At 43.7% G+C, this 58,554-nt stretch overlaps 1 protein-coding gene across 1 annotated transcript; it reads left to right on the top strand.

Annotated features, from left to right (window-relative positions):
• Positions 1-1,801: 1,801 nt before the first annotated feature.
• ESRP1 (epithelial splicing regulatory protein 1) lies at positions 1,802-36,990 on the top strand. The gene is made up of 14 exons (XM_066624790.1): positions 1,802-1,933; positions 3,060-3,188; positions 5,231-5,344; positions 9,077-9,191; positions 15,236-15,331; positions 15,936-15,990; positions 17,914-18,024; positions 20,205-20,337; positions 20,429-20,471; positions 22,680-22,981; positions 30,081-30,299; positions 31,375-31,573; positions 34,840-35,008; positions 36,900-36,990. The coding sequence occupies exons 1-14, from the start codon at positions 1,802-1,804 to the stop codon at positions 36,988-36,990; spliced, it is 1,908 nt and encodes a 635-aa protein (XP_066480887.1).
• Positions 36,991-58,554: the final 21,564 nt, after the last annotated feature.

Genomic DNA, 58,554 nt, shown 5'->3' with positions numbered 1-58,554 from the left:
TTTTATATGCTAGATACTAGAAAGATTAAAATTCCAATGAAAGATGAATTAATAGAGAAAATAATGAATGTGGCGGAAATGGATAGACTTACAGAGATTTTGGATCAACAGCGCAAGCAGACACAGAGCAATGGAGACCATTCTATGCTTGCTTGAAAATGAAGTTGTAGATGTATAAAGATAGGGCATTTAGATGAATATATTGTATACATGATATATTATATAGGATATGATATGATAGATAAATGATATTAAGAGGCTAAGCTAGAAGAGGAACAAGATTAGAAGATATGGTGGGTACAACACAGGGGTACAGCATAGGGTTGTACCCACCCTAAGTTAAACCTATTTCCTTTCCTGTACCTGTAATAAATAAATAAATAAATAATAAAAAAAATTAGAAGATATGTATTGATTGATTAGATATATTGACATATGATTGCCTGCACCCTCCAACGGTGTGTTTTTGTGTTGTGTATTGAGTTTGTATTTGTTATGTGTTTGTTTATATTTGTTGTTTTTATTTTGGAAAATAATTTTTTTTTTGAAAAGGATAACTGAGCTGGTCACTGCCCTAAGCTTCTCGGAAGACAGGAGGGATAAAAATATAATGAATAATGCAATATACACATATATACAATGTGTATATATGAGGTCAGATTTCATCTCCTACAGTAAATTGCCCCTCCAGTTCAGGACTGCCTGCCTTTCCGTTGCCATCTTTTTGCCTGCCTTTTTTTTGCGGGGGGGCCGGGCGTTCCCAGTCTCCCTCAGTCTCCCATGATCGTTCTCACGCCAAGTAGTAGAAAATCCCACTCCGCTGCATATTGACTGAGAAAGAAGTCTCACTGTGTTCAATGGAACTTAATTCCCTAGAAGGCGCGCACAGAACTGCAGCGAAGAGACGAGAATGGGAGCCCAAGCCTATGCATGTCTATTCAGCAGTAAGTCCCATTACAGTCAAGTGGGGCTTACTCCCAGGAAAGTGTGAATAGTTGCATGTCTACTCAGAAGTCAGCCCCATTATCGTCAATTAACTTACTCCCAGTCTTACTCCCAGGAAAGTGTGAATAGCAGCCCCAGAGCCCAATCCTATGCATGCCTACTCAGAACTAAGTCCTATTACAGTCAATGGAGCTTACTCCCAGGCAAGTGTGGATAGGCGCGTAGCCTGGGTTAGTAGCCTAACTAGTGAGAAGGAAGAAATTTGCAGAACCTGAGCCAAGGATCAAGCCCTGAAAGTGGTTGCTCAGGCAGATGCGGACCACAAGCTCTCCAGGTGGTGGGGGGCTGTCCTGACAGCAGACCAGGCGTGCCCTCTGCTTGCTCTTCCTGCGATCTCCGGTTGCTCCAGCTTCTCACCGGCACTGTCCCCATCTCAAGACCCCTCTGCCCCCGCCCTGTCCTCCTGTTGCCACGCCCCGATTGGAAGAGGGAGCCAATGGGCGGGCTCCCTCAGGTGTCTCTTACCTGCACCACGTGGGAAGGCGGGGTGGGCAGGTAGAGCCACATCCCCAAACAGCCCAGCCTGCAGCCATTGCGTGCCTCCCAAGGGTGTAGCCCTCCCGTGTTCTGGAATTGGCTCTCATGCCATTAAAGCCACCAGGCCACACGGGGCATGCGCCTCTCTCCTGGGAGCAGGTCTAGGGCCAAGAGGGAGGACTGGGTGTAGGTTGGGGAGGGGGGTGTCCTGGGGGGGTCTCTTCTTCCCTGCACGGGAGAAGGCTTGGGGGCTGCTGGACGAAGTTCTGGGTGAAGTTCGTGTCTCTTTCCCTGTGTGGGACACCTTCTCCTCGGCATCATGACCACATCTCCAGACTACCTGGTCATCCTCTTTGGGACCACCGCGGGGGCCACTGGGGCTCGGCTGGGATCCGATGAGCGAGAGTTGATCCAGCTGCTGTGGAGAGTGGTTGATCTGGCCAATAAGAAGGTATTTCCTTGGGGCTGTTGGATTAGGAGCAAGAGGACTTACTGGGGCCCCCTCTCCTTCCTTTTCTCCCAACAAACTGGAGTTAAAGTATCTATTAAACTGAGGCTCCTCTACAAACTCTTCCTGGTGAGATCCGTGGGGTGCTGGAGTTGGGGGTGAGCTTGGGGTTAAAGCTCCCACTTTGGGTTCCCCCCTGGGCTGGAGAGCTGAGTGCATGAAAACTTTGATTTGTCTAAGGTGGCTTGAGCCCATAGGATGGGGTGGGTTTAGCCCAAACCCCCCTACCACTGAGTAATTCCTACTGAGCTTGAGGGGCCTTACTTCTGAGTAAATGTGCTTAGAGCTGCACTGTACTCTTTACTCAGCGTGTGGTCGGTCTGTGGAACTCCTTGCCACAGGATGTGGTGCTGGCGTCTAGCCTGGATGCCTTTAAAAGGGGATTGGACAAGTTTCTGGAGGAAAAATCCATTACGGGGTACAAGCCATGATGTGTATGCGCAACCTCCTGATTTTAGAAATGGGTTATGTCAGAATGCCAGATGCAAGGGAGGGCACCAGGATGAGGTCTCTTGTTATCTGGTGTGCTCCCTGGGGCATTTGGTGGGCCGCTGTGAGCTACAGGAAGCTGGACTAGATGGGCCTATGGCCTGATCCAGTGGGGCTGTTCTTATGTTCTTATGTAACAGCATAAGCACTATGCTGAGGCCAGAGACTTGCTGGTGGTTGGGAAGGCAAGTGAGGCAGAGGCTCCTCATTGGAGTCTTTCAAGCCATGTGAGGGGCCCAAGCACACAGCAGCCAGAGCTTTTTGAAGGACTCCAGTGGGGAGTCCTCACCTGCCTCCCTGCCCACCACTTGTCCCTGGCTGCGGGGTTATTTTAGTAAAAGGTAAACCCCAATGCGTTACATAGGGGTTTATAGTCAGGTCATATAGTAACATTGTAGCCTGAATAAACAGATTAAAAGTTCATTTGTTTCTTAGTGTGCAGGCTGGGCCTACATGAGTTCCACACCCTGCTGGCCTCAGATATAAGTCCCACTTGCTATCAGTCATTGTGATCTGTTTAATCAGAGAAAGCTTATAGGAACAACCGCAGCAAAAATCTTTTTCCTCTTTCTCCCTGAAGGTGGGAAATCTTCATGAGGTGTTGATTGGACCCGATCACTTGGAGATGACAGATGAGTGTAAAGAGGAAACCAAGATCTTGGAGGACAACTTGACGCTTGCCCCACAACTGGAGCAAGCTTTGAGACAGGTAAGGGTCCTGGTCCCTGCCTTACCAAGGACCAGCTCTTAAGAGCAGTGGCACTCCGTCTGGGATGGATGGAAACTGTTGTGGGAATTATTGTGTGTAAGGAACAAAATGTGAAAGACACTCCATTTCTCTCCAGGGGTGGGTTGGGTTTGATGTAGGAGGAGAGCTGAGTCACTCGGCCAGAGCAGGAGGGACTTCTACTTATTCCATGTGCTTAAGGAAGAGAAGGTGCTGTGCCTCCAGCACCTAGAAGGAAAAGGAAGGAAGGAAAATCTTACTGACCACTCATGTTCTCCAAGAAAAGCAAAAACAGTAACTATTGTGGATGCTAGAAACACAACCTGCCCCCAAAATAAACTCCTTACTCAGCAACAATGCCCACTGAGTAAAGTGAGATTGGGTTCCAGGTTGGTGTTCATAGAATGGTGGCCATAACAGAAGGGCACTTCCTGTGCATCACCTAGTAGTGCCCCAAAGAATCTAGACACTCTGAATGTGGAGAAATCAACCTGATTTTCCTTCTTCCTTATTTTTACTCTAGTCAGCTACTGTTCAATGTGTGGTGGGTTATTTTTTTAAGATTGGGCGTAGAAAATACTGTTGGAATTATTTGGATCCCTAAGCACCCAGGATTCTTTTAAAGCTGCTAATCAATTAAAAACTTGCACACAAAAGTCAGTGGAAACTACAACCAGCTAGCAAGCAATTGTACTAAGCATCACATGATGTTGATGCTTGAGCTGTTCGTAATTATTTGTGTAAGATACTAAAACTGGCAATCATATATTTCTCTGCAAGAGAGATATGTCAGTCATAGATCTCTCTATTTCTGTGTTTGTCTGAAATATATAAGTTAAATAGTAACTCAAAACACATTGATAAGCCATTGCAACTAACAATGGGTGCATTGTTCTAAATGGGATGCTTTTCAGTAGGTCCATTTTGCAGAGAATTATCACAAGAAGTGCAGACTAGGACAAATCTGTGTAGCATAAAGCAATATGTGGATTGAGAACCAAGCTCTTGGTCAGCTATGTTAGAGGAATAGTATGCTTAAGTTATGCACCTTTGTTAACAAGGTGCTGTAAGAAGATCAACTTTGAACACAATTTGGCTTGAGAGTTCTGAAATCAGTTGACTGCATAGAGCTCTGCAGACCAGATCCTATAAAGATTTCTGTCTCTGTCATAGAAATCAGTGGCATACCTGAAGGGGGAGCAAGGGGGACAAATGCCCTGGGTGCCAGGCTTGGCGGATGGCACTGCGCTGCCATCCACCCTTCTGCAGTGCCCTCTGTGCTGCCTATGGGCATTACTGTGAAGGCCTCAGAGGGCCGAAAAAACCACTTCCGGTTTCACAGAGGAAACTGGAAGTGACATTTCAAGGCTTCCCTGGCCCTTAAAAGGCCTTCTAAGGGCATTAAAGCATCGCTTCCGATTTCCTCTGTGAAACTGGAAGTGGTTTTTTTGACCCATTGAGTCCTTTACAAGGCCTTCAGAAGGTCGGGGAGGCGGGGGGGGGGCAGCTTGCAGGCTTGGCCCAAGGCACTACCAGGGTCAGGATCGCCATTGATAGAAATTGTATCTGATGTTAAAGTGATGCATTGCACAAGCTACTTCACACTAATCCTACAACAGACTTGTGTTGTACACTGTCTGTGTACAGCAGACAGGCCAGTGGTATTATCTCTGCATATATTCATCTTGCCAGGTATTGCTAGCTCAATGCAGTGACTATACATAGCAGGAAAACAAGGCTGCAATAGCTCACATAAGTCAGTATCTCTAGAAACTGTTATTTCATGGACCTGAGCTTGCCAAAGTGTGAACATTTGTATAGCATTTGCTATACTTGTGATATTTTAATGGATTTGTAAGGTCCCTTGGAGACTTTTATGCTTGGAAGGCAAGATCAAACTACCATAAATATTTCAATGTATTATACTGGAAGTGTAATGAAATAAGAGTGTTCTAGTACTGTTCTGCAAAATGCCCATTCATACTGTAAGTGAATTTCTCCTTTTTTCCTCTTGCAACTTTTAGTTTAACCAATCTGTGAGCAATGAACTAAATATTGGTGTAGGTACTTCATTCTGCCTCTGCACTGATGGGCAGCTTCATATCAGACAAGTTCTACATCCCGAAGCTTCCAAAAAGGTAAGTGGACCATTATTCCTTGAATTCTGCCTCCAGCCCTCAGTGATCATATTTTCTGACATGGTGTATCTTTTAAACACTCCTTGCTGCTTGTTCAGAAAGTTTGTGAGTTTGTTTTGTCCTTGAAATCACTGGCATTCGTGAAAATGTCCTATAATAAGCAGTACAATAGTTTATATGCTTAAAAGTTACAGAACTAAGGCTTCAATCCTATGCATGCTTTCCTGGGAATGAACTCCAACTGAACACATGAAGACCTTTTTCATTAACATGTCTAAAGTTTTGCTGCAAGGTTCAGTGTTTGTATAATGCAGATATGTTGCCCTTCTGGTAATTTTGAATTCAACAGAATAATAGCCCATCCTGAACTCTGAGGACTGAGCACAACTGCGCTCTAATTTTCTAATACACTCCCACTACTGTATATACTTATCATATTTTTACCCACCTCTCTCCCCCTAAGAGAGGGGGAGAGACATACACATACAAAAAATGAAAACACAATTTAAAAATTATAATATAATATTAATAAAACTTTAAAACTGTCTTTAAACAGATAACAAAAGCACAAATGCAATAGAAATGCAAGGGCAACAGTGAAACACCATATAAAACTTCCAACCTGTGGACATCTGAATAACTTTTCCATTTAAAAGGCCATGAATTCAGAAGGCTTGTCTAAAAAGAAAAGTCTTCAGGCACTACCGAAAGTCTCTTAGGAAGGAGCAGTTTGTAAATCAAGGAGGAGGGAGTTCCATAGGGTAGGTGCCACTACTGAGAAGGTCCTATTTCTTTCACCGCCTATCAAACCTCCCTAGGTAGCACTTGTAAGATGTCCTTCTCCAGCGACCTGAGGGGATGAGCCGGATTATATAGAAGTCTCTCAGATATCTTGGCCCCGAGCTATATAGAGCACCTTGAACTGGGCCTTGAAATAAATGGGCATCCAATACAGCAGCAACTGCCCAACAGAGTCGAACCACCTAACTCCAGTGATCACATGGACCACAGCATTCTGCACTAGCTGTGGTTTCTGAACCTTCTTCATGGGCAACCCCACTTCGAGCATGTTACAGTAGTCTAGCCTCAATGTCACAGTGGCATGGGTCACTGTGGCTAGTCTGCACGATCCAAGTATGGCTGTAGCTGGTGCACACCTGAAGCTGGATGAAGGCCCCCCCCCCGCCACAGCCGCCACCTGGGAATCCAGGCAAACCCCCAAGCTGTGGACCTGCTCCTTCAGGGACAGTGCAATCCCATTCTGCACAGGGTGATGCTCTATCAAAACATGACAGCCACATGGGAAGCAATTACTGACTGTGGCTGTTGACCAAATATTTGGTGTAGTTCGTTCATGGTTTCAAATGATTGCATGGTTTCAAGGAGATTAGGTTCTGCATCTTTCAATGTTGCTGTAGTTCTTGAAATTCTGGAAATGAACTGTGTGTGATTTCCGTAAGTGCAGCAGTTGTAGTTAAGCAAAAGTAGGTGTGCATTTTGTTGGTACTTGAGTATGTGTTTAGAAAAACAGTTGGAAGAAAAAAGGGGGGAAAGTCTGTATGTCCTCAATCGGATCATTCTTCACACAAAGAGAATATTCATTCTCAAGTGGCTGCATAGACCATTTCCTCACAAAGCAACGAAGTAGATAAAATGTGATCAAATAGTGATAATCCATTTTTTTAAAAGCTTGCTATTTCCATGTACGTGTACTTGAAGTATTGTATGTGTACCATGTAATATTTTCATGGTAATATGAACAGAATGAATGCACATTAAGATCTGGAACCAAAGCTTGGTTCACCAGTTCAGAACAAGACAGAGTTTTATGCAACACAGCATAAAGCTCCAAGAGGCAGCCTTTTAAATTTCTAAATGTTAGTTTCCACTACCCACATTCCCTTACCATTTCCCAGTGTTCCCTTGGTTTTTGTATATTTTCATGCACAGTAGCAAATGTCGTTATGTAGCAAATTCTAGTTTTGCTGCAGTTCAGTACTGGTGCATAAGCTGGTATGTTCTTTGTCTGCTGTAAGTTTATCTTCCTCCCAAAACTTCAAGACAGCACATTCATTTTCAACTATAGCCAGTATGAACCTGCTATCAGATACACAAAGTGATTTTAAGCACTGTGTGTCATCCTCTGAGCAAGATTAAATACATAACACATGGCTACCATCACAATATGACTCCATTTTTATATCAACTTTTGCTATGTTCTGCCCATGTCAAATCAATTTCTTCCAGAAAGGCATACATTCCAAACTTCTAAAACTGCTTGAAGTGGATGCCTGTCCGAGTACAGCAAAACAAAAATCAGTCTGCCACAAAAGAATATTGCTGCTTTTTAATTTCTTTTCCCTGCCCACAGGAATGCAAACAAATGGTACGCGTCAAGTGTTTAGAACAGGGGTGCCCAAACCCTGGCCCTGGGGCCACTTGCGGCCCTCAAGAACTCTCAATGTGGCCCACTGAGAGCCCTCAGTCTCCAATGAGCCTCTGGCCCACTGGAGACTAGCTGGAGGCCACGCTGGCCCAATGTAACTGCTCTCAGCATGAGGACAACTGTTCAACCTCTCACCTGAGCTGTGGGATGAGGGCTCCTTCCACTACTTGCTGTTTCACATCTGTGATGCAACATTGGCAGCGAAGGAAAGGCTGGCCTTGCTTTGTGCAAGGCCTTTTATAGGCCATGAGCTATTGCAAGACCATCATTCATTCATATAAGTGCCATCTCTAATATACTCATTTATGTAAATTTATTCAAGTTTGAAATGTAAATTAATTTTTCCCCCGCCCACCCGGTACAGTGTCAGAAACATGATGTGGCCCTCCTGCCAAAAAGTTTGGACACCCCTGGTTTTGAAGATCTAATGCGACCTATGAGGTGTCTAAAACTTCCAAAGCTAAATATTGCTAGTTAAACCTTGAGGCATTCAGTCTTAAAACAGGGCCCAAAAGATGAATGTGCGTGAGCAACAGTTGCCCACATGGTTGTTGATTCTCATGGATAATGTGGGCTGTTGCATCACCCCTTGCTTGGCATGTCTGCATCTCTGCTCAGTGCCTATTATGAAACATCTATTCTCATTTGGTCTAGATGACAATACAGTACTAAACTGAGTTTCAAGTCTAGCACTGCTGCCTCTGTGTATGAATTGCCAGGCTGAATCCTGTGTATAAACTCTGTGTTTAAATAACATACTGAATCCTGTGTTTCAATTAGAAAGAAAGTTTAAGATGAAGTTTGCTGCTTGGAAGTTAACTTAGAAATGCTGTTCCTAGTAAGAACATGTACCTGAAAGAGGTTGATAGGTCCACATCCAAGGAAATGTTGTGTTTTGCCCTCCACTTTGTGCTTTCTGTTAAAAATCACCCTTGTATTCTGGAAAGACAAGAGCGGCTATAAACTAGCACATCAGTGAAATTATCTTCTATAAAATCTACCTTGGTTCTGGATTTTCTTTCTTTTGTGGATAGAAGTGGGGTGGATGGTTGAAGGAGACCAAAACCAAGAAGTTGTGAGCATTCCTTTCACAGTGCAGTTCCTGACTGTGTGTTGACATTTTCGGCAGCATGCACTTTTAACCTTTGAGGATTCACATATCACTCCTGAAGTGGCTTGTGAAAAGGTTTGCTGCAGTGTGAACTGCACACGCTTTCCGTCTGAGTATTTGGGCTGCAAGTGTGATAACTGAACAAAATGCAAATGTCTCCTTTTCCCCCTTGCAGAATATTTTACTGCCTGAATGTTTCTACTCCTTTTTTGATTTGCGGAAAGAATTCAAGAAATGTTGCCCTGGTTCACCAGAAATTGACAAGTTGGATGCTGAAGCCATGGCAGAGCGTATCCTTTAAAAAAAAATTTTTTTTAATTCTGAAGGGCAATACAAGTTGAACCTTTTCAAAAATGAGATCTTTAGCTGCCCTGCTCCAGTGAACAAAAATGGTGTAATTAAGTTTCAAGTATCACATGTAGGTCTCCAGTCCAATGATTTTTATGGTAGTCATGCGGTACTAAATATGTATTTGTACTACCATGCAACAGATGGTTTAAAAACTGAATCTGTTTTTCCTTTGATGTCAGAGTATAAGGCAGGCCTGGGATGGAGGAAGGGATCTTGTGCCTTAGTGCTACTTGTGTGTGATTAAACTGTCTGAAAGTAAAGTATAATCTCATTACTCTCTTTGAGTAGTGCAATTTGGGCACCTTTTCTGCTCTGCCACACCATAACAGTACTGCAAGCCAGCGGGGAGCCCCTCAGTTTCCACAGATTAACATTGTTTCCTTGACATGCCTTTATGCCAGGACAAAGGGAATGCCAAAGAAATCCCTTATTCATATGGGATCTGCTGATCCCCAGAGCTGGGGATAGCAGGGACTGCATTGGGGTTGGGCACTGGGTGCAGAACCTTCAGATGTGCCCAGAGTACCATCAGGAGCAGGTGGGGGTGTTGGGGGAGAAGGACACTGCCCAACTTTTCCCCTGTAACTACATACCATACATTTTTTTGATCCATCCTTGTTTTCTGACTGCTGCTATGATGTCAATTTGGTGTCCTCCTTCTTAGGTATGAAGCATAAAAATCCTTGTTTTCACAGTTTAATAATTTCTGTGTTTTGTGCTTAATTTGTACCACATGTCAGCTTTCTGTTTTGAAGCTCTCTAGCCATAAGGCCTAATTATAAGGTACTGTGGGTGTCATTTACTGAAACATCTCAGCCACAGTCCTTTTGGGTGTGTTCTGTGAATCTTTTCATACCTCTTGTTCTGGTATGTGGAACTGAATAGAGAACTCCAGATGGGGTGTTGCTAATGCTTGAATAGTTTACTGCCAAGGGTTAGGAAGTAATGGCCCTGTTGCAGCATAAGATCACATTAGCAGGTTGAGCTGAAGCACAACATTGCTGGCTGCACTGTAACTCTGACATCATTCTTGCTTATCTGACTAAGGGTGCAATCCTAACCAACTTTCCAGCACTGGTATAGCTGTACCAGGGGGGCATGTGCTGCATCCTGCAGTTGGGGGGCAGTCACAGAGGCCTCCTCAAGGTAAGGCAATGTTTGTTCCCTTACCTTGGAGTTGCATTGCCCTTATGTCAGTGCTGGAAGGTTGGTTAGGACTGTGGCTTATGTGCCACGTATCTTTTGTAATAACGACATGTAACCCACATGGTTAAGTGGGGAAAATGCTGTAAAGTGGTATATGCATAATTTGCCTAGCTCTTCACTTTTGAGATGATTTTGGCTTGGAGTACCATGTCAAGGTAGCACGCTGTTTTGCAGTTTGCATATGAAGTGGGGATTTGGCAGTAGTGTGCTCCAGCTAATTTGTTAATACACTGTCTGCATCACCTCTAATTCACCATAGTTCTTGCTTGCAAAGCTTGCTCTGGCAGTTCACGGTAGCAAATGCCTGAAGGATGGAAGGACTTGAGCTTGCATGGCTATTCATAAATCATGTACCTTAAAAGGACACATTCTCCTCTTCTGTAGAGATCAGAGAAGTGGAATTTGTTACACAGCCAATAGTGAGCATTCTTGGAGTTGTTGTACCTGCATGATTTATTTGGGTTAATGTGGGAATCTCTGTTATGTAGCATACATCCAAAACCCCTTTCAGGTGTGAAGAAAAGACATGATTGAGTTCTGTGAGGATAAAGAACAACCCCACTGGATCAGGCCATAAGCCCATGTAGTCCAACTTCCTGTATCTCACAGCGGCCCACCAAATGCCCCAGGGAGCACACCAGATCTGCATCCTGGTGCCCTCCCTTGCATCTGACATAGCCCATTTCTACAATCAGGAGGTTGCACATACACATCATGGCTTGTACCCCATAATGGATTTTTCCTTCAGAAATTTGTCCAATCCCCTTTTAAAGTCGTCCAGGCCAGATGCCGTCACCACATCCTGCAGCAAGGAGTTCCACAGACCAACCACACACTGAGTAAAGAAATATTTTCTTTTGTCTGTCCTAACTCTCCCAACACTCAATTTTAGTGGATGTCCCCTGGTTCTGGTGTTATCTGAGAGTGTAAAGAGCATCTCTCTCTATTCGCTTTATCCTTCCCGTGCATAATTTTGTATGTCTCGTCCCCCCTCAGGTGTCTCTTTTCTAGGCTGAAGAGGCCCAAACGCCGTAGCCTTTCCTCATAAGGAAGGTGCCCCAGCCCAGTAATCATCTTAGTTGCTCTCTTTTGTACCTTTTCCATTTCCACTATATCCTTTTTGAGATGTGGCGACCAGAACTGGACGCAATACTCCAGGTGTGGCCTTGCCATCGATTTGTACAACGGCATTATAATATTAGCTGTTTTGTTCTCAATATCTTTTCTAATGATCCCAAGCATAGAATTGGCCTTCTTCACTGCCGCTGCACATTGGGTCGACACTTTCATCAACCTGTCCACCACCACCCCAAGATCCCTCTCCTGATCTGTCACGGACAGCTCAGAACCCAACAGCCTGTATGTAAAGTTTTGCCCCAATGTTCATGACTTTACACTTACTTACATTGAAACGCATCTGCCATTTTGCTGCCCATTCTGCCAGTTTGGAGAGATCCTTCTGGAGCTCCTCACAATCATGAACTGGACATGTTTTCCCTCCACCTACATTAACAGCTGGAGGGCTTTTCTGGTCTTCACCACTCGGAAAAGTTTGGTGTTGTCTGCAAACTTAGCCACCTCACTGCTCAACCCTGTCTCCAGGTCATTTGTGAAGAGGTTGAAAAGCACTGGTCCCAGGACAGATCCTTGAGGTGCACCACTTTTGTGCTACCTTGGGATGCAGGCTGAGGAAGCAGGCTTTTAAATATTTGGTGACCATGTAAAATTATACAAAGCTATTGGGAGGCTACTTTAAAAGACAGAAACGTACTGAGAGATGAACTAGCATGTATCTGTATGCTGCACTGTTACATTGTGCTCCTGCACAATACTCGGGGGTAGCTAGCATATCATGGGGTTCACTGGATAGAACATTCTTCTTGTAGTTCTAGTCTTCCACATGCACAGATTTTTCAGGGAAGATCTCAATCAGCATGTTAAAGTAGATCAGTCATCCCAGGTCTGCAGTCATATAAAATTTCTCACTATGGGAGCTGGTTCTAGTAACTTTTCTTGGCAATGGTTTGCAGAAAATAAAGTCATTCAGGCAACTAGGGAGCGCACAAGTTTGGGTCACATTCATAATCCTTCCTGTGGCTGGTTCGTTGTCTGAACTGGACCATACAGTGCACAATTCAGTGGGGCATGTGCTGCATCCTGCAGTTGGGGGCAGTCATGGGGGCCTCCTCAAGGTAAGGCAATGTTTGTTCTCTTACCTCAAAGTTGCATTACCCTTGTGTCAGTGCTGGAAAGTGAATTAGGATTGAGCCCTAGGTCTCTAACTTCATTAACAGGTTGGACTTTAATTTCAACAAATTATAGAAAACTCTCTTCTATTCTGCTAAAGTTGTACTAGATACTTGTAAGAAACTTACCCTGCATGTCTCTCTCCAGGAAGTGTTGCAAGTGCCAGGCTGAGGAAGCAGGCTTTTTATATAACAGGTGCAATTCTATGCCTGCCTGCTGAGTTTTACTCCCATGTAACTGTCTGTGATTGCACTGAAAATTACTGGCTGGCTGTTTTAAAGTGACTGAAGAAATTAAAGGTGACAGAAATTATAGGCAGTGGACTATACTGTACTATTAAACTATCTGAAGAATTATGTAAAAGGAAAAGCCAGATTATGGTTGCCAGTCTACAGGCAGGAGCAAAAATGATTATAGCAAAATTGGAGGGGGGCAGAGAATCTGGAAAATGGTGAAAACTGGGATGATGCACAACTTAACTGCTCTTACTAAAACATAGAGCAGGGGTGTCAAACTCATTTCAAACCAAGGGCCGAATAGCATTCATGGTGCCTGCTGAGGGCCGGGAGTGATGTCATTAGGCAGGAAGTGATGTCATTAAACAGGTCATAACCAAAAATAAGCACTTTTCACTTAGGAACTCATTAGCTGCAGAAGAGAAAATACACAGATCCTGATCAAATTTCAAGATATGGGGGAGTCCAATTTTCACATGGGCTGCCCTTTCAGCAGTAACACCTCAGCATTGCTCAGCAGCTGAGAGCCTGAGGGCCGGATAAAAAGCTTTCATGGGCTGCATCTGGCCCCCGGGCCTTATGTTTGACACCCCTGACATAGAGCAATGATTAACTTGATGAAGTAAAAAAAAAAGCTGTAATGTAACACATCCCAGTTGTGTCACTGGGGTTCACATCACCCCCCCATGCAGTGGGTGGGGCAACACCCCAGGTGGTGGGCATGGTGATCTACCATCGTCCCACCCCCCTGGTTTTTTGGCTGTACTTTTTGATAGAATAAAGATATTTCAACACAGTTTGTTTCATTGCATTCTGCATGAAAGTACACATTGATATATAACATGATGGTATTATTTTTACAAACTGTGATTTTAGTGATTTTGGTCGCTAGTGGTGTCACCTCCCCCCAGGGTGTCAACTTACTAACACCTTATTGGCGCAGTTCTCAAACTTTTATCACTGGGACCTACTTTTTAGAATTACAGTCTGTCCAGGACCAATCATAAAGCAAATTAAAATAAATAATTATAAATAATTAAAGTAAATCAAATAATTAGATAAGGGGAAGCCAGCCCTGTTCCACCAAGTGAATTTTCTCTGTAGCCTGCCTGCAATAGCACCCCCCCCCCCAAAAAAAAGAATTAGTATCATTTTCACTCCTACCCAGTTCAATTTCTTATATTTCATATCACTATCAGGACCCACCTGACTTTACAAGTCTGAGAGCCCAGTCCTATGCCTGTCTATTCAGAAGTAAGTTCCATTATAGTCAGTGGCAAGAAAGTGTGGATAGGATTGCAGCCTAAAACAGAAGAAAAATTCCCCTTACCCTGTTTCATTCTTTTTATGGGGGGAGGGCTGCCTTCTGGAGCATTTGTTGAGCTCCAGTTGCATCAAATCAGGACCATTTTGGTGGCCTCACATTTCCCCTTGCCTGACCGTCCCAGGAGCCAAGGAATGTTTGCTTATTTGTGAGTAAACACAACCATGTGGCTTAGTTTTGCTTTCCATAGGGCTGAATACATTCCTCCCACTTGGAGGGAGAGCCTCCTCAGGTGTTGGGGGGGGGCTACATTCATTGGATCAGGACCATTCTGGTGGTGTTGGATTCCTCTTAGCCTGCCCTTTCCAAAGGACTAAGGCAAGTTTGTCTATTCACAAGTAAATGCACAATACGGTTCAGTTTCACTTTCCATTGCGCTCCATGCATTCCAATAACTTTTGATAGAAAGGAGATTTCACTCTGGTTTTTTTCATTGCATTCTGCTGGAAATTCCACATCCAATGGAATTAGCATGGGGTTACTCCTAACCACCATGATTTTTGCACGTCACCCCCTCTTGTGCGTCACCCGGTGCAGCCCGCACCACCCACACCCCCCTAGTGATGCCACTGACACAGCCTTATGAAAATGTGTTTTTAGGTACACTCATTGCACTAAATAGAGACATTATAAATTGTCAGCATAATGTTGTGCTTTGGATTTATTTGTACAAGCATGAAATGGTATCCAGAATTTATTTCTAAAAAATGCTCATTTCATCAAGAATTTAGATATTCTCTGTTCCTGCTTTTCTAGTTCTTGATGCAATTTCTCTTTCTAGCAGGGTGCTTGGTGGTCTAGAGAGGTAGAGGTGGGTTGTTCAGATCCTTAAAAGTAGATTGTACAAAAGCGCAGCCCTAGGATCATTATTGTGTATCAAGCTCTTACTCTTCAGGACTGGAAAGAAGATCTTGTTTAAGCAAAGTTTAAACATTGCTTTAAAACTTTCTGACTTAACACCATTGCTCAGATTTGTGTCTTGAAAAGAACTCAACACAACGTTTTGGAGTCTCTCAAGTGGAAGATATGGGCAATGTCATTCTAACCCTGATTTCTGAACCATACAGTAAGTAAATGGGATACATCTGGGCAGGGATGACATCAGAGTTCAACCAAGTAGGACATTGACCAAGGACCCATCTGACTAGTCCAATTCTGAACCCAGTGCAGCATCAGGGCAAATGGCACACCATGTGGGGCTCATTTTAGGGCTTTGCCCCAGCAATCTGGCACAGCATTGGGAAATGAGTTAAACCTGTTTTCTGGTGCCTGTCTTTATTCAGTTTTGTCCCCATTCTTTTTTGCAAAAATTTGGGGGTAAAAAAAAGGTGTATATATAATGTATAGATGTGCCCCAACTTCTGTTCTGTCTCCACTGGCTTTCCAGATACTGGACAGTGCTGAACAAGTTCTGTTGTATGAAGTAAAATTAAATTTAGAAAACTGCTAATGGACCAAAAAAAAGTACATAAATTTTATGAGTGACTGGCAGAGAAGAGATTTTTGCAGCATGTAGTAGGGTGGGAAGGTGCCAAGGAAGCAATCCTTGGTATGAGAATGGGAGTATTTAAAAGTATACACATGCACCTATTTTCCTCTGTGAAATGGGTAGGTTACCTTATTTTCTAACCATATTAACATGGAAATAATTTTATGCTGTGTTCTTATAGGTCATAAGTTTTCAGATCCAGAAAGAGTAAACTACAAATTTGAAAGTGGTACCTGGTAAGTATTTGCTCCCTTTTTAAAGGGGTGTAGTTTTGGGGTTCACAGTCTGATCTGCTTTTAAATGCCGCAGCTGGTTGTATTTGCTAGGCTCTTGGTGAGGCTTGTCCAGATCTAGTCCTAGCTGCTATATTTTTGCAGGACACTGCCATGCATACCCAAGGAACATCGTGTTGGGGTCTGGGGAACCTGTATCCCGAATAGGTACATGGGACCATCAACAGCACCAGGGTTCCAGCTCAGACACTAAGGGTGCAATCCTAACCCCTTATGTCAGTGCTTTCCAGCACTGGCATAGCAGTGCCAATGGGACATGTGCTGCATCCTGCAATTGCGTGTCACTCACGGAGGCCTCCTCAAAGTAAGGGAATGTTTGTTCCCTTACCTCAGAGCTGCTTTGCCCTTATGTCAGTGCTGGAAAGCACTGACATAAGGGGTTAGGATTGCATCCTAAGGCTACTCAACTGTTCAAATAAGTAATATAAGGTTTAAGGGCTGTGCAGGTTGTTGTATCCACCTTAACTGGTGTGGTTGTGAATCAGAGACATTTGTAGTAATTAAGATTGAGGTGTGCTAGGTAAGAATACCTCTCACTGCTAGAATAACTACCAGATGCTGTGGTATCTGGGTGGTCATGGTCAAATGAAAAATTAAATTAGATTAGCCATTGGTCATGTGAGTATAAACATAGTTGCATTCATACAAATTATGAGAATTGCATATACAGTGCTATCTATGTTCATGGGACCAAGGCGCATCAAGAACTCCTTCCTCATATGAATATACTTATGATCTTTACTCCTTCACTAAGGCCTGCCTTCAATGTCTGAAGTGTGAGAGGTGTTCATAAGGGATAAGGCTTTCTCAGTTATAGTGTCCTAACTATAGGATAGTCTCTGCAGTGAGGTTTGCCTGGCCCCTCACTGCCCACTTCAGAATGCTTGTGAAGACTATTTTGTTTCTGTGAACTTTTTAGGTCTTTAAAGTGGCCTTGCTGACACAAGTGGTTCTCCATTTATTAATGTGTTGTCACTTTGATTTGAGTGCACTTCTGTTCAGAAATGCAACATATAAACTAAATTTACAGGTTTACATAGGCGAAAATACAGAGTCTGCTCCTCTCCAGATGCTGGCATAGGGGAACGCAGGCTAAGGAAAACAGAGCAGATTGATGTGGACAAACGCAAGAGCACATAGTTGTAGCTGGCAATAAGGCTTAAAGGGGGTTATCCAAAAGACATACACAACTAATTTTTGTGTACATCTTTTGGATTACTCCCTTTAATCCTAAACTAAAAAATATGAAGAGAGGAAAGATGTAGAAATATGAAGAAAGAGAGGAAGATGGCACTATTTACATATGTATTTGGAATGGGGTCCTATGCACAGAGGACAGCAAGGGAGAATAAGTGATGGCAGAAAAGGTGTCCTGCACAAAACATCCACAGTCTAGCAATATCTATACTTTCAGTTTCTAGCTGTGTAATTTAAAACAATATTGCTGCATCCTTCCTCTGCAGAAATTCATATTTGAAGATCAGCAAATAAATGATTGAAGAGGTAATGTGACTGTGGAAAATAATGGGATAGAAACTATTTGAACACCTGTTTAATTTGAAAGAAAAAAGATAAGGGTGTAGAGAAGGAGAACCCTTGAGGAGGACATGTAAGAAGCTGACGAGAAATGGCTAAAATATGCTGAGACAATGTAAGATTATGGATTCATCTTCCAGTGATCCTTCATTTAAAAACTGGTAGAGATTTTGCAGTCTTACTTACATTGTTTGAAGAAAAAACATTTATTGAAGGATATAAGTCTGTGTCTTGGAAAAATGGGTCTTGGAAAAATGGGCCATACTGGAGCAGGGTCGACTTGTTCAGAATGATGGGAAAGTTAAGTAGATCCTTATGCTTGACCTACAGCAGCAAGATGGAACTTGTTGATGATAACACCATAATCCGAGCAAGAGGTTTACCGTGGCAGTCATCGGACCAGGACATTGCTAGGTTCTTCAAAGGCTTAAACATTGCCAAGTTAGTAAACTCAAAATTGTGTGTGTGTGGTCCTTTTGGAAATGTCTATTTCCATTCACTGATGGCACCAGGAAAAATATTTAGTTGGGGCACAACATGGGCAGAGTGCATTTTGCAGAGAGAGCTTGGTTCCATAGATTTGAGTCCTGAAATAACTTTCCTACCAATACTTCTGTCTTAAACATTTTACTGGCAGTGGCTCTTACTGAGTTTGATGAAGTAAACTTTCAAGTCAGCATCCTTGGGGTTGCATACGTATTTTAATATTGTGATTCAGCAATGGGGGAAGAAGCTACATGCAGGGAGGAGAAGTTTGTCCTCTCAAGTGTTGTCTGTGTTTCCATGTAATGGATGCTGAATGGGCTTCAACTTGCTCTCACTGAAAGGGGAATTGCAAATACACAATATTGCAAAAAGAAGAGTACAGTTGCAGACCATGAGAAGAATATATTGGAATGACTGACATGTATCAGTACAACACAGGGCCAGCCCATCCATGAGGCTGACTGGTTGCAGATTAGTGGAGTGCTCCCACCTCTGTTCACCCACTGCTCTTCCTCCCACTCCTAGGACTGGAAAAGGAAGAGGGGGTAGAGCTTCAGAGGCACACTTGCCACTTCCCTCTTTCTGCACTTTCTCATATGCACTTCATCATCTGGTCTGTCCCTCTCCTCCTTGTTCAATCCAGGGAGTGGAGTGAACAGTGGTCAAATAATGGGAGGGAAGGATTGGACACACCATCTTAGACAACATGCAGATGACAAATTGTTGGAGGAGAGATCATACTTTTTTCGAAATCCATACTTGAGAGAAACTCTGTAGCAGTTGGTTCCAATATAGTGGAGGGAGAAACTACAAAGGGGAGAGAGAAGGCGCAATTCAATTGGTGATGTTTTTCCACAGGTGATGGGAGGGGGGAGAGAATACTGATCTAGGTGTATACATTTTTGTGCAGGAAAACTGGCATGTGGTCCTACTTGCAAAAAAATTCTTGTGAACAGTGCAGAAGTAGGGCATATATTCCTGAACAATTCCTACTGTGCCGGGGAGGGACATGTGCAGGCTGCAGAGTGTCTTGCCGACTTACCCACCTTTCTCTGTTAGAATTCTTGAAAGAGGCAGTGCAGATTTTAGAGTAGATAGCAGCTTCCATCCTTCAAGAACAATTTGAGTTGGGGGGGGGGGTCCTTCTTGGGCATGTTCCCATGTTCAATATGGGATAGTGGTGGTAAAAGTATAGTGAATGAATATACTGGTCTGTGTGAAATTTCCTTTTAAAAAGGAAAGCAACATTATCTGAACTCTGCATGTATATTATCTACAAAACTGAGGGTGAGATTATAAATATTTCATATGCAAATAAAAAGCACTTTGATTCCTGAAACTGGGAAGGGTTTGTTGTTTTCCCTCTATGATGCTTGCCATCTTGTTCCTTACTCCCAGAAACATATTTGGGGGTGGAGAGAGTGGGGGGGGGAGGGCTGCAGAAGGGGAGTGGTTAAAAACCTCCCAAACCTTCTTGGGCAAATGGAAGTACCAGTCGTACAGGAAATATGCAGCATTGGATCTTGGTTATACTTTTTCACTTCAGCTGTTGGTTTGACTTGGATACAAATGTATGGAAATACATTGATTGTCATGCAATTGATTACTAAGAGTTCCTTATCCAAAGATGTATCACTAGGGCTCAGCTGATCCTTTTCTCTCCCCAAGGCTGCAAACCACTAAAGTCCTGGATGCTGGAAATCCTGCTGTATCCTTCTGTGGCTCCAGAGCTTTTGCCAGGCATTGGCGTCATTCTTTCAAGCCTCCTTTGCTGCTGTAAAGATTTTGTGGCCTTGGAAAAAGAAATGCAGACAGAGGTTCTTGGGGTGCTGAATTCTGTGTTTGCATGGAGTGTTCAAATCCATGCACCACCCTGGGATATCTAATATCCCCTTTTTTCTCACTATGGGAGCAAAGAAAAAAGGAGCACTAACTTACTGAAGGGGCAGTGTGAACATGTTGAAAATCAAGTACTGTACTGTTGGATGTCTCCTGGGATTGTAAATTGCTCCTTGTCTTTTAGCAAGGTGGGTGTGAATGCCCAGAAGTGTCCAAGGGTGTTTGTGTGCAGGGGGGAGAGCATACTTTTATGGCTTATTGCGGCTTCAGTTTCCAAGCTCGTATTTTCTGTTTAGAGGAGGGGCTGCACTTTGTCTCAACGCCCAAGGCAGAAGGAACGGGGAAGCTCTTGTGAGGTTTGTAAGCGAAGAGCACCGTGATCTAGCACTGCAAAGGCACAAACATCACATGGGGAACAGGTACATTGAGGTATGTTGCTTCAAGTGCCACAATCTGTATTTAAGAGAAATGGTGGAAGATGTGTCCGACTGTACCAATCTTTGTTTCTTTTTCTTCCTAGGTATACAAAGCAACAGGTGAAGATTTCCTGAAAATTGCTGGAGGTGATCTTTCTCTTTAATTCAGGTTCACACAACAAGTAGCTTCTATCTAGTGGCAGAATCTTTATTGTTTAAAATTGATACTGGTGCTCAAATGAAACTGTCTTATTCAGAGTCAGCTCTTTGGGTTATCCAGACAGTTTGGGTTCAAATCTCTGCCCAGCCATTAAGTTCCTTGGGTGACCTTGGGCAAGTCTCAGTCAGTCTGTTTCTGCCTAACCGGCCTCACATGGTTATGAGGATAAAAGGAAGAGACCAATATACCACCTTGAGCTCCTTGGAGGAAGGGTGGGATAAAAATGCAGCTAATTAAATAGCCCTGTATTGTCTCTCTTATGGAAATGGGTCTCCAAGGCCCTAAGTAGGAATCTTCCCAGCTGTGCTGCATAGAAACCTTTAGTGACAAATGCCAGGGCTTGAGCATGAAACCTTCTACATAACAAAGCATGTGCTGAACCACTGAGACATTACCCTCTATCCCCTAGAGTAAGATCCTTGGATTATTAAGAGACAGTTGGTCAACTTGCACACCTTTACTCCATGTAGAGGCAGCACATGGAGAGATGGATAGTTAACAAGAGCATTTTCAGACTCAATGTAAAATGTGGCATGTGATTGGGTGCATGCACCCTACAGTGTTCATTCACCCCCTTTTTGTGGCTGACAAGACTGGGAGAGAGGCCTAAGTACACAAGCAAGTAATTGTACGCATCCCTAACTTACAGCATATTCTAGGAGATGTAATGGATATATAAAATTTTTTCTTCCTGCATTGTATATACATGCCAGTGTGATGCATGTGAAACTAGCCATGTATTTCAGAAGGTTCAAGGAGTGGGATTTTGTACAACTGGGCACTGGTCTTGGAGACACTAATGTTTTAAAAACATAGAGCCTACCTCTAGTAAAAATGCTAAAGGCAGCAGTGGCAGCAAAGCTATTATATGTTTTGAGAGAGAACTGACTTAGGGCGCAATCCTAACCCCTTATGTCAGTGCTTTCTGGCACTGACATAAGGGCAATGCAGCTCTCAAGTAAGGGAACAAACATTCCCTTACTTTGAGGAGGCCTCCGTGAGTGACACCCAATTGTAGGATGCAGCACATGTCCAATTGGCACCGCTATGCCAGTGTTGGAAAGCACTGACATAAGGGGTTAGGATTGCACCCTTAATGGACAATAACAAGCTTAAATGCAGGAGTGGGGAGCAACAGTTATGTTCACAATCACTGTACTAATAACAGTGTTGAACTGAACTTTGCCAAAGTGGTTGCCATGCTACAACATTAATGCATGCATGAGACCTTAAACATGTGGCAGCCATAACTGTATGGAGTGGTGGTCACATGGATACATCCAGAGTTGCTACCACTTCTAGTTGCTTGGAGAGGTGGGGAAGTTAAGGTGTATTGTGATAACAAAGGGCCAAATCCATGGTCAGAAGATTCAGAAGTTGAGTTTAAGCACTAATGCCTGGCTCCCTTTCTTTCTCCTTCCACGTGCTCCTGTAGAGTCATCTGGGCAGGGCTTTTGCAACAATCCAATTCAAGGGGGAAGTTCTAATCCATAAACAATGTTGCAATACCTCATCTATGAATTATTGTGACATTTATATATGAAGATCAAAAGTTGCCTTATACTTAATTGTAACTACAGATTGTGCTACGTATATGCTAGGGATTGACGTGAGGACCCTCATTGCGCTCTCACTGAGCTATTGCCCCCTTCTCAAAAACCCCTTGCCTTTTTAGAATAGGAAAAAAAATGTTAGCATTTTGTATACAAAATAGGGGGAATTTTTCCTGTGCTGGAGAACTGAATGGCTCTTTTGTGGATCAAATCAAAATATAGGCTAATTGCAGAAAGGTGTTTGGCTGGGATGATTCTTAAAGGTGACAGGAAAAATGAAGGATTTAGTGCAAGATGAGCTTTTGATTCAGGAGCCTAGTCCTAAAGCACTAGCTGAGTGTGTCTGTTCTCAACTTTAAATAAAGCCTACGCATTGCCTAAGGTAAGGGTGGACCTTTTAAACAAGTAAAAATATTGCACTGCTCAGCTTGTAAGGGTGTGTCCTCCATGGCTGTATAGTATTTCTGATTCTTGCACAGAAAAGTTCAAAAAATGAATAAATGCCACACAAGGAGAGGGTTAAGGTCTTGCTCAATAACTCTTAACTACCTCAACTTCTCTTGTTTTGGGTTTTCCTTTAAGGCACTTCCAATGAAGTAGCTCAGTTTCTGTCCAAAGAGAACCAAGTGATTGTCCGAATGCGGGGACTCCCGTTCAACGCAACAACAGAAGAAGTCTTAGCATTTTTCGGTCAGCACTGTCCTGTGACAGGTGGCAAAGAAGGAATCCTTTTTGTTACATATCCTGACAATAGGCCCACGGGGGATGCCTTCGTGTTGTTTGCCTGTGAGGAATATGCACAAAACGCATTGAAAAAACACAAGGACTTATTGGGTAAAAGGTACATAGAACTCTTCAGGAGCACAGCAGCTGAGGTCCAGCAGGTGAGTACCAGTGTTCACTAATGTCATGGCATGTTAAGGGGGGAAGGGATCAGTATGACAACACTGGATGGAAAGTCATTGCAGCTGTTCAGTCCTGGATTCACCATGCTCCTGGGTCATAATCATGAATGAAGTAATGGCTGAGCTCCTTCCCTCTACATTCTAGAATTTTATATCTGACGGAAGGGTGGCTGCGACTTGATGGCCTTGTGTGTGCACATATGAATTCCTGCACGCTTCATAATGTGTTGTGCCCTACTTTTAAATTTAAAAAAAATCAGAGCAACTTACAAGACACCTATAACTGTAATGGATAAAATACAGGTTGAGTACCCCTTATCTGGAGTTCAGAAATACGGAACTCTTTGAGTTCTAACATGACTTTTAAAACTTCTTTGCCTGAAGAAATCGGAAACTGTTTCATGCACAAAATCATTAAAATTACCTTCAGGCTGTGTATAAGGGTATATGAAAAATAAATGAATTTTGTGTTTAGACTTGGGCCCCATCCCCAAGATCACTCATTATGTATATGCATGCTTTCTAAAATATAGAAAAATCTAAAACACTTTCTGGTCCCAAGCACTTTGGATGAGGGATGCCTACCGTGTACATCAACAAATCAAAAGTGGATAGCAGTGCAAGAACACAATGCTGACCCTAGCAAGGCTTGTGTTTTGGTGCTAAGTATTGCAATACTGTCTCTTCTTTTTCTAGTACAGTATATTTTTTTCCAATACTCTTTGCTTTTAAATTGAGTTTGTGGCTGTTCATTCTTTCTTGGTTGCCTCAACACAAATTGGCAATCTGTGAAATATTTGAGGGTGTGCGAGATCATCTGTTTTGCAAACTGGGCACTCATTTGAACAGAGGGAGAATCCTGCTTTTCCTTGAAAACAAGTTTCTAGCCATGTGACTGGAAAGAGGTAGGCTTGCGAATGGGTGGGGCAGTATCTAGTGAAGTCTTATAAGGCACAGGTAAGGCTGAGGTGTTGTCTGCTGAATCTTGATTACTGATTTCAGGCTTGACAGAAGTGTTGGTAGCTTAACAGGTTTATTAAGCAGGATTTCATGCAGCTTGCTGGCATGACTCTAAAACAGCTTGGCTTTCTTCTGGGCTGGGCTAGTCTTGATGGGACAGTGGACATACTGCTTGTGATATACACTTGACTTGCCTTTATCAACAAGGTGGATACCAGTTTGAGGGCATCTTGGTAGGATACTCTCTCAAAGGCCCCTCCCATTGAAAAAGCATGTGTGACAGATGCAGATTTCTTCAGACTTGCAACAGCAGTGTGAGGTATCTTGGGGGCAGGGTGGATGGCTCAAAGAAACCAGTTTCTATCACAAACCTGTCAGTGAGATGAGAGGTCCAGCCAGCAGCCATTAAGCCCAGTCTTGACTAGGGAGTAATGTCTATTGGCTATGGGGACCTCAGCAGCTGCCTGAAACAGCTATTTGGTGGCACTTGCCCTGTCGATTACACTGGCCAACACACATTTTGCTTCCTTAAACATTACACCAATTCCTGGGTATATTTGGGGTGCCGATTCCAAAAATGGCATCCGTTTTGCCCTATCGCATCTAGTTTTGGAGATATAGTATAGCCTGTTTAGTGAATGGTTCAAGCAGCTTCCTCATGAGGAAGCCATGGTGTAGGCTGCTGACGCAAACTTAGCGGGGGTTTGGGGTGCTCAGGGTTCTCTAACCCTAAAGCCCTCAAGGCCCCCCCCCGCCCAGTAGTACTGCCACCACCCTGTATGTGCCAGTGCCTCAGTCCAGGGACACTGAGACCCTCTAGGCTTAACTCTATCCCTTGCAGGCACTGAGTGCTTTCTCCAATTAAAGCTTCAGTCCTCAAGTTACTAGACCTCAATGAGCACTTGGTAGCTTGCTGAACAGCTAGGCAGGATTCTGAACCTTTGTCCCCAACAGACAATGAAACAACTTAGTAAAAGAGATTTTAGTTTATTAAGTACATAAGGTTACATAAGGCAGCAAATGCTAGAGGCATAAACATCTAGGAAACATGCCAGCAATAAAATAATCAAGCTAGCTGGCTCTGTCTATTCATCCCTAACTCTCACCTGAGTTAGCTTCTCTTGTAGATCTTTTAGCTCCAGCCTACCTGTTAGGCCAGATGCCCATGTTGGACAATGGGGTTCCCTGCATGCAGGATGTGCACCCAAAACCTCTGTCCAAGAAGGACCGGACACACCCCTTGGGGCACTAATTATACTTTTTATGCTAATAGTACTGAGGTGACTGCATACTTATTTAGACGGTCTAATCAGAAACATTTGAGGACAGAACTTTCTCGGAGTGGGTGTGGTTGCTAGCCCTCCTAGTTCTTACCCCTCCCAACTGGAGATCCATAGCTGCATTCCGCTTGATCAGGCGCCCCTCAGTTTACTGAGGTGTTACCCATTCCAATGGGTTGTAATTCTTGTTGTTTACTCACATTCCTGCAGGTAGGAACTGCTAGCCACTTCTCCGTTACTGACTTAGTTTGGTTCAGGCTTCACATGCTAACCTAGGCCTAAACTGTACATATTCATGACGGCTGCTGAGTTTCAGAGCCTCAGTTTGCACCTATATAATGGGTACAATCCTTGCTTTCAATCAAGACATTCGGGCACAGAAGCAGTTGGTTGTGCGTGTTGCTGCATTCATCCATAAAGCTTCTGCACTTATGCACTATTCATCAGGTTAGCACCTGACATGTGTCTCCTCAATCCAGCAACAAATAATAAATGCACAGCTCTCAGTGCTGCAAGTGGCTGTCCAGGGGCAAGGGCTTGTACTGGTTACTGCCACTTGTGCCTAATATTGTAGGCTTTCCCAACAATGTTGCTTATTTGGCTTATTGTTCTGGTTGCCATTTAAAAACATTGCTGTACAATGGCTACAGCGTTTGGACCTCTTAGGCACCTGAGGGGGGACATGATTGAAACGTACAAAATCATGCAAGAGATGGATAGAGAGATGCTCTTTTCCCTCTTGCATAACACCAGAACCAGTGGACATCCACGAAAGTTGAGTGTTGAGAGAGGACAGAGAGAAGAAAATATTTCCTTACCCATCGTGTAATTAGTTTGTGGAACTCTTTGCCACGGGAAGTAATGACGGCATCTTGCCTGGATGCCTTTAAGAGGGGATTGGACAAATTTCTGGAGGAAAAGTTCATTATGGGTTACAAGTCATAATAGGTATGTGCAAATCTCTTGGTTTTAGAGGCAGGCTGCCTCTGATTGCCAGATACAGGGGAGGGCACCGGGATGCAAGTTGTGTCTGTCTTGTGTGCTCCCGGATGCATTTGGTGGGCCACTGTGAGATACAGGAAGCTGGACTAGATGGGCGTTTGGCCTGATCCGATGGGGCTCTTCTTAATTAAATGTTCCTCCCTGTGCAGTTTGCATCTGAAGCCATGCTCCAGATTCCCCTGCTAGCTGAGCTGCTGCTGGCATCCACAGCAAGAGGACAAGGGTTGCCTTGGTTGTGGCACCAGCTTTATGAAATGAACTCCCTACAGACCCCCATCTGGTCTCATACTGTGTTTTGTTATGTGAAAATGCATCTCTTCAGTTGACTGAGTGTGGAATTGGTTCGGTTTTTCATGGAATATGGTGCAATGTGCAATTTTTAAAAAATCATTTGAGGCTATTATGATTTAGTCTGCCTTCTGATACTGTGCTTATGATTGTGTTTTAGTGAACGGTATTTTAGTTGTCTTCAATCTGTGTTTAGAATTTTATCTGTAAGATTATTTGGCAGAAGATACCAAGGTACGCCAAGTCCTTTACATACACACAGCTTAGGTTCCCGGGAGCTATATGTGAGTTGAAACATCTATCACTTGCCATGCCAGCACTATCATACCTGCTAAGCTCTACCATAGGATATGCTGCACCTGTGGAAAAGAATGGACTCGCAGCCTAGCCTATCCACATTTTCCTTGGAGAAAGCCTCGTTGACTCTAATGGGACTTGCTTCTGAGTAGATATGCATAGGATTGGGTTCTCAGACATCCATGATGCAAAAAGCTAGTATATTCTTAAAAAAACAAACCTGTAACATCTTGTAAATCACTTGAAAGATATTTTTTAAAGCCTTCAAGCGTGCATGAAATTATATGGGACTGTTTCTAAGTCTTCTAAACTCCCTTGGAAAAATTATATGAAATTAAAACGCTGAATAGTAAACAAGACCACCAGTCTTATTGACTGTTGGTACTATGGAATTTGTAACTCTTGTTGCTTAAAAGTGACTTTTAACCTCTGCAACCAGTCCATGACATAGTTCCAGTGAACTGTACCACTAAGCAGGGGTTTGTTCTACCTATGTTGAAGTCCAGCTGGTGTATAGTGAATTGGGATTCATTTACATGTTCCAGTAAAAAATGAGAGAATTGCTTTCCAGATTTTTATATCAAACTTGCATATTTAACTCTGTCCAGCTTTAGTGACAAATTAAATTCTATTTAGTGTAGCTTGATTGGAATGAAGAATTATATCGATTTCTTCATTGTAATTCAGTTGAATGAACTTGCAAGGGCAGTTACGGCACTTTCTGAATTTAAGCCAAAGGCATCTTTGATAAAAGCAATCACGTGTTAAATCTCCTGCTTAAAATGAGCATCCTGAATCCGCTTTATTTAAGTCTTGCTTGAAATAGTGCATTTCTATTCAACCACAGTGACTTGATGCAATGTGCAATTCTTATGCAGTATGGAATTACAAATCAGTGAATACCAAGTGTACGTGTAGTACATATGTACTGTAATTTCATTGTTCTGTACCCCTTCCTTTGCTATTTCAGCTTCAGTTCTAATGGACATTGGTGAGGACATTGCATTGTTAGAAGGGGGTGAAGGGCGTGTTTGAGGAGAGTTTCTCGGAGACCAAATTCCCTGGCTCTTTAAACTTTGAGGGCAGGGCTGGCCCAAAACTGCCAAGTGCTGCCTCCCTTGCCTAGAGATATGCTAGCCCCTGATCTTCCAACACTAACCCATTGCTCTTCTTTCCGCCACGCTTCTCTTTTGTCCTCCGCTTTCTGTTCCAGTCCAGGAGGGAAGAGGATCAGTGGACAGAAGTGGGCATCTCCTGCCAGTCTGTTGCCTGTTCCAGTTAGCTGTATGGATAGCCATATGGCTGGAAACTGGAGTTAAACTACTCCAGTTTAAAAGATTGTGTAGGGGGAAGAGGGATTTGGGCATCTTCAAAGCTCAGTTCCTCTCCCTTTTTAACACCCTTTGCTGAAAAGAAGCAGGAGATGGGCCTAACTCTCTGCCCTGAATAGTCAAGAGCATAAGAACCCTGTCAGATCAGGGCAAGGGCCCATCTAGTCCAGCTTCCTGTATCTCACAGTGGCCCACCAGATGCCTTGGGGAGCTCACAAGACACCCATGTCCTATTGCCTATTGTCCTATTGTGTTGCATCTCAAATTCAGAGAGAGGCAGCATCTAAAACCCAGAGGTTTCGTATAGTCCATCACAGTATACAAGCCATGATGATATTTCCTTCCTAAATCTGTCCAACTCACTTTTAAAGGCATCTAAACCAGGTGCCATTATAACATCCTGTAGTAAAGAGTATCATGTATTAATTACTTGCTGAGTAAAAAATATTTTCTTTTGTCCCAACGGTCCTGCCACTCAATTTTAGTGGATGCCCCCTGGTACTGATCTTACATGAGTGGGAAAAGAACTTCCCTATATCCAATGCATGTATAATTTTATATGTCTCAATCATATTCCCCCTCAGATACCTTCTATCTAGACTGAAATTATTCTTGTTGTAAGGACCCACTCCTGCCTTTAGCCCACAGTTGTTCTTGTTGCATCAGCACATTAGCTGCCCAAGAGTCTGGTCCAACAAGAAGCTGACGGAACATACCAAGATCCAGGTCTACAGAGCTTGCGTCCTGAGTACACTTCTGTACTGCAGCGAGTCATGGACTCTTCACTCACAACAGGAGAGGAAACTGAATGCTTTCCACATGCGCTGCCTCCGACGCATTCTCTGCATCACCTGGCAGGACAAAGTTCTTAACAACACAGTCCTGGAACGTGCTGGAATCCCTAGCATGTATGCACTACTGAAACAGAGACGCCTGCGTTGGCTCGGTCATGTCGTGAGAATGGATGATGGCCGGATCCCAAAGGATCTCCTCTATGGTGAACTTGTGCAAGGAAAGCGCCCTACAGGTAGACCACAGCTGCGATACAAGGACATCTGCAAGAGGGATCTGAAGGCCTTAGGAATGGACCTCAACAAGTGGGAAATCCTGGCCTCTGAGCGACCTGCTTGGAGGCAAGCTGTGCAGCATGGCCTTTCCCAGTTTGAAGAGACACTTTGCCAACATTCTGAGGCTAAGAGGCAAAGAAGGAAGGCCCATAGCCAGGGAGACAGACCAGGGACATACTGCACTTGCTCCCAGTGTGGAAGGGATTGTCACTCCCGGATTGGCCTTTTCAGCCACACTAGACGCTGTGCCAGAACCACCTTTCAGAGCGCGATACCATAGTCTTTCGAGACTGAAGGTTGCCAATAATACTGGCTAATATAGGGAGTGTTTGGACACCAGCAACTCCATCTGGTTTAGATATAGGAAGTTCTTGCCACCAAAAAGGATTGGATCAGACAGCACCTTCTGTCTTAAAAACCTGTTCGGGAAAGCTTTACATTGTTATGGAGCACCCTTCTTTGAAAGATCCAGGATGTTTGCTATGTTTGAAAAAGAAACAGAAGACTTCTGTGCCTTAAAGTTTACTTTCTTTAAATCATGTCTCTTAGGTATCTATGCTTGAGCTACTGAATTGTAATTTTATTGCTTGTTTTTTGTCTATTGTACTGAAATCTTTGTCCTTGGATTTTATTTGTAAGTGGCTTTGAGTTTTTTGAAAAGCAGGAAGAAAATTTATTAAAGAAAATGCAAGTCCTATCCAGAGAAGGGAATAGTGTTAAAAGGAGATACTAGAAGAACTTACCAGTTTGATCATTTAGTTAAATAAGAATTGTAATGTGTTAATGAAATGATGGAGCAGCTTGCATTTTTTTTAATGTATAAAATCACAAGGCTGTCATTGTTTGTTTGCAGGTGCTAAACAGGTACTCCTCTGCTCCTCTCATTCCTCTTCCGGCACCATCTATTCTTCCAGTACTACCTCAGCAATTTGTGGCTCCTACCAATGTCAGGGACTGCATAAGATTACGTGGTCTTCCCTATGCTGCCACTATAGAGGACATATTGGGGTTTCTGGGGGAGTTTTCAGTGGATATCCGAACTCATGGTGTTCATATGGTATTGAATCACCAGGTAAGTGAAGAAGAATCAGCCTTGCTTGTCAGTGTTCAATTGTCTAGTAGCAATTAATGCATAGCTCTTCTGTAGGGCATAAGTGTTTTGAGTATTTCACATGTAGGAATTGGTAATCCTTCACAAACCCTGGTAGATCAACTTTTATTCCCATATTGCAGATGGGAAGTCTAAGGGTGTGGCTTGCTGAAGGCCACCTAAATGAGTTAATACAGTGGTTCCAAAACTTTTAGAGGCCCTAGAGCAGGGGTGTCCAAACATTTTGGCAGGAGAGCTACATCTCTGACACTGTTGAGGGCCAGGGAAAAAAAATTAATTTACATTTAAAATTTGAATAAATTTGCATAAATGAATATATTAGAGATGGAACTTGCATGAATGAAGGTCTTGCAATAGCTCAAGGCCTATAAAAGGCCTTGCATAAAGCAAGGCTAGCCTTTCCTTCACTGCCACTGCTGCATCACAGACATGAAACAACAAGTAGTGAAGAGGGAGTGCTTGTCCCACAGCTCAGGTGCAAAGTCAAACAGTCGTCCTCAGGCTGAGAGCAGTTGCACTGGGCCAGCACGGGCTCCAGCAAGTCTCCAGAGGGCCAGAGGTGCACTGGAGACTGGGGGCTCTCCGAGGGCCTGATTGGGAGTCCCCAAGGGCCACAAGTGGCCCCCTGGGAAGGGTTTGGGCACCCTTGCCCTAGAGGCTGCTGTCTGATTTATAAATGTGAGGGGGTGTAGCTATAATGGTGATGAGGCAGCACTACCCCTCTTGATGCACATAGCCTAGTCTGCCCTGTCAGTTTCACAACCCAACAAAAATTGGATCACAACTCACTGGTGGTTCCCAGTGGGGAACAGCTGAGTTAATGGCAGAGCTGAGATTTGAAGCAGCTCATACCCTTTGTTTTACACCAGTTTTGCATCCACTTTCCCCCAACCTTAGAAGACTCTCTCCATGCTTACTAAAACCAGGGGTGGTTCTAATGAAACTGCTGTTTCTGTAACTCATTGATTTTAATTGAGTCAATGGTTATGTAGTGATGTTGCACCTCATCTTCCCACCCCGCTCCTTTTCTCCTCAGGGACGTCCTTCTGGAGATGCTTTTATCCAAATGAAATCTTCAGACCGAGCATTTATGGCTGCTCAGAAGTGCCATAAGAAAACCATGAAGGACAGATACGTTGAAGTCTTTCAGTGTTCTGCTGAGGAGATGAACTTTGTATTAATGGGGGGCACTTTAAATCGAAATGGCTTATCCCCACCACCATGTAAGTTACCATGTAAGTTTTGCTTGGGTCTTGGCGCTATTCTACGCTGTATGCTGGTAGGTGTTGGAGCTTCTTTTCTCAACTCTTGTATCTCTCTTTTGGAAAAGTTCAGTGTGTGGGGTCTGGGACACAAAACTTTCCTACCTGGAATCGGTACAGCCTATTTTTGATTTTTGTTTTCTTCTTTTGGTTGTGGACTACTGTGATCTGAAGAGGAGTTGGCTTCCTTACTTCCTGCTTCTCTGCTGACACACATTTTCTGGGGTTTTTTTCTAAGCTTAACTTTGCAGTGGGGATGTGTCTAATTTAAATATATATACACACACAGCATATAGGTGTCCTAGTCCTTAATGTTGCAATTGTCCAGATCAGTGGTTCCTAAGTGGGTTTTCACTTGCATGCTCCTTGGCAGCCTATTTCCATAAATTGTAACTGTCATATTAGCAAAGTGTTTGTAATTAATAGTTGCTGTTATTTCAAATTTGTTTTCAGCTATTGGTCCATAACTGATTACACAATTTGATGACCAAAAACTAGCAGTTGGTGGGCTTTCACAGCCAGCTAGCTGCCTTCCTTCTTGACTTGCCAAGCCCCACAAGCCATTCTGATACAGACCAGCCTTTTTCTGCCATTATCTAATTCTTTTTTGAGTTACCACTAAAGGTCCTGGCAAGTACCCCTGGGGGTACATGCACCCCAGGTTGGGAACCATTGTCTAGATCAGGGGTCTCCAAACTTTTTGGCCAGAGGGCTGCATCAAATATCTGGCATGGTATGGAGGGCCAGAAAACAAATTTAAATATAAAATTTAAATAAATTAGAGATGGAACTTAGATGAGTGAATAAACGAATGAATGGGCTCATTTATTCAACCTCTCTGGCCCTCATAACGCCCTCCAGACACAATCGGAGCATAGTTCTGTTCATGTTCAGTTGAGTGGGCCAGAGGCTTTCAGGGGACAAGAGGTTGGCCGCGGAACAGAAAGAGGCTTGCTGCGGGCTGCTTCTGGCCCCGGGCTGGGGTTTGGAGACTCCTCATCTAGATCAACGATTTTCAACCAATGTGCCATGGCACATTGGTGTGCTGCTGCAGATGGACTGCAGGTTTGCGCAGGAGTCTGAGGATTACTTAGTAGTAGGGCCATAGGGGGATGTGAGCGCCCCACTAGCAGCACAGTGTGCCTTGTCAGTTGTCAAGAAACCGATGGTGTTCCTTAACAATTTTAGCACCTTGTTAGTGTGCCATGAATGAAAAAGGTTGAAAATTGCCTGTCTAGATGTATCGGATTTCCAAAATCTGTCTGAATAGATATACTAAAAGTTTGGGATGGTGGTATTGAAAACTTAGCATCAGGGTTTGGAATAGGTGTACTAGAGGTCAGAGTATTAACCATGGTGGACGGCTAAGGCGTTTTATGCTTGTGGCTATAGGATATCCTGTTTGTCCTTCCACTAGTTTCTGAGATGCTACCAGACACTATGCACAGACTTTTCAGTACCTTCTTTGCAGATATGCAGAGCAGGAAGCTTGCTTTTTAATTTTGATTTTTCAAGAGGCCAGATTCTGTCAGATTTCTAAGCAAACCTTAGAAGGCTGGAATTGGTTTTGGGAAGTTGGTTGTGCATCCAGGGTTTCATCTGAGTCAGAGCATAGATAAATCTTGAGAGTCTTTCAGTGGTTCAGTCTTGGAATATGTGAAATGGCATCAAATGAAAATGCCTTTTAATACATGATGCAGCTTTCTGATGTGAGCCTTGGGTAAGGCCATTTTGGTGGTGGCACTCTCTCTGCGGAATTCTTGCTTTAGGGAAGCTGATCAGGCTAGCACACCTGGCTTGCAGGAGACCAGTTAATAGTCAGACCTGGCTGTTTGAATGTATTTAGAGTTGAAATGATTGCTCTGTGTGGCTGTGTGTTGTTTTTTTTAAGGCACCGCAGGAAGAGATTCAGCCCTGCTATATTAGAATCATACGTTTTACGTGAGGAAATAGAATTTTTTTAAATTGCCATCTTCCACTTATGGTCAGGACAATAGTCAAGGGTGGGGAATAGAACACCAATACTTCACTGCTCCTGCTGTAGAAGATATTGTCAGCAGGAGAGCTCAGGTTCTGCCTTTGAAACTTTTCCAAAGGACATTATCTGAGAATAAGTGACAGGCTCAGCAGGAGGCAAACTGAGAAATCTGCCTTGGACCAAAAGTCTAGATCATTGTTGTCTGAAGGGCTAGATAGTGCATAGCTCACATTATGTTAAGATTATGATCCTATGCAAACTTGCCTGGGAGTACATCCTCCTAAACACAATGGAATTTACTGCCAAGTAAACATGCCTAGGCTAGCCTGCTAATATACCTTTTTATATTTGGAATATTTTTATTCCCACTCTTCCAATTTGTGTATACATTTATGTTAAAAGCTATTGCAACGCACTTTGAGTTTTGCTTGGAAAATGCTGTATCACCCCTGGGTATACTGCATAACACAATTGCTGTATATGACAAATGGGGATGGATGCTCATTTTGTGGTTCTGTAAACTTTAGAAGGATGTTCAATTTCAAGTGAACGTGCACAGTGGGGGGCTCAAGTGACTATAGGAGACCTCCGGTGTCTGGGAGCAGGACAGTTTCATTGCCAATGTCTGAAGGCTGTAAAAGGCTGAGAGTCTTAAAAGCCATCAGATGAGCTGAAGGATGGAGACTATAACTCAGTGATAATGCTTTGCATGCAGAAGGGGACTGGGGTTCAATTTCTAGCATCTCCAGGCAGGACAGGGAAAGAAGCTGGAGAGCAGCCAACCAGCAGTCACTGTAGACAATACCATCTTAGTCTGGTTTAGTATAAAGTAGCTTTAAGTTTTCAAGAGGGGTTTTGTTGGAAGAGGAAACCCTTATTGAGGGTGTCCAAAGTGCAAAACAAAGGTTTGTCCATGTAAATGTTTCTTAGAATAGATATGTCTTAATGTGTTAGTGTACTGTCTAAAAACAGTTCTTTCCAGCCATATGCTGTTTCAACAATATGCTGGAAGTAGCCCCAGAGTGACTTCCTCTGTATGGATGTCAACTGAAGCAGCTTTTGTTTGAAATGATGGGCCAGAAGTGACTGCTGCATGATCTTGTCATGATCATGAATGGGATGGGATGAAATAATAGGGTCTTTAACAAGCTATGACTTTCAGACAAAGCATAATCATATCGTATCTCTGCGTTTAGAACAAGCATTGCATGGGAATGTTATGATGCTTCATCTGTGTTGCCTCATTCTTTTTTCTTATTAGGCATGTCTCCACCTTCATACACATTTCCAGCTCCTACAGCAGTCATACCAACGGAAGCAGCCCTTTACCAGCCCTCTGTGCTTCTCAATCCACGGACACTGCAACCTTCCACAGCATATTATCCAGCTGGCCCTCAGCTCTTTATGAACTACGCAGCGTACTACCCCAGGTATTAAAAAGTGAGGAAGAACTCCTTGCAGGAAATGCATGTTAATGGTTATAATACAGCAAGCAATGTAGGGTGATTGCCTCTGGTCAGGATCCATTTATATGAATTTACTCTACGTCTTGTCTCGATGACTTGCGTGGAAAATCAACACACTGTAAGTTACCAGTTGGAGAAGTTGTCATTAAAAACATTGGGTTGTAGCCAAAGGTTTTCTTTTCTGGAGGAAAGGGACCTTGGATACAACCTGTTCTCTGTCAGTGGCCCTATGCTGTGCTGAAGCAAGTCTCCCAAACCTTCTCTCAGTAGGACAAAATTGACCAACTAGTATTATTGTGCTAGAAATGTGGTGAAATGGAGCAACACTAATTCTTGTTTCTCAGACATGTTATGCTATGATAAGCCCTTATATTAAATGAGTGGGTCATAACAGCAGTTCAGTACAGATTGAACCTACTTAGCTGCAGACTTGGCTCAGTGCGGGCCCTCTGGACCCACACTGAGCCACCTTTGGCCTAACCTGAAGCCTTGGAGAAGACTGCAGCTGTGCTCAGGTCACCTCTGCAGGCTCTTCTGAGTCCCATAGAGGCTGCACATGGCCTTTTCGGGCCTCAGAATGGCCTCCAGAGGTCCTAGAAGCAAACTTCTAGTTTACAGCAAAAACTGAAAGTGCCCTTCTAGGACCTCTGAAGGCCTTTCTGAGGTCCATAAAGGCCATATGCAGCCTCTGTTGGACTCGGAAGACCCTGCAGAGGCTTCATGTGGGCTCCAAAAACCACAGATTTTGTTATCCAGTTTTCTGTATCCATAGTGTGTCTGGGAACAGAGCCCATGTGGATAAAGAGGCTCTACCTGTACAAGCTAGCAACTTTATTGAAGTACACTAGTTGGTGTTTCCTCTGAATTTGGGTTGTTGACCAGTTTAGAATTGGCTGACAATTATTTTGCAGCCTGTGTGATGCATGGTGTTGCATTCCCATTTCCCCCCAGTGCTAGTCCCACTGGCTTCGCTGTGGCTGAAGATGACTCCACTCTTGGTGGATCCAGATAGGGATGGGGTGAAGTGGGGGGAGAACCCCAGAGAACAAAGAGCAGGATGTGAGAAGAGGACATTCAAACTTGCTAGGCTTGTGAGGAATGTTAGGGTTTCTTGGTAGCAGAACATTCGGGTGAATTAATAATAGATGCTGAGCTTGTCCAGGAGCTGAAGCCCATGGACACAGAGAAGCTCTGCAGCAGTCCATAAATATATACCTGATCTGAAAAACAATCTGAAAAGAATGTATTAGATGAGGGTGGTAGGAAGAAGGAATTATCATCCTGAAGACAGAATTGCAGGCCAACCCAAGACTCCTGGGAAAAGATGCCTATTCCTAGTTATGATGCGAGATTGAAATCCATGACAAAAGTCATGGTTGGCTGCAGTCTCCATGTTGTGAAAAGCGTATCATAGCTGCAAGCTCAATAAATGCTATCCACCAAACTGTCTTGTCTTTTGTCAACTCAAAACCTGATGTATACTTGGGGATATTTATCCAGGCCCACAAGATGCAAAATTGACCACTGCAGAGTAATTTGGCATTTTGTAATTGACAGAAGGCTTCTCTTTGGTTACAGCTAGTACAAGTGAAATTAATCTACAGAAACTTATTTAGAAATACTAGTTTTTCTTGGTAATTCTTATTTTCTTAGTATGAGGGGGAAAAGTGGGGTATCAATATTTTAAATACAGCAGAGAGTGCAAAATAGATGGTTCACTGGCACCATTCCATACAAGTCGTACTTTAAAAGTACTACTTCATGTTTGTGAAATAGGCTAGGAATGATGTAACAGGTTATGCTTTGGGTCAACAGCTGTTCCCTTTGTGACCTTACATTCATTGTTGTGTTACAGCATGCAACAGAGAATGGATCTATACGCACAGATGAGTCGGCCAGGTCAGTGTCCGAAGAATGGGTTTGTCTTTAAAGGTCCAAGCAGCTAGATTGAACAAAGGTAAATAACAATGTCTTCTTTCAGATGTGTGAGGTGTGCATTTGGCCTAACAAACTTACATTCTGGGAGTAGATGGCTTATCCCCATGCTCCTAGACATCCAAAGTGTTCCTCCAAGGTCTTCTGTTTGTGTTCTTCCACCCTCTTAGAATGCCCCTAGGTTCCCGATCAAACTTTTTAAAGCCACTTTTGGAGCTAAAAGTGCTCTGTGCTGCCTTTTCTAAATGAGAGCATCTGCACACAGCCTCTAAACTCCACGTAATGTGTCCTCTTCCTGGCTTAGCTAACTGTGTATGGGGTATCTGTTTGTGTCTGAGTCTTCCCTTGGGCATGACTGTTTTCATGCTGCTATGTTAAAATAGGTTAGGTTTGACACACTATACCTGTGGTATACTACAGGTATACCTGTGGGAAGCTCCCAAGTCAGGCTACAGCCCTACCCAGCTTCTTCAGCTTCTCATCAGAGGCATTCCACTTCCAAACTTGAAGGTTCGGTTCAGTCTTCATGACAGACTTCTCTTCCCCACTTTCAAATAAATGGGCTTAGAATTGTAGTGTTGGCTTAGTTAGCTTGAATTGTATGATGATGCTTTCTTAGGTTGACTATGGTTCAGCCCTCCCATGTACTGTGGACACAGGCAAGGTGAAGTGGAAGGAAAACCCAGATTAGTCCCCCTCCTTCCTTGCTGCTCTGTGATGGCTTCCACTACTGAGCTCCTTTGCTGAATACAACTGGAAACAAGAGCCATACCAGGAATGACTTGAAAAGGAGTCATAATGGGGGCACTTTCTGAGTTGCTGAGTCACTCTTTCCCAATTCAATGGGAGTTGGCCCCTTTTGAAAAGCCCACTGCTAGCAAAGGGAAATGGGGCTGCTGCTGGGGAGTGTGTGTATGTTCACTTTAAACACTCCCCTGGTGTCCTTGCCCATCTGTAAACAGGGTGAGGTGGATGGAAGGGACTGTGAGAGAGCAGGGAAAGAAGCAGCAAGAGGGAGGAGGATAACAAGCAGCAGCAGCAAGGTTTACCAGGATGACCTGATCCTTTGCAGCTCTACTCAGAAGTAGTCCCACTACAGCCAGTCATTCAGTGAGGCTTCCTCCTCCCAAATAACAGATGCAGTGAAAAGCATGATTGCTATGAACTGCCTCCCTCTCCCACTTCCATGCCTCCTCTCCCTCCTTGGGCTTCTGCAGCCAATTGTAAGGCAAGCACCCCCATGGCTCCTCTTTTTGCCCTACCTCAACTAGAGAAAATACCAGACTGCCCATCCTTCATCCAATGATCATCGAAAGAAAAGAGAACCCAGTCCCGCCTACCCCCCATGCAAAAGCAAACATTAACCCTTCCCTGCCTCCTGGCTGGAACCTCTCGCCTGTTCTGAATGATGGCCTCACAGGGCTTTTCATGCTGCAAAAATAGTAAGCAAGCACACCCAGACACAGGCAGACTCAAGTCTACATGTGTGGGGATAAGTGCTGAGTCAGGGGCCCCTGACTCGAGTGTTTTCTGAGTCTTTCACATGTGTGACTCATGAGTCAGCAAAAATCCTGATTTTTTTGTGACTTGAGTCTGAGTCAAGCTCCCAATCCTGGCCCATACACAAGCAGCCTGTGCCAGGGACATTGGCTTGCTAGTTACATTGAAGGAAGGGGCAATAGCAACAAGCAGCAAAAGAGGAGAGAACTAAGCTGCTAAGCCTATCCTTTTCCTACCCTCTTCTCCTTTCACATTAGCTGCCCTTTGCTTACCAGCTATTTATTCTCTGCATCTTTCCTCTCTATATACGGAAGGGCTGGTTCATGATCACTTTCCACTACCCATTGCCACATTGAATTCATTTTGATCTATGACTACTTCAGAGAGACTGCAAATGAGTCACGACATTCAACAAAGTAAAGTGAATCTTAATTCCAATCTATAGAATGCTTAGATTCTGTCTCTGTATTTCTTGTAGGTTCAACCTGACTTCTTGCACAACTTCAGTCAGCCAAATGGAGATTTCCAGCTACACTTCTAAGCCTATGGTGGCTGAAACTGTCTAGCACAAAAGTTACCATTGTCTTGAATACCTGCCTGTGTTTAATTGTTTTAAAGAATAACACACATGCACACTTAGCCAAGGGGTGAACCTCCCATGCAAACTTGCCATTAAAGGTGTTAAGACACTCACTACTTGAGAGCACAGTTGCCAAATTCACAAGGAAGGATCTTTTCCTGATTTCAAAACGGTAAATTATCCTCCCATCACAAAAAGAATCAACTCGAGATTTACACTGCTAAGGTCTTGTTGAAACATGCCAAGACAAACCAATGTTTTATTTTTATTTGCGCACACAAATTTTGATTTTTTTAAATAAAATATTCCAAAAGGAGTCCTAAGACCTTGAATTGTGCCTTTTTGGCTTTTTATTAAAAAAAGTTTGCGTTTGTGTTTAGAGTGTGTGTGTGTATATATATGTATGTGTGTGTGTTTAAAAATGTCCTCAGATTATAGCCAGGCTTACTTGACACCGTAGAAGTGGTTAAGAATGCAAAATGAAATACTTAAAGAGAAAAATATTGTAATGTTTTGTAAAATATATTATCTATAAATATATATATATAAAAGTGATGCTCTAAATCTGTATATTGCATGTATGAACCTACTGAATATTTAAGTTACTGTCTTATGAAAATCTAAATGTTATGGTGCACAAATCCTTCAATTCTTCCACAATGTTTATAACACAGAGCTTCTTACAGACACCATATTAAACTCTAAAAGTGGGAAGTTCTGGGGATACAATACTTGCTCACAGTCTTGTCTATGGAGGAAGAAATTATGATGAATGGTCTTCGGGGTCCCTTTTGAGATGTGTAGGGTACTGTACTCCAGGAATCCTCATTTTTAAGTTTTAGTGCCTGGCCCCACTGCTCAGATCAATACTGAATAGCTACCAAACCATGACATCGAAATAAACATGGGGCTGTATCACTGTTGTGGAATTGTTCTGAGCTGTTCTACACGGATTCTGTACCAATCCACTATGTGGATGCTGTGCTCCTTGACTTGTGTTGCATTCGCATCCTTCACAAGTATTAAACTGTTTTAAATCCATTTATTGGTCTCTGTATTTTGGATTCTCTCTTGCAGCTATGAGAAGGGAAATAGAAGGCTGGGTGTTGTGGAGGGCACTGCCTGACCAATACTATCACGCACCTGCTCTGAACAATACTGAATTATTCTTCAGGAGGACTGGTTCTTTGAACTATATTGCTGTTTCAACTGTGTAGTAGTTTTTCAGATGATACAGCAGAATCTTCAGCTTTCTTCTGAGAGTTTTTGGCTGATAGCTGATAGATCAACTTTATAGCTGATGTCTGGAGCTTTTGGTTACTTGGCATTAAGCTAAAATCTTGTTGGAAACTGAATGGTTCTAAAAGTTATTGTTACATAAAGACTATCCTTTAGAACCATCTTCTTGTCTCCAGAAGACTATAAATGCAGATATTCTTTTTCTTTAAAAATGGAGTTGGGGCAAGTTCTTAGTTTTGCAAACCTAAAAGTGGTAGAGATTCAGAGCCCAGTTCTGAGCTGCCCAGGGCGCACAGCTGCAGTGGCAAAAGTGCTGCATCCTGTGCACCCAAGGCAGCTGTGGGCAAAACCTCAGGAGGAGGGGACTTTTATCCCCTTTCCCTGGGTAAAGGGAGTAGCCCTGCAATGGGGCTACTTGATTTACTGTCGACCAAAAAGTTGGTGGTGAGGTAAAAGCCTTTGTGTTGGGCAGTGAGCCCAACATAGAGGCTCAGGATCTGCTGGAAAGTCCTTCCCTCCCTGCTCCCACCCCCTGGCATGCCTCCCCCCACCCTCTCCCTGCCTTCCCCATGCCCACTTTCCTCTCCGTTGCTTGGCGGTCCTTGTGACTGCCGAGCAGTGGAGACCCGGCGCCCACCTGGGGCTAGCCCAGTGCCGGCTAGCATGGGCACTCACCCGGTGTGCCTCACTGTACATTTGCAACAGTGTATGTCGGCAGTACGCTGGTGCATGGAGCTCAGGGTTGGGCTCTTAGTTCTCTCTACACTGCTAAACTTGTGATTTTAAAAAACTATGCTGGGTCAGACTTGATACTGCATCTAAATATGTCTTTGCACCCTGTGCTTAGGATTTCTCACATTTTGTATTCCACTGAATACAGCCCTAGGGGCCCTCATCTAGATCAGAGCTGACACACGGGGGGGGGGGGGAGGGAGAGATGAATATCTTCCCACACTCCCTTAGTAAAAATCATCCCTATGGAAGCTGCTAGTTAAACAATTAGAAGTTTGAAGATAGTTCATAAGGAAAACTATACAAGGAGAAGAATGAATACTGCTTCTATAGCCACAATCCAGCACAAGGCCCCCATGGATGTACTTCATTGATAGCACAGCTTGGGAAGCTCATGCTTGCAGAATAGCCTATCTAGTTTGACCCTGTCCTGTTGGTTGACTGTCAGTGTGCCAAGGCCAGGTTGGTGGGGGTCCTGGGCCAAAACCCTGCACTGAGCCCTTTGTGCTATACTCCACTTGAAAGATCAGGGAGTTTACCTGGGCAGGTGTGGAGCATGTGGAGCAAAGGCTACTGAAAAAACTCCACAGTCAGGGAATTAGAGGACAGGTCCTCTCATGGATTGAGAACTGGTTGGAGGCCAGGAAGCAGAGAGTGGGTGTCAATGGGCAATTTTCACAATGGAGAGAGGTGAAAAGCGGTGTGCCCCAAGGATCTGTCCTGGGACCGGTGCTTTTCAACCTCTTCATAAATGACCTGGAGACAGGGTTGAGCAGTGAAGTGGCTAAGTTTGCAGACGACACCAAACTTTTCCGAGTGGTAAAGACCAGAAGTGATTGTGAGGAGCTCCAGAAGGATCCCTCCAGACTGGCAGAATGGGCAGCAAAATGGCAGATGCGCTTCAATGTCAGTAAGTGTAAAGTCATGCACATTGGGGCAAAAAATCAAAACTTTAGATATAGGCTGATGGGTTCTGAGCTGTCTGTGACAGATCAGGAGAGAGATCTTGGGGTGGTGGTGGACAGGTCGATGAAAGTGTCGACCCAATGTGCGGCGGCAGTGAAGAAGGCCAATTCTATGCTTGGGATCATTAGGAAGGGTATTGAGAACAAAACGACTAGTATTATAATGCCGTTGTACAAATCGATGGTAAGGCCACACCTGGAATATTGTGTCCAGTTCTGGTCGCCGCATCTCAAAAAAGACATAGTGGAAATGGAAAAGGTGCAAAAGAGAGCGACTAAGATGATTACGGGGCTGGGGCACCTTCCTTATGAGGAAAGGCTACGGCGTTTGGGCCTCTTCAGCCTAGAAAAGAGACGCTTGAGGGGGGACATGATTGAGACATACAAAATTATGCAGGGGATGGACAGAGTGGATAGGGAGATGCTCTTTACACTCTCACATAATACCAGAACCAGGGGACATCCACTAAAATTGAGTGTTGGGCGGGTTAGGACAGACAAAAGAAAATATTTCTTTACTCAGCATGTGGTCGGTCTGTGGAACTCCTTGCCACAGGATGTGGTGCTGGCGTCTAGCCTAGACGCCTTTAAAAGGGGATTGGACGAGTTTCTGGAGGAAAAATCCATTATGGGGTACAAGCCATGATGTGTATGCGCAACCTCCTGATTTTAGGAATGGGTTAAGTCAGAATGCCAGATGTAGGGGAGGGCACCAGGATGAGGTCTCTTGTTATCTGGTGTGCTCCCTGGGGCATTTGGTGGGCCGCTGTGAGATACAGGAAGCTGGACTAGATGGGCCTATGGCCTGATCCAGTGGGGCTGTTCTTATGTTCTTATGTTCTTATGTTCATGTATCAACCCATGACAGCACCCTGACCACTATTATGTAGCTTTATTCGCTAGACTTGTTATGACCTAAAAGCCCTATTTCTTCCTCCGACTGCTCAACAATACAGTAGATCAGTGTTTCTCAAACTGTGGATTGGGAACCACTAGGTGGGTCCCCATTCATTTCAATATTTTATTTTTAATAGACTTGATGCTACCTTGGTATGTGTCAGCATCTGGGGAAATGTTACAGAGCTATAAACAGGTTACTATGTATATTCTTTGAACATAGCTCCTCAGCATCATCAGGTCTTTCTATGAGGACATGAAGGGCTCTGTAGTCTGATGGCTCAACATCAGACCCCTTTGACATCCGAAGCGGCGTAAAGCAGGGCTGTGTTCTCACGCCGACCTTGTTTGGGATTTTCTTCGCTGTTCTGCTGAAGCAGGCCTTTGGAACTACAACAGAAGGCATTATCTCTGCACCAGATCAGACGGAAAGCTCTTCAACCTCTCCAGGCTGAGAGCAGAGTCCAAATTCCAGCTGAAATGTCTGCGGGACTTCCTCTTTGCCTAAGATGCAGCTGTCACCACCCACTCTGCCAAAGATCTCCAGCAGCTCATGAACTGTTTTAGCAAGGCCTGCCAAGACTTTGGACTGACAATCAGCCTTAAGAAAACACAGGTCATGGTTCAGGATGTGGACTCACCTCCCTGCATTACAATCTCTGTGCATGAACTGGAGGTTGTCCATGACTTTGTGTACCTTGGCTTAATGATCTCCACACTCTTTCTCTCGATACCAAGCTAAATAGACGCATTGGCAAAGTAGCTACCACATTTTCCAGACTCGCAAAGAGAGTCTGGTCCAACAAGAATCTGACGGAACATACCAAGATCCACGTCTACAGAGCTTGCATCCTGAGTACACTTCTGTACTGCAGTGAGTCATGGACTCTTCGCTCACAACAGGAGAGGAAACTGAATGCTTTCCACATGCGCTGCCTCCGACGCATCCTCAGTATCACCTGGCAGGACAAAGTTCCAAACAACACAGTCCTGGAACAAGCTGGAATCCCCAGCGTGTATACACTGCTGAAACAGACGCCTGTGTTGGCTTGGTCATGTCGTGAGAATGGGCAATGGTCGGATCTCAAAGGATCTCCTCTATGGAGAACTTGTGCAGGGAAATCGCCGTATGGGTAGACCACAGCTGCACTACAAGGATATCTGCAAGAGGGATCTGAAAGCCTTAGGAATGAACCTCAACAGATGGGAAACCTTGGCCTCTGAGCAGCCCGTTTGGAGGTAGGCTGTGCAGCATGGCCTTTCCCAGTTTGAAGAGACACTTTGCCAACAGACTGAGGCAAAGAGGCAAAGAAGGAAGGCCCATAGCCAGGGAGACAGACCAGGGACATACTATACTTGCTCCCAGTATGGAAGGGATTGTCACTCCCGAATCAGCCTTTTTAGCCACTCTAGACGCTATGCCAGAACCACCATTCAGAGCACGATACCATAGTCTTTCGAGACTGAAGGTTCCCAACAACTCTTTGAACAATGACAGTCAATGGGACTTACTTGTGGGTAGGATTGCAGTCTTGGATTATTAAAACGGTTCTGCTTGATGATGTCACTTCTGGTCATGACATCACCTCTGGTGGGTCCTGACAGATTCTCATTCTAAAAAGTGGGTCCTGGTGCTTAATGTATGAGAACCACTGCAGTAGATGCAAATTATTAATCAACAAAAACAACAGATTACTGTTTGGGTTGCTGCCTCAGGTTGTGAGGATGGGGTGGGATATATGCCTCAAAGTAAGATTTTTTTTCCTTCTGCCCTTAGTTAATGCAGTTAGAGTACCTTTAAGTTGCTGCTAGGGCTGGGCCTCATGTCCTGTTGCCACCAATAATTATGATTCCCTAATGTGAGTAAGGTGTAGTATTATGGTATTGCACAGTACCTATACAAAGTTAATTGCACTTATTTTCCTCCTCCCCTTCCCGTATCTTTTGGAGCTGCATCAACACTTCTGCCAATATTGCTGGTGTGAAGAGGTGTGACACACACCCCATATGCCAATAGCTTCTAAATGGAGGGTTATAACTATTTCCATATGCTTATTGACCAACAACAACCCTCTGTTCCCAAAGTGATTCACTAAGTTGCTTCACTTTTTTAATTGAATTGCTTGCGTTTCAGTTGGAATCAACTTTGACCTTTCTCACAATTTCTGCGAGAATGATGGTATTTTTGCTCTAGATACTCTGCAACCTTGTCCTTCTGCAGGTCTAGGCTTGTATCCATTAGAAAGAGCCATTAAACAGGATATACTGTGAGCTATGAACCGAGTTGCTATAAATTGCACTACGTAGCATGTCCTAATAAAAGCTTTGTGGTTATCTCCAAATTTAATATTTCAGTCATTTTTTTGCACATATCATGTGCACTCTGTTTTGAGACTGAAACAAAGATGGCTGCCAGTAGTAACTGCTAACGGGCAGTATATCCACTCTGATGTTTTATAGTGCTGGTTTGTGATGGGGAGAAAGATGCTTGTTTGCAGGACAGAAAGATACTCTATGTTGTGTACACAGAATTGGTGGGTTACAGAGATCCAATATGGTACTGAATAGAATGGTACAAATGTTCCTCTCCAGCTAAATGGTAGGCACATCCCAATCTCAATAAGAGACTTGGCTACTCCACCTATGAACAAAACCACACCTAGCACATGGCTGTCTGGGAATGGCATTTTTCAGACAAATGCTAGTTCAGGAGGCTATCCCAGCAGCTTTTAGGTTGCTGAACCAATGCAGAAGCTTCTGGCTGATTAGAAGCATCCAAAATTAAGGTAAATGCACAAAAAAACAGAGGGGGGGGGCATGGTTGATCTAAGCTACCATCCTGACCAAACTATCTGCAATGCTCAGCAAAAAGCATAGTGCTGTCCACTTTGGAAAACTTTGATCCACCCTGTTCTCTGTTCACCTGAGCCATCAGGAACTGAAGGTTGTTGGACTGTGATGGGCTGCTAGAAATGACAAGAGCAGCATCCATTTGCAGAGGGAGAAATTGGATCTGGATGTGATAGAATGGCACATACATGGAACATTCCCTTTTCCAAGCAAGAGTGAATACTTCAAGTGTTTCTACAATCCATCCTGTCTTCTCCAACTTAGTCTCCAAAACTCCAGACAAGCAGGGTGAAGGATGGATTCAGAGCTGTGGTTGACTTGGTCATATGTAATAGGCCCCTTCCCATCAAACATCTATGGGTCCTGAACAGCTGTTCAACTTTAGCAGGTCCCTGTGATATTAATTGCTAGGCCACGACCACTGTGCTATCAGATTCCCCTCCCCCATTCAGCTGCCTACCCAGTAAAAAAGGAAAGTGGGAGCTGAGAGGAATGCAGGTGCACTAAACACTAGGCACTACTTCCTTCTCTCAGCCTGCCTTCTCCCAGTGCTTTCCCTAACAATCCCAACTGAGATTTTAGGAATTGTCTTTTCCATTGCAGTGGCAGTGCCAGCTTCCTTTCTCTCAGTCCAACCTATTGCCCTAGTAGTCTATTTTCTTTGATGTTTTGGAACCCATAACTTTCAGGGAGATTCAAAGTTCAAATGGAGGACTGTAAGATAAACAATGCAAAGATAAACAATGGTAAGATAGTTTCTTGCCAGATACAGGACGTCATCTTATGTAAGGGTGGATGATGTTCCTATGGAATACATGAGCACTCATTCTTCCCTTCTACCATTTCCCCTGTTATCTACATTAGATAGTGTGACCAGAGTTTATAGGAAGCTGCCTTATACTAAGTTGGTATACTTAGTATACTGCCTTATACTAAGTTGGCCATTGGTCCATCCAGTTCTGTATTGTCAACATGAAGTAATAGATCCAGAAGTTTCAGAGTTTTTCTAACCCTTTCTGGAGATATGGGGTGGGGGGTTTGAACCTGAGACCTTCTGTATGTAGAGTAGGTGCTCTACCACTATAGTGGTAAATACAAGTTCCCTTATATCCTCACTTGCCCCACTGCCCCAGACCTTTGGGATGGTTATGGGACAATTGCCCTGCATCTCACACTTCAGAAGGAACAGCAAAACAGTGAAACATAGTACTATTTTGTCACTATATAACATGATCTGACCCTTTTCCTTCAAGGTATTAACATTGAACAGTGAAAAGTGGAGTAATTTTAGGACGTTAGGTTTGATGTTTGACACCGCTCCCCCACTTACTGGCACACTGATTTCATTAGAAATCTAAATTAGAGGAATATGCTGCCATTACTCTGTTTTTGGACTGCAAACATAATCCGCTTATAACCATGTAATTCCTTTTTTCTTCTTCTCCCACAATGCCCTAGGCTGATCTATAGTCTGGTTCATAAACTGCCTGGAGGGTGGGACAATGGAGCCATTACCCATGCAATTAGGAACAATGAATTCTTGGTGGCTCCTCCACAATCTTTAACTTTGTATCTGATGTGTATGTTAGGTCAATTTTGTGTTAAGAACACCACTGTGCAAAACTTCTGTTTTGTTTTTGATTCCTTTTGTTTTTCAGGGGGTCCTATCTGGCATCAGGGCTACTTTATTTGGGAAAGTCTGTTGTAACCCTTTCCATTCATGATCTGACTCAGATACACCCCACACACACACACACAAGAATGGGGCACTCACTCCTTAAAAATAACCTATGATAAACCCAGCAAGGATCCAAGGCAATGCCTAACTATTTCATGAAATTGTTACTACTTTCTTTATAAAAACAACTCCTTGAAGGCTGCCTGTCTGGTGTTGGATAGCTCATCCATCATTTAAGGGGAAAAATGAAAAATGAAGGTACAGCTCTTTCCCCTGCAATAAGGCTGGGAAACCTACTATCACTGTTTGATGCAAGCTAGCATAAACATAGTGCTGAGACAAAGGGAGAAAACTGGTCCTTTTTAAACATCTGGAGAAAAACACTTGCACAAAAGTGTTGAGACAGAAAACAGCTGCACTCAAACCATGAAGGTCTCACATATTTGCACCTTGCTTTGTTCAGCCCAGCAAGCTCATAATACAAAAAAGCCACTTCAAAAGCTCCAGCTGCATTAGATCCTTTTCCACTTTCTTCGAAGCTCGTGCAGCAAGAAGGTGTTTACAAGTTGCATTCGCCTTTCAACAGCCAGGCGGTTTCATGGTGCCATTTCATCTCATTAGCAAATAGCGTTGGGACTAGGAGTTTAAAATACGCTGTGAGTGGCTACACAACAGAGAGGCTTTTCATCTAGGAAAAGGTGTCTTGAGCAAAACAGATGGAAATGGATTCTGCACAGTAACCTGCAAATCCAGCTCAAGTCACCTGGCTAGTCTGATGATAAAAAAAAGTAAGTGCAGCTAGGCAGGCTTGAAGCTGATTTAGGTTTCAAGATTATATATCTACATGTGTATTTATCTGGACATCTGAGCTCTTCAGAACTGCCAAGCAGACATACCCTTGTTTCTAAACAAGCAGACTTACATCAGAGAGCGCAAGACTTCAAGAAACAGTCACCAGGTTATAAAAAGTACTAATTTTCTCCAAGTAGGACAGCAAACTGCTATGCTCAGCTAGTCCAGGAGAGGGAGCAGGAAATCAAGAAGCTAACCTGCCATTCCTTTGCTTCTTATGTACATCATGGACCAGATTTTGAACAACTGTGTCAACTATTTTACTCCCTATCTAGCAAGCACAAGTGGTTTAGCCATACACCATAGCAATCAATCATAGGAGTAGATATTAACAATATTTCAATATAATGAAATACAGGGCCAGTTTGTCCAATTGCATAAGGTGGCAGATTGGCAGGGAGGCCACCTCCATCCTTCCCACTCCTTTCCACTGTTCATCCTCTTCCTGGTCCCACAGCCCTGGGACATCTTGGGTCACTGCTGATGAATCAGTGCTTTTTCAATGTAAATGAAAACTGGTGTAGTGTACTAGTGACTAAGAGACTAAGCTGCAATTTAGAAATTTCTTGGTGTGAATCTCATAATGAAAGCATAAAGTGGCCTTAGGCCACAGCCTCATCTGCAATATGGGAATAATAGTACTTAGGTGATTGTAAGGACAGCATCCAGGTAATATTTGTTTAAAATATTTATATCTCACCTTTCCCTTTATAATAAAAGGCCCAAAGTGGCTAACAACTGCATAAAAAATACAATAGATTCTTGTATTGGCAACCTTCAGTCTCGAAAGACTATGGTATCGCGCTCTGAAAGGTGGCTCTGGCACAGCATCTAGTGTGGCTGAAAAGGCCAATCCGGGAGTGACAATCCCTTCCACACCGGGAGCAAGTGCAGTCTGTCCCTGGTCTGTCTCCCTGGCTATGGGCCTTCCTTCTTTGCCTCTTAGCCTCAGACTGTTGGCAAAGTGTCTCTTCAAACTGGGAAAGGCCATGCTGCACAGCCTGCCTCCAAGCGGGCCGCTCAGAGGCCAGGGTTTCCCACTTGTTGAGGTCCATCCCTAAGGCCTTCAGATCCCTCTTGCAGATGTCCTTGTATCGCAGCTGTGGTCTACCTGTAGGGCGCTTTCCTTGCACGAGTTCTCCATAGAGGAGATCCTTTGGGATCCGGCCATCATCCATTCTCACGACATGACCAAGCCAACGCAGGCGTCTCTGTTTCAGCAGTGAATACATGCTAGGGATTCCAGCACGTTCCAGGACTGTGTTGTTTGGAACTTTGTCCTGCCAGGTGATGCCGAGGATGCGTCGGAGGCAGCGCATGTGGAAAGCGCTCAGGAGGCAGCGCATGTGGAAAGCGCTCAGTTTCCTCTCCTGTTGTGGGCGAAGAGTCCATGACTCGCTGCAGTACAGAAGTGTACTCAGGACGCAAGCTCTGTAGACCTGGATCTTGGTATGTTCCGTCAGCTTCTTGTTGGACCAGACTCTCTTTGTGAGTCTGGAAAACGTGGTAGCTGCTTTACCGATGCGCCTGTTTAGCTCGGCATCGAGAGAATGAGTGTCGGAGATCGTTGAGCCAAGGTACACAAAGTCATGGACAACCTCCAGTTCATGCTCAGAGATTGTAATGCAGGGAGGTGAGTCCACATCCTGAACCATGACCTGTGTTTTCTTCAGGCTGATTGTCAGTCCAAAATCTTGGCAGGCCTTGCTAAAACGATCCATGAGCTGCTGGAGATCTTTGGCAGAGTGGGTAGTGACAGCTGCATCGTCGGCAAAGAGGAAGTCACGCAGACATTTCAGCTGGACTTTGGATTTTGCTCTCAGTCTGGAGAGGTTGAAGAGCTTTCCGTCTGATCTGGTCCGGAGATAGATGCCTTCTGTTGCAGTTCCAAAGGCCTGCTTCAGCAGGACAGCGAAGAAAATCCCAAACAAGGTTGGTGCAAGAACACAGCCCTGCTTCACTCCGCTTCGGATGTCAAAAGGGTCTGATGTGGAGCCATCGAAGACAACAGTGCCCTTCATGTCCTTGTGGAAGGATCTGATGATGCTGAGGAGCCTGGGTGGACATCCAATCTTATTCTATAGAATACATAAATAGATTCTATAAACAATAGATTCTATAAAATACAAAAACAATAGATTCTATAAAATACAAAAATGAACAAACTGCAAAGAATAACAAAAACAGCAAACAGGGAGGCTGCAGATTTTTTTTAAAAGGGGGGAAGAAAGCAGTACAAAATATGAAGTTCTTGTTATCTGGCGTGCTCCCTGGGGCATTTGGTGGACCGCTGTGAGATACAGGAAGCTGGGCTAGATGGGCCTATGGCCTGATCCAGTGGGGCTGTTCTTATGTTCTTAAAATAAGCCATTGTCAACAGGCCAAAAGGGAGTTCAGGTCTTCATTCAACAGGTCTTGATGACCTCAGAAGACAGGCTGTGTCTTATGGAGGAGACAGGAGGAGGTCTTTAAGATACCCTAGCCACAAGCCAGTAAAAGGTAAAATGAGGAATCACATCTGGAAACAAATCAGCAGCCAGTGCAATCAAAGAAGAATCAAACTAACCAGACTCCATGACCACACGGATCACCACATTTTATACTGCTATTTCTGAATGGTCTTCAATGGCAGCTCCATGCAGAGTAGGTTACAGCAGTCAAGTCTTGATGTCTCCAGTGTGGGGAACACTGTGGTTAGCTCTGATCAATTCAGGTATGGTCACAGCTTGGGCCTCCATCTGGCCATCCAGGAGCAGAGAGGAATCCAGGAAGAACCCCAAACTGGAAACCTGTTCTTGCACAGGGAGTGCAACTTAATTCAGAACAGGTTGCTGGTCCAACTGCATTATATGTCTCCAGACCAAGAGGACTTCTGTTTTGCCAGGATTTAATTTCAACTTGTTTGCTGTCGTCCGGTCCCCTATTAACCTCAGGCAATGATCTAGGACTTCTGCAGCTTCCCCAGCATTTGGTGGAACTGATTGATAACTCTGGATATTATCTGCATATTTTTCCCATTCAGCAAAGGTTATTGATTTTTTAAAGAATGGAATTCTGAGTAAGATAGAAGAAAGAATATCTTCTGTCAAATGTTGAGAGCACTAAAGGAGTTAAGGGTAGTAGACATGCAGTGCAATCATATGCATGTTTATTCAGAAGTAAGTCCCACTGGGTTCAATGGTGTTTACTCCCAAGTGAATGTGCACAGGACTGGGAGCCAGGGCTGGCCCACCCATGATGCTGACTGCTTGTTGGAAGATACCCACTGCTCACTTGCCTCTACTGCTGCTACTGCTGTTGCTCTAGGAAAAGGAAGAGAGAATAATAATAATAATAACAGGTATTTATATACCGCCTTTCTTGGTCTTTATTCAAGACTTTATTCAAGGCGGTTTACATAGGCAGGCTTTTATTTAAATCCCTTATTAAATAGGGATTTTTACAATTTGAAAGAAGGTTCTTTCTTTCAAGAACCACTACATTCAGGTGTTTCATTCCGATCTGGCTTCACATTCTGGCCTCCATCCTCCCACGCTCAGAGCAGATGGAATGGCTCGGCTTCAGCTTGTCAGCTGCTTCAAGGTCGCACGGTGCCGGTGGCCTCGAACTGGCGACCTTGTGGATGTTATCTTCAGGCAGACGGAGGCTCTACCCTCTAGACCAGACCTCCTGCCTAGAGATAGCAGACCTCCTTCTCAGAGATAGCAGAGGTAGAAGTGCAGAGGAAGGGAAAGTGATGGGCTCAAGTGCCAGTGTCATCCTACATCCCACGAAGTAGGAACAGAGGCAGGCAGATCACCAGCTAAAAAGAAAACAGCATTGAGCATGATGTCTCAGGTGCAAGGAGGTCTTGGGCCAGCCCTGATTAGGGTCATAGCTTTTTACTCAGAAGTAGACCCATTGCTTTCCATGGATGGTTGTTATTCTTAAGTAATGGTTTGATGAATTGTAGCTCAAACTGTTTCAGATGGAAATGAAGATTACATCCTGGTGTTTTATAAACCAGACCTCTGCCAAACATTTGCAAAATGGAACTAGGGTGCAGAAAGGTCAGGTATGATCCTGCCAATGAGAATGAGGCTTGCTTGATTTAAATGGAAGTGCTGAACCTTGGCTTACTTTTTTCAGGAGGAGTAAAAAGTTAACTTTAGCTACAGCTTGCAGCCTTGTTGCCCTGGAGACTAACTGCCCTGTAATTATCTCTGCATTATCCTCTTGATCTCCTCTGAGCTCCTCCTGGCTGCCTAGATGTGCCTGAACAGCCCTGACCCTTGAGTGACCTGCAGATAAGGTGAGATTATTTACACTTGATTTATTGGCAGAAATTTCTTGCCTTATAGGCGAGTATCTATGGCGGCAATTTCCTGGCAAGTATGCCATGGCACACTGGTGTCCCATGAATGGTCCACAGATGTGCGGTGGGAGTTTGGGGGAGGGTCACTTATTAGTAGGGCCAATGGGGGATATGAGCCCTTGACAGAAGTGAGGTGTGCCTTGTGAGCTGTGCCAAAAAACCAATGGCGTGCCTTGACAATTTTAGTGCCTTCTCAGTGTTCCATGAGATGAAAAAGGTTGAAAATCGCTGATCTACGGTAATCTCCTACATGAATTTCTGAAATTTGGGGGTTGAGTGATATTCCTCCAGGCCTAATCACATGACCTTCAAGCATGTGTTGGTCACGGAAAAGTGCTTGAAAGGTCTGAATAGAGTGGCCCCATCCATTTTGCAGCAATTCACCCAAAGTGCTGATGAACAAGTCCTTCATGAGACTGTGAAGGAATATGCATAGCAAGCTTGTGATGGGCCAGATTTCATCACACATAAACCTTTTCCTACAGCAAAAAAATGCTTCTTAGTGATTGCATGACTCTCCCCACAATATTGTCCAAATCAGACTGCAGCTTAAAACCTTATCTTCCCACAACCATGTACAGCTGAGCAAACTCTTCATCCCAACAGATCAGAGACAAATTAGAAATAATCAGTCTCAGTATAAATGACCTCTGAAGCCACCAGTGGCAGTATTTTAGTTTTTGTTGTAGATCAGTCACCCACTCTGACTTTTCTTCAAAGGTTTTTCTAAAGTTGTCAATTCAAAGTTCTTATCCCAATTCATTAGCCTCATTGTGGATTTAACTAAATGAGTTTTAAACCCCATCTTTGTCCACTGTCTTAGGTTATTCTGAGGTCACTGTGAGTTGTTGTAAACAGTGCCAAGTCTACCCATCCATAACAGCAAAGGAGGTCAGTTTATCTCCAACTGAAAGACTGAGGCAGGGAAACAGCCCCAATGGTCCAGTTTTTAATTTACTATATATTCAAATTTTGCTCCCTACCTCCATTGTCACTGAATAAGCAAGTTGTTTTCTGCTTAAATGAGTATTGTTGACTGTTGTTGTGTTGGAGGGCTTACAAAAAGAGACAATTCATAGAAGCACAGGACTGAAAGAGCCTCTATAGACCAAGTGTCCATCCTGAGACAGGTTAACTGATACAGGAGTGACATCGGGATGACCAGATCAGGCTATATCTGAAAATGAACATCCATCAGAGGTCCCATCTGCCAGGCCTGACTGCTGAACCCTCAAGTACTGGTGGCATTTTTTCATTTCATTTCATTTAACCTTTATTGGCATAAACAATTTCCAATAAATGACAGCAATATCAACATAAAAGCTTACAATAAACAAAGAAATAAAGCAGCCAAAGTTGAAACCATTCATTGTTCAAGACCACTGTGCTGGGGAGCAGAAATACATAAAAATTTGCACCTTGACAACACAGAGAACAAACATCTTGCAACATATAATAAGCAACACTCATTTCTTCCATTCAACAGATACCGAACAGTGTCAATATCTGATCCTTGAAAGTTTTCCAGAAATGGGAATAAGAATTGATGATGTAGATCAGTATAGTGGGGGCAATAAAGTAGCACGTGGGTTAAAGACTCAGTTGAGGTTAGGTCACAAGAATATGACTGGGAACTCTCCAATGACCTATTAAATTTTGCTCTCAGCATGTTCATATTAAACCTGGTCAACAGTACTGATGGCAGTTGTAACATTATCAGTGGACAGGCAGGTGTACCATTGGGCCCACTGCATGGTTTTGCCCCAGGGCCCCATGCAACCTCCAGGCACCAAGACCAGCAAGATTCCCCCACAAAATACTTTGAGTACACAAGGGGTGCAATCCTAACCCACTTTCCAGCACCGACATAAAGGCAATGCAACTCCGAGGTAAAGGAACAAACATTGCCTAACCTTGAGGAGGCCTCCGTGACTGCCCCCCAACTGCAGGATGCAGCACATGCCCCACTGGCACAGCTATACCAGTGCTGGAAAGTGGGTTAGGACTGCGCTCAAGGAAGGGTTGTAGCTCAGTGGTAGAGGATATGCCTTGCCTGCAGAAAGTTTCTTTATTTATTACAATATTCATATACCACCTTTCTCAATAGGTGGTGATGGTTTACATACTGTAGACAGGCTGAACATAAATCCATTTTTCAATGAGCTTTTTACAAGTTTTAATCCATGAGACAATCTCATAGAACCTTCATTTCTCTAGGGCTTTCCCTTCATAGTGCAGTTGTCATCCTGGCTGCTGACTCTTGTGCTTTCCATGCTAATCAGGCAGCTGCAAACTAAGCTTCAGACCAGCTTCTCAAGGATGTTATGAAGGTTTTTTGCCAGCTGACTCCTCCACACTTCACTCCTCCACACAGACACGTCAGTGGCCTTGGTCTCCCATCCAAGCAACTGATCCTGTTTAGCTTTGTCAGGCAAGGTGGCAGCTCAGTCTCCAGGCCACACCTCCTGTCTTAAGGTTGCAGGTCCAATTCATGTATTTATTGTTGATTTAGCATATTTATAAATCGCTTTTGAATATCAACAAAAATAATCCCTAGCATCTATGGGTACAGCCATATGGAAACTACTGGAAAACTACTTGGAGAGCTACTGCCAGTCAGTACTAACTTAGGTAGACCCTTGGTCTGATGTAATATGAGGCAACTTCATAGGCTTAGTTCAATTAGTGCCCTGAGCATGGTAAAGCATGCATGTACTGCCCTCATGCAAGCATAGATCTGCCCTCTGCATCTGGCTGTGGTGGGATCAATGACATGTGAGGCAGTGTACCTAAGGGAGGAATGAAGCAGCAAGTGATTGGATCAACCCTTTTGTCCTACAGTGCTATTTCTTTACTACCTTTTGTACATGGTTGTTTTTGTTCACAGAAACACACTACAGAAGCAAGAACCAGGACTCTGAGGAAACCATGTTCCAGAGATTTTGGTGTGCAAAAAACATACTGCCCTTAGTGCTCTGTATCGATCCCTGGACTGCCTGATGATGCCCCTGCTACTTTTTTTCTTTTTGAATGCCTTACACACACTGTGCACTGCACTGTATAAATGGTTTTGGAAGAGAGAAACAAGCCATGGTGACAATTAAGTCTCAGGAGGTAATGGAAAGGTCTCCTGCACACGCTCCTTTAAAATAATCAAGGGCTTACCTGACTCAGACAGGGTACCCATTTTTCTTTGACTTTATTTCTTTCAAAAGATTTATCTCATAATTTTGCATCAAAATACACTTCCAAAACAGCTATCAATGATTAAACCATTCCGTTAAATCATGTAACAAAAGCCCTAAAGCAGCAATAAAAAGACCAACCATAAAACAATCAGCAACCATAAAAACAGTAATAAAACAGCAAGGGCAGCATTAAAATATTATCCAATAAAAGTTCAAGAGGGAAATGAAATGTCTTCACTTGGCATCAAAAAGTTAACAAAGCCAGTGGCAAGTCAAGTGTCCCTGGGGAGAGCATTTCACAAGCAGGGCACCACCACTGAGAAAGCTGTAACTCTGGTCAACCCCCTCCTAACATCTGAAGATGGAAGCACCCAGAATAAGGGAGAGCATGGATAGGTTCACTTGAAAGCAGAAGTTCCTTTAAATACCCCATGTTAATCAGAGAGAAGGCATTTGGTCTTCCTGCCTCATGCACAAAATGTCTTCAGCCAGCCCTGTTCCCTATGCTTCAGCAAACATTATTTTGAAGACCCGCAGCTCTGATGTGTAGGAATCCACCAACAGGCTGAAGAACAATCTGGCTCTGTGGGGGAGACTGAGTTGAGTCAAATTGTGCAACAGTCTTTGCCCAAGGCATCTTTGGGCAACCAAAATTGGCAGTCCTTGTGCGCCGCCTGTTGTGTCTGTTCCTGTCCCCGTTTAAAATGCCATGCTGAGACCCAGTCGCTCCACACATCAAATTGTTCAAACGGAGCATGAAAGCAAGTAGGAAGCTCAAGAGCTGGTGCTGTCTGATAAATATTAATAATCTGAAATGAGGAATTCAAAAAAAATGAAGTACCCTTAAAATGCTCTGGAGTTGAAAATTGTCACCACTATTATGGTTTTCTCCTTCAAATAATAAATGATTCAACAACTGTACGGTTGCCATGGGGACAGCTTCTCATTGAGCCTAAAATTACCAAGCTGCTGACAAGCCCCTATTTTTAGTATCACCAGATGTGCCTCTTTAAAAACAGTGCAGGAGATCTAGTGCTGTGTGTAGCACATGCTGAGTGCGTGCAAATAAGTGAGCAAGGATTCCGAGTAATGATGTAGTAATGATACCCCATTATCATTACTGTTTGTAGAACACTATCCCTGTGCATGACTACATTTGCAGAGTAACATGAGTAAAAACAAAGGCAAGGCTTTGCCCCAAGGAATTTAGCATCTACGTGTCAACATAAGGGAAGCAACAACAAAAAGGGGTGAGGAGGAATGTCAGTAAGGAAACTGATGCAAAAATATTTCCCAGCTGTTTGATAATTTTTGGTTTGCTTATATAACACCATGAATGTATGTGGTGCTTTACTTAGTGTGAAAAGACAGGTCTCTGCCCCGAGATATTAAAACCTAGGAGAGGGATGGAGACCATATATCATTGTCTCAGTAACATGTTCTCAAACTTAGTTACAGAAGGAGTGAGGTCTAAACAGATATGGCACATGGATTCCGTGATCCGATTTTCCATCTTTATTTTTTGTAACAGTAGTTTTGGGGGGCTCCAATTTTGATCAGAGCAGCACCTCCGGAGGACAGAGTGTTCAGCCCTTTTCCCCACATTGTTTCCAGACCTAAATCACCATTACCCCTGCTGCCCGAATGCTGTTAGCCCCACAGAGCAGAAAATACAGGCACAGGAAGGTACCTCTGTGCAAACCGAGGTTTATTGACCAAATAATTCTCACACAAGTGCTGATAAAGAAGCGGAATGGTGAAATTAACAAGAATGTAGCTGAACCAGGGAGAAGAGTGCCTGCGATTAGAATGAGACCATTTGCTGCAGTAAGAGTGTTCTGCTGTCAGTATATTACCTCCGCCTCGGGCTTTTCTGCTGCAATTGTCACACAAACTAGTCAGATGTAAAGCTGACATGCCTTCAGATCTCTTGCACTGCAACCCTCCCTTTTTCATGTAATTCACACAAAATGGAAGCATAAATCTAAGATCTAAGGAAGGGGCTAAAGCAGAAAGCTACTTGCTATTGTTTCACCCTTGAACTCTACCTGTTTTCAGCAGTCTTGCTGCTATCAATGATGCATAGCATCATTGTGCCAGGCAAAGAAATCTGTGCATTGAGACTTTGGAAGGCATAATTTGCAAAACAGCATGAGAGCTTTTACATCAAAGGGCACTTGGGTTTAGTTGAACACTTGGAAAAACAGACACATTTGGCAACTCATTGCTTAAAAAAAAAACTAATCTGCCTCTTTGGCTGTGCACATTAAACATACATAGCACCCAAATGATGTGCCATGCTATAATCAGTCCTAAGAAAGGAAAGAGTGAGCCTGGTCATGATGTCTTGGAAATGAAATCCCAGAACACACATTACGATCACCACCAAGATGCTACTAGTTGCAGCTTCTTTCACAGGAGCAGAGTGCACTGAACCACCAGCGTGAGGGCAAAAAGCTCCTCATAAAAATAAATGAGAATTATGTCAGAAAAGTGACGGGATGTGAGCTAGATCTGTACAGCAACAATGGATGAGGGTATGCATGTGTTCAACCCCACCAGTAGGGGTTGAACACATACTGTACATGTAGGGGTTGTACAGTAGCGACTATTCCATTGCTAGTTTTAAATTCTTGTAGATTTTCAATCCTACTTTGAATTGATTGCTTATTAGTTTATTTTTCATTTTTTATTTTTGTCTTTTTGTTCTCTTATGTCTCCCTACCTCTCCTGAAAATGA

Source organism: Tiliqua scincoides, chromosome 4, assembly GCF_035046505.1.
Source record: "Tiliqua scincoides isolate rTilSci1 chromosome 4, rTilSci1.hap2, whole genome shotgun sequence".
NCBI lineage: Eukaryota > Metazoa > Chordata > Lepidosauria > Squamata > Scincidae > Tiliqua > Tiliqua scincoides.
This window is presented reverse-complemented; position numbering and strand designations above follow the sequence as displayed.

What these genes read in the sequence shown, in the direction of transcription:
- ESRP1 (XM_066624790.1), top strand. Translation starts at nt 1,802, where the DNA reads ATGACCACATCTCCAGACTACCTGGTCATCCTCTTTGGGACCACCGCG. An exon ending in CCTGATTTCTGAACCATACA is followed by an intron (nt 15,332 to 15,935) that starts GTAAGTAAATGG and finishes GTGTTCTTATAG; the next exon opens with GTCATAAGTTTTCAGATCCA. An exon ending in TACGCAGCGTACTACCCCAG is followed by an intron (nt 35,009 to 36,899) that starts GTATTAAAAAGT and finishes GTTGTGTTACAG; the next exon opens with CATGCAACAGAGAATGGATC.